The sequence below is a fragment of the Benincasa hispida genome, chromosome 1 (genome assembly GCF_009727055.1).
Source record: "Benincasa hispida cultivar B227 chromosome 1, ASM972705v1, whole genome shotgun sequence".
In the NCBI taxonomy this organism is placed as follows: Eukaryota; Viridiplantae; Streptophyta; class Magnoliopsida; order Cucurbitales; family Cucurbitaceae; genus Benincasa; species Benincasa hispida.
The window spans coordinates 32,590,604-32,662,692 of NC_052349.1; the positions used below are offsets into that span (position 1 = coordinate 32,590,604).

At 35.5% G+C, this 72,089-nt stretch overlaps 2 protein-coding genes and 1 non-coding gene across 3 annotated transcripts in view; 2 read left to right on the forward strand and 1 right to left on the reverse strand.

The window, feature by feature from the left end:
* Positions 1-25,141: 25,141 nt before the first annotated feature.
* LOC120091053 (COBRA-like protein 6) lies at positions 25,142-29,132 on the forward strand. The gene is made up of 6 exons (XM_039048861.1): positions 25,142-25,307; positions 25,441-25,520; positions 26,621-27,074; positions 27,523-27,676; positions 27,774-28,054; positions 28,663-29,132. Exons 1-6 carry the CDS (start codon positions 25,214-25,216, stop codon positions 28,935-28,937), a joined length of 1,338 nt encoding a protein of 445 aa, XP_038904789.1. The 5' UTR covers positions 25,142-25,213; the 3' UTR covers positions 28,938-29,132.
* Positions 29,133-48,097: 18,965 nt separating this feature from the next.
* On the forward strand, positions 48,098-48,204 carry LOC120070466. Its single transcript, XR_005479961.1, has one exon. It is a non-coding gene; the product is annotated as a small nucleolar RNA R71 (small nucleolar RNA).
* Positions 48,205-71,248: 23,044 nt separating this feature from the next.
* Positions 71,249-72,089, reverse strand: part of LOC120084897 (uncharacterized protein At4g06598) — a 6,989-nt gene continuing 6,148 nt past the window's right edge. Inside the window, exon 5 of the mRNA XM_039040711.1 lies at positions 71,249-71,969. Within this exon, the coding sequence (XP_038896639.1) occupies positions 71,755-71,969 (215 nt within the window). The 3' untranslated portion in view covers positions 71,249-71,754. The remainder of the gene's footprint in view (positions 71,970-72,089) is intronic.

Here is a 72,089-nt window from a genome sequence, read left to right on the forward strand (position 1 = left end):
AGCATAAGATTATTCCTATCTCTAGGAACACTGCTTACTTTGCTTAGTGAGTTCCATTACTTACCCTCTCGGGCAGTAGTTATAGCTACTAGCTCATAGACAAGCATTGCGATAGCCTCGCACTAAGTAAACAGGATTGACTCCCTATACTCGCACAACGTACATCTCTCGGTGGGTTGCTACATGCGTCCTATCTCTAGGTTACACGATTGAGTATGCGACCGCCTTTGATAACTAAACGATGAAGGTAAACGATGACAAAGTGAAGAAGATGGTATTGAAGAAACTAAAGAAATGCATTGGTTACAAAATGTATTAATGTCTTAAGCCAAAATGTAATACAATACAGAGATAAGAAGAAAGATGGAGGGCCAGATGTAAGCAATCTCTTGCTTCCATCTGATGTCCGTCAAGGCTGCTGGTGGTGCCATGGATGGGTGGTGGAGTAGTCTCTCTTGAGCTCTATCTACGGCGAAACTCTGGTTATCACTCGAAATGGGTTGTGAAGGTGAAGAATCCTCAAAAAGTGTCTGCTCATGCTCTCATCTGTGATCACAAGGATCCGCCTTAAGGCAGAAGCTCGGATACCTTGAAATTGGGCTCTAAGGCTCTATTTATAGAGNCATCTGTGATCACAAGGATCCGCCTTAAGGCAGAAGCTCGGATACCTTGAAATTGGGCTCTAAGGCTCTATTTATAGAGCTTAAACGCCGATAGCATTGGTGGTCCCACTATGAATCACTGCCACTTTTGGCGCGTAAGTGAAATGTCAACATCATATTATCCTTTTGATACTCCCAAGGTATGCGTTCATGCTTGTTTTTCTGAAGTACCAACGCATTCCACCTACTTTGCGATCACCCTTCTATCATGGTTATTACTCTGTAGCTGCAACATCCATGCGATCAACTTTGCGATGGTCTGAGATTCAACACATGCGACCGATTCCTACGATAGCTACGAATTTTGACGCAGAATAACACATAATATTGGGTTAGTAGAGATTTTCAGTGTTGATCGACGCAAGCTCACTTTTTACATGAATTTTTAGTATTATCAACACATATTCTACTTGTTAGCCCTCATCATTCTAAATAAAAGGCTACAATAGCTTGTATTTCTACCAACTATCAGGAAGATACAAATTTTCACCGACCATAAGAGTTTAAAATACTTCTTCACTCAAAAGAAATTAAACATGCGATAGCGTAGGTGGTTAGAGTTGGTCAAGGATTATGATTGTGAGATTTTGTACCACCCAAGAAAGAAAACTAGTGGCAGATGCTCTAAGTAGGAAGGTAGCCCATTCGGTAGCCTTGTTACCAGACAGACTCATCTATGCAATGACCTTGAGTGGGCTGAGATTGCAGTAGCAATGATAGATGTCACAGCACAGTTGGTGTAATTGTCAGTGCAACTGACCTTGAGGTAGAGGATTATTTGAGGCTCAACGGGGCAATCCTTACCTGGTTGAGAAAGTTCACAAGGTGGAATCAGAGCATGGTGGTAAGTTCTTTGTATACGCAGAGAATGGTCTTCTCTATCAGAGACGTTTATGCATACTAGTGAACCTTATGCATACTAGTGAACAGTGACTTTAAGAATAATTTATTGTTGGAAGCTCATAGTTCCTCATTTTTTATACATCCTGGTAGTACCAAAATGTACCAAGACTTGAAGTGTTATTACTGGTGGAATGACATTAAAAAAGAGATAGCTGAGTTTGTTAGTAAGTGTTTGGTGTGTCAGCAATGAAAGCCTCGAGGCAGAAGCCAGCAGGTTTGTTGCAGCCCTTAAGTGTACTAGAGTGGAAGTGAGAGAATGTGTCTATGGACTTCATTATGAGGTTGCCTCGAACAACAAAGGGCTTTATTGTATTTTGGGTTGTAATAAACAGGCTCACTAAGCTAGCACATTTCGTTCCAGGGAAGTTTACTTTTTCGATGAGTAAGTGGGTGCATACATGAAAGAGGTGGTGAGGTTGCATGGAGTACTTGTGTCCATTATGTCAGATAGAGACCCTCACTTTACATCTAACTTTTGGAAGAGTCCTCAAATAGCATTGGGTACTTGATTGGATTTTAGTACAACTTTTCACCCACAGACTGATGGACAGACATAAAGTTTGAACCAGACAGTGGAGGATATATTGCGTGCTTGTGCAATACAGTTTTTAGGGAGTTCAGACTCTCACTTGTATTTGATAGAGTTTGCATATAACAACAGTTATTAGGCTACCATTGGCATGTCGCCATTGGAGGCCCTTTATGGAAAGAGTTGCAGGTCTTCTATATGTTGGGATGAGTTTGGTGAGAGGAAGTTGCTAGGAACTTAGCTAATACAAACCATGAATGAGGCAATATAGAAGATTAGAGCTCATATGCAAATAGCTCAGAGCAGATAGAAAAGTTATGTCGACGTTAGACATAAAGACTAAGATTTTGAAACTGGTGATAAAGTGTTCTTAAAAGTGGCACCTAAAGGTATTATGATGTTTGGAAGAAAATGGAAGCTAAGCCCACGATTTAATGGGCCTTTCGAGGTCTTGGAGCGAATTGGCCTTGTAGCTTATTGGTTGGCGTTGCCACCGTCCCTCTCTTCAGTTCACAATGTTTTCCATATTCTGATGTTAAGGAAGTATGTGGCAGATCTGTCCCATGTAGTGGACTTTGAACCACTACAGTTGAATGAAAACTTGAGTTATGAAGAGAAGTCTGTAAGAATTCTCGCCAAGGACGTTAAGACCTTACGCAACTGGGAGATAGCACTTGTGAAAGTTCTGTGGTAGAATAAGCAGTTCGAGATGGCTACATGGAAACAAGAGGATGAGATGAGAGCCCAACACTGAGGTTTTTTGGGAATGAACTTTCAAGAACGAAAGTTCTTTGAGGAGGGAAGAATGTAACATCCCAAGTTTGTTGGTAATTTAAGTTTAGTATTTTGTAAGTTTTGAGAATATTTTGAATTTTGGAAGTTAAATTGAATTACTGTAAAAGGATAATTCAAATTTTATTATTTGTTCAAAAGGAAATTTTAGAATTTAGATTTGATTAAAGGAAAGTTTGAAATTTATGTCATATTAGCTCAATTTTAATTTAGTTTGGGGAAATTGAATTACAATTTGGAGAAGATATTTGGAATCAAATTAAATCGATTAATTGAGATGATTGGTTTAAATTACTTTCCCAAAAATATTTGGATATGTAATTCCAAAAAGATTTGGAATTTGAAGAGGAAAAGGAAAGGGATTAGTATATATATGAGTTGCAATGAAAGAATAAAAATAGGGTTAAATAAAATAAAATCTTATAATCTCTTTCTCCCTCTCATCCGTGCGTGCGAGGGACTTCCCCCCCCCCCCCCCCTCTTTTCTACTGTGCACTGCCAACACCCATACCCAAGCTTTTGCCTTCGTCGCCAAGCCTAACCGTCAAAGCCGCTCGCCCAGCCATGACCTCAGTCATCCATCCAGCCGCACGATGCCAGTGTCCTCCGTTCACCAACCCAACTGGTGTCGGTCTTCCAGTTGTCGTGAGTCAGTTGTTTCTGTCGACTTCAACTACCATCGATCTTCCAAATGCTACATCAATCGTCAGATTGTCATCGTTCATCCCCCTTTCCTTGACGTTGCCACTACCATTATCTTGCTCTCGTCGGAATCTCAAAATTTGTATAGATTGGGTTCTTTTAGATGAGTTTCCATAGTTTTTTCTTGAGGATCTTTGTTACCCATTAATTTTTTGCTTCAATTTTTAATACTCATCACGTGTTGGTGCCATCCGTCATTCTCAAAAAGATTCAGGTTCGTTATTAAGTGGCTTTGCGTTGTGTTGATTTGGAAGATTTCAAGTGATTTGGATTATAAATCACCTACTGGGTAACAATATTTTGGTTTAACTTTGGTAAGTTTTGGTGAATTTCAACACTTTGGGCCTTTTGGATTAAGAGTAATTGTGGAAGTTTAGCTATTAAATGTTGGACTTAATTTAAATTCAAGTTGGCAAGCAGAATTGGATTTTATAATTAATTTTTTACCAAGTCACATTTTCGATAAGTTAAATTGGGGATATTTCAGAATTTTGGTTAATTGGATTTAGACCCAAAAGGATTAATTTAAATTTTGGATTCATCATTTTAGACCTTGGTTGCTAAATTACCTTCAAATTTATGTTATAGAACTGATCCAAGTCTTTCAAAACTTTTAGGGAAATTAACTTCGTGGACTTTTATTCATGACTAAATTTGAGGTAAGTAATATTACTATTGGAACTGCCTATATGCCAGACGATAAAATTTAAAATTTAGTTTAAGGATTCTAAGGTTGTTTGTATCAAAATGCATAAGGATAAATAAATTGATCTGATTATGTTTTGAAACAAGTTATGAATGCTAGCATGAACTAAGCTATTCGTTGTTTATATGATTTGCTGGAGGAACAATGAGCATGATGATATGTATCTGCATGTTTGTGGGACTATGTTTTATGAGGCATGTTATGTTTATGATAGTGATAGTTATCGGTACCAGTAGTTAGATACCCACCAGAGGTGATGATCTCCTTCGGGATTTCACCAGAGGTTTGTGTTTCCTTCGGGATATACCAGAGGTTTGTGTGTCCTTCGAGATTCACCAGATGTTTGTGTTTCCTTTGGGGTTCACCAGAGGTTTGTGTTTCCTTTGGGATTCATTAAAGGTTTGTGTTTCCTTCGGGATTCACCAGAGGTTATGTTTTCTGCGGGATTCACCAGAGGTGGTGAACTCCTTCAGGACTTTACCAGAGATTTTTGTTTCCTTCGAGATTCGCCAGGTGTTATGGATACACTTAAACTACAGTAGAGTAGGTTCAACTATTAGTCGTCCCATGGAAACTATATGGTTATGCACATCCCATTAAAGAGTGTCATCTAGAGGACATAGATGCTTAGCCTGACCCCAGTGTTAGGGTTACTTATTAAGTATTTTATACTCATTCTTTCTTATGTTTATTTTTCAAGTAAGGGTAAGAACATGCCGATGAATGACAAGTAGAATCTGTGATCGAGCCACTGGGACCAATCATATGCTTCTGCTCATGTTTTCAGGATTTATATTTCAAAATTTCTAATTTTAATGTTTGAACTCGAAGTTTAGGTATTTGTGCTTTAGACTTTTTTTTTTTTTCTAAAAGAATTTTCTAGTTTTGTTTTATGGATTAAGAGTGCCCTGCTACTTGAATTTCAGTTATTTAGTTTTAATAAAATTAATTATTTTACATTATTTATTTGGTTTTACTAAATTATGAAAAGATGTCAATTTGAATTGTATACATGCATGTCTATAGTAACGACCTGGTTTAAGTCCTAGGGAGTCGGGTCATTACACCACATGAACGATTAGAATCAAATAGTTTGTATCACTTTACAACTATTATAACAATCACAAAGTAGGTTTGTATCCATAGTGTCGCAAGTATAAGACACCCAACCTTATCCATATACTACAGATCATTTAAGTTATTACTTAAATATGATCTATTTGTATGTCAACCGTGTACAAACCAAATATCGAATAAAATAACCTTGGATCTTAGTTTATTCGATTGAGTTAGTACAAACCAAATATCGAATAAAATAACAATTTATTTTATGAAATAAATAATTTATGTACAAATAATTTACAAACTACGAAATCTATGAGATTTAGGGCATCAACCTCAACAATCATAACTGGTATTAACACCATATTGTTGTTTTATATCCTCAATAATATGTCGCGATTTGTCGGCCCGACCAACTCCAAATTTCTCTTTGATCAACTGGCCAATTACAAATACACTAGCTTGCTTATTGTCGTGATTCAGCATGTCAATCGAACATGTCTGCTCATCTGTGCACTTTGTGATCTTAAAGATATCACATCCATCCATTTCAACTACACAGACTGCCAATTCACACGTCGGGTGTATACACCGCACACTATACAGTTTTTTGTTTAATTTCTTAACCCGCAGCTTAAAATTTTTCTTAATGGAAAATCTCATTTCACATCATTCTTGGAAAAGGAAGTTTAACCTATCTCAAAATTCACATTTAACCTTAATGAATAATGTGGTTGAATGATCAAGTCCCCCGTTCTGACAATACTACCAGATACTACACTGGTGGGATTACAATATCCAGCTCTTGTTGTTTGATTTTGGCGAGGCACATTCTCAACAACTATACCATTCTTATCCTTTTCTATAGTCATATTTGGATGTTCGGCATCCCACCCCTGCCATGGGTGTATGTTGTCATTTTCCAATGAGACTACAAGTGGAAAAATATATGTCTCATTAACATCGCTTCCACACATGGGTTGGTGATTTCCATCCATGTAATTGAATGTTGTTTCCTGATGTATTTTCAATGAGACTATCGACGGAAAAATATCTGTCTCATTAACATCTTCTCCACATGTGGGTTAGTGATCTCAAACTGCATAATCGAATGCTGCTTTTTGATGAATTTCCTTAAGACTTCTGAATATCGAAGGTCTACTACGATCATACTCCACAATGAAAACTTGGACATAATCGTTGTCCATTAAGCATACTGGAGAAGTATCAATATCCAACTTATATTTCACCCTCATTATTATATTAAACTCTGACGAACTAACTTTCGTAGTTTGATATACTCGATCTCTCAATTAATTATACGTAAATGTGCTTGAAGCGAATATACTGATAACAGGTAGAAATACACGTTATTACAGCGCAAACAAGTAAAACAATGAGAGATTGCGACGGTAAAAATATACAATATCATGTCCAAAAGAGCTAAACTGAAGAAATTGCGATCGCATGCGCCTATCGCATAAAAGTAGCTAATTTACTTATTTTGTGTAGGAAAAATGCATTGGCGCAAGTAAAATTGCGATCCAAGGAATTAGGCGACTGCACGCTTGAAAGATTGCGATCGCAAAGTCATGCGATCAGATGCGATCGTGAGAGGTTGCACAAGAAGGTGGCCGCATAAAAACTGTGCATCAAGGTGTCAGCATAATAAATCATGATGGGATGGAAAAGATGACGGTCGAATCCAAATTTAGTTGACAAGCCATTAAAGCCACACTGTAGCAAGTACACTCAACTTTCAGTGACCATTAATCGGTGCATCAGAGCAGGAGATTTAATGACTGCCCATTCATTACAATCGGAAAGCGCTACAGAGAGAGAGGGCCAACACTTGCGAGAGCAAGAGTATTCATCTAGACAGAGTGTGGAGTGAAAAAAACAGTGTAAAAGGCCACGAGAAGCAAGATATTGCTTACCGGGCTTCTTATCTCTAAATTCCATTGCTATTTTATATTCAACACTTTACTTAGAAAATGGAACATTTCAATCTATGTTCAATCTCTCCACACTTCGCAGATAGCTAAATTCCTGAATAGGTTGAGAAGTACTTAGCTAGCATGACCTAAGATTTACATTTTATGTGATCATCTTGCCTTATGTATGCATCATTCACCCTTTAGAGATACTTGAGAGAGTAGTCTAAAGATAGAATCTAGACTTGAGAGAGTCAGATTAGAATCTAGGCTTGAGAGAGTTAGAATAGAACCGCATAAGTAAGAAATAGAAACTTAGACATAAGCTCTATTGCTATTTACACATCGCATGCACCCTAGATATAGGATATGATAGTATGCGGTCAACTTGTTTTATGTGTGCATCATGCATCATCGCATAGACAAGAATAGAGGCTTAGACATAAGTCCTATCGACTTTTTCGTATACATTGCATGCATCCTAGAAATAGGAATTATGGCATTTGCATTGAGAGATGACATGCTATTGTTTGTGGGTAGCATGATCGCATAGCTTGTACATAATCTTAGGAAGTGTTAATTAAACCCCTTCTCAACTCGTTCACCACATACTCATTGTAACTCTCGATTTCATCAACTCTTTGTTCGAACTTCGTTGGATAGGAAATATTCTTTATCAAAACACCATCCAACTTATTTGTTTTCACGATCGAAAGAGAATAAAAATAGTTGTCGCATATTTAGTCAGTAGTCCCTGTGTTCGACCCTAGACTTACCAGGATACCTAGTGAGGCATATACTTAGGTCTTATTAGGAAAACTTGCATATACAACGCATAATACATCACCGCAAACTCACACCATAATCGCATCACAATTCATAACGCATCAGATACCATTAAAAAAAACCTCCAATATAGCATCTTTCCATTTCGTCCCATATACCACCATATTGAATGAATATAGACCTCTTGCCCATCCTAAAAAAGAAACAGATAGTTAGAACAATGTGTAAAAACCTCAACATTTGATACTCGATACGCGATACACGCTACTCGCCGATCATTACACGATGCTTACTGAGATTTGTTGTTCTCTAATCTCATATGTGACGTGCATTTAAGAGGTACTCACTCGTCCTGGTGATCACACTCAAAATACTCGCTCATCATACCCTCGCTCTCTTAGCTATGTTCATACGTCTCACACAAGGTAAAAAAATAATTAAAAAAAAACATATAGGTATACATTTACTTACTCAAGGTGTAAAAATGTTGCAAGAAGCATACTGGTTGTCTATTGTAATCCGACTACATTAACTGTTGATTTTTTCAAAATGTTTTAGGTGCACTATAATGGATTTTTGGAGGAAACGTGAGTGAGATTTTATATTTTTGGAGTTTTGTGTGAATTTTTTTTAGTTTTGTTTTTAAGAGAAAAATAGTTTCACTTTTCATTAATTTGATTTGAAGGGATTGTGGGAATTTTCAGGAATTTTCCCAAAATTGTTCATGTTCGTACATGAGCATTAATGACAATGCAGAATAAACGTGGCAGAAGGAGGCCATCAAGGTAGTACGTATGGAGTATCATGTAGCGATTAAACAAGCAAGGAGGAAATCACATTGTGTATTAGGCATCATGGTAACAAGCATCGTGAATATAGCATCAAGTAAGGGTTTTCGTACATCGAACATAGGGCATCGAGGTAACGAATATCAATGGTCGTGTGATGAGGTATCGATAATCGAGTTTATTTGGTAATCGCAGGCACGCGGATGGCGATCTCAAGGGCAAAATGGTAACTTTACGTGGTGTTGATGCAAGCAGAAGGCCACTTTTCATTCCATTTTTTTATGGTGACTATTTTTAGATTGGGCCCCTGAGAAAGTGTCATTCATAAAATTTTCTCAAATTCTTTTATGTATTAACATATTACTTCTTTTTAAAACAAAATTTTAAATAATGACCCGAGTAATCCGAACCAACCTAACCCAATAATTTCATGGTTGAGTTGGGTTAGGTTTGTTATTTAATAAGGGTTGTTTGGGTTAAAGAAGCTTATAACCCAAATAATTGGGTTGAGTCTAAAAAGTGCTTCAACCTAACTCAACCCAACCCATGAATACCCTACTTTCAAATGGCTCATTTTAATCTCTATACTTTTAATACATCTTAAATTTAGTCTCTCAAAGTTGATTTTTATCTGAAAAATTAATTAAAATACATAAATAGTAAGACATAGGGACTAAATTTAAGATTTTTTTAAAGTATACATTGGACATTTGAGAATACTAGACTAAATTGAATAAACTTCAAGGTATAGGAACCAAAATGATAATTTAACTTATTAACTTATTTAAAAGCGTTAAATGTTTAAAAATTATTTTTAAATTTTTACATTTTTAAAAAATATATATCAGGATTCACATTTTTGTAATATTTTGTACTACAAGCGATATCTTTATATTTTTCGAGATTCATCCACCCATATAAGTACATAATCTCGAAAAGGGGTATTTGTTGAATGAGAAATTTTGGGCCAATTACAAATTGTCATGTCATTTCTCAAATTAATGACGAAATTACAAATTCATCAAATTTAGGACCAATTAGAAGTTGATATGTGTCCCTAATTGAAGTTGAAGGCATAAATTGGCGAGTTTTGATGATGTCAAATTTTTCTTCATGACCGTTGGTTTGAATAAAATTAATTTGGTCCAGCTTGATATTTTCATTTGGGCTAAAGTCCAATTGAGCCCAAAAATAGGCCTTAATTTGACACAAGTACCAAATTAGGCCCAAAAATTAATTGGGTCCAATGGCCAGGTCCATGGACCAACCAAACCTAAGTCCCCTAAGGACTCTATAAATAGAGGAGTTCTCTTGATTTTTTGGGGTTAACTAATTCTACATTCCAGAGAGCCTAGAGAGAATTCTTCCTATAGTTAGAAGAATCCTAAACTCCTGAAGCTGCATACTCCTTGAAAACACAAATCTCTTGAAGATACAAAGACTCTTCCAAGACTTCAACTTCAAGAGTAACAAGCACTCTGTTTCTTCAAGTCAAGTGCATGCATTCAACTGAGAAAGAATCAAAGGATCAAGTACTAGAGATCAAATTGCATCACATTAACTCAAGTTCAACTCCACAAAATAAGTTTCTCTGAAAACCTCGTGGAACAAATTGGCACACACGGTGGGATGTCTCCACCTCTCATCTCTCTCTCATCATGCAAATCAACAAATGGAACCAAAGAAATCCACATCCAAAGTTACCGTCGCAAGTGACACTTACACGAGACCTATCACCCATAACCATTCAAAAGAGATCATGCAGGAACAAGAACAAGGTTTTGTCTTCAAAGAAAAGTTGGGAACAACTTATGGAATTTCCTAAAGGCTGGATCTTCATCAGAGAAAATCACTTATTCGACAACTATGCTCATGCTTCTGATCAATCAGAGAAAGAAGCACACTTTGATGTAGTGTCTGTCATGATGGCTGGCGTAATGGCTGAGTCAGCCATGGTAGAGATGGAAAGAAAGATAAATTTTTTAGTGAAAGTTGTAGAGGAGCGAGATCATGAAATCGCTGCCTTAAGAGAATAGATGCAGGCTCGTGAAGCTACTGAATTGAGTCAAACTCCTACTATTAAAGCCAATGACAAAGGGAAGACCGTGTTGCAGGAAAACCAATCACAACAATCAACTTCTGTTGCCTTCTTGCCAGTCCAACAACTGTAAGATATGATCACCAACTTCATCAAAGCTTCATATGGAGGCCCATCTCAGACTTCTTTTATGTACTCTAAGCCATACACTAAGAGAATCGACAACTTGAGAATGTTTGATGGGTACCAATCTCCAAAGTTCCAATAGTTTGATGGAAAGAGCAATCCAAAACAACATGTTGTTCACTTCATCAAAACCTGCGAAAATGTAGGAACCAAAAGAAACCAACTAGTCAAGCAGTTTGTTCATACCTTGAAAAAAATGCTTTCGGTTGGTATATTGATCTTGAGCCGGAAGCAACTGACAGCTAGAATAGTTGGAAAGAGAGTTTTCAACCATTTTTATAGCACTAGGTATATCATCGACATGATGGAGCTGACAAGCACCAAGCAATTGAAGGAAATCTGACATGAGGATTTCCATGAGCAGCGAAATGATCGTTCCAAATTCTATTCGAAATTGAACACTAACAATTATAGTCAAGAAATGGAAACTTACAGATCATGCACAATATGAAATTACAACATGCTTTCAGAAGAGATCAAGGGATAAAGTATCATATCTTTGAAGACTCGTTCTTCAAACTCCCTCGATCACGAATGCTCAATCAACCTCCGACAACAATCACGAACACTCAAACACAATGACTGCAACATAGCATAATCAACAGCAAACTCGAACTCAATGATCTTCAAGATCACGACCCCAACGAACGACCTCCAAAACCTTGAACTCAGTTGAGTTAAGTGAGGACACCACCACAATGGCTACCTTGATCTTCTTGGTGTGAGAATCCAGAAGTGTAAGCTCTATGTGGACTTGGTTAGAGAAAGAGACCAGAGGAACAACAATCGTGTAGGCGATTGAGCAAGTGGGAGATGAGAAGAGTCTCTCGTATAGACGAATGCTCAATCGTGTCGACGAAGGCAACCTATCGTATAGATAATGCCCTACAATCGTTTAGCTACGACCAGCTGAGTGAACTATAATATAGTGTCACTCCACGATCGTTTAATCTCTTTTTTAGCTATCGTTTAGTGAAACCAATTCACTTGACACCATTCCATGAGTTCTTTTCTGAGAATAGCAACTCTACTAAATTTAGGAAAACATTTTTCCTTATGGTTGCCATAAAACCACCAATAACCTCCCACTCAATTGGTTATTAGAGAAAAAGATATAATTATCCAATAATTAATATTATTATAAATATATATGATAACCGACTTACCATATTATATTTATAACCTATAGTTTTAATATTTCATGTGAAACCCAGATTTCTATTTTCCTTACTTAAGCAAGTGATAAAAAGAAATTAACTAAGTGAAAGTTAAATCCTAAGTTAAGGGAAGGAAATTTCTAAGTGTTAAGTAGATTTTCCTTGAATAATTTAAGTTGAGCTTTAATTGGTAAAATTGTAATGAAATTTTGTAATATAAGTAAGTTGATGAGAAAGTTAGTGTGGAATGGTGAAGAAGGAATGGGGATTTGAAAAGAAAAATATGGAAATTGAGTTTGAAAAATTTGGGAAAAAATTGGCTAAGTATGGAAAATTTTTGTGAATGCGTGTGTGCACAAAGCACTTGAAGGCAAGTGACTAGTGGCATAATCGTGTTAGAAATTTCACGGAGACAAACAATGTTCGCAGTAGCTAAGAGCGAGATCGTTGAGAGTGAGATCAGCGAGATCGTTGAGAGCAAGATCATTGAGATCGAGACGGGCGAGATCATTGAGAGCAAGATTTTTGAGCAAGAAAGTGGGAGAGAGCAAGATTGGAGAGAGCAAGACCAGCAAGAAAGTGGGAGAGAGCGAGAGTAAAGAGAGCGAGATTTTGAGCGCTAAGAAGTTGGCGAGAGCGAGGGTGGAGAGAGCGATATTTTGAGTGAGAAAGTGGGAGAGAGCGAGAGCAGCCTGTGCGTCAGTCACGCCTTGTCCAGTGTTGCATTCGAACGTCACGCCCACGCGATTGAAGGGCCTCGCCTATGCATCGAACGACCAGGCAAGTATTTATGCGTTGAATTTGGCCACATTCTTGTAGATTATACATTGAAAACCCTAAATTGAATACAAAAAAAGGTTGAAGACGCAAGGGCAAACGTCAACCAAAATTAAGTATCTTCATAAGAAAAATTCTTAAGGGTTAAGGAAATTTGGTGGACGCATATGAAGAAAACACCTTAGGACAAGGTGATGCAAGCTTGCGTTGATAAGGAGAGAAATAAAAATTTGACCATGCAGCCAAGTAGGTGTTGCCAACACCACGGGAGATTTGAACGCCTATAAATAGAGCTTTTGGATTTCATTTTCAAATCACAGAATCATAAATTTCGTAAAGGAGAGGGAGAATAGTGAGGGTTGAGAAAAACGCATCAACTTGAGACAAGAAGATCTCCCAATCTACTCGTGTGTTTGAAGTGATTCTAAATCCATCTGAAAGCTCTGGAAGTCTAGTCTTCAGAGTAGGACTGCCAGAGGAAAAAGCTCAAAGGAACCGGGCTGGAGATTGAGAAAAAGGCAAAAGATTTAGACTATCGGATCAATCTGACCAGTCTTAAAGAATCCGTGATTCCGGCCAAACCACGAGGATTTCTGAGCTTAAATTTTAAAGTAAGCTTCCTGAGACATTTTAAAATAAGTATGTAGAAGGAAGTATTTCAAAATAAGGTCCATAACTATGAGTAATATAAGCTATAAGTTGAATCTAGATTCTAGGGGTGAAAAGGAGCCCGAGGAGCTACTAGAGTGAAAAGCTCCTAAGAAATCGATGTGAGTGGCTAAAATTTTTTCGAACTAAAATTTTTTTAAGCTGTTTTGGATTAGAAAATTTATAGAAAGTATATTTGCGAAAATAATTCTCATGCCTACTAGTTTTACAAAGTGGTTTCCAAGAAAGTTTGAATTATGGTTTGAACGCATGCATATTGTTGAAATATTATTTACATATGTAAATGTATTGATTTGATCCAGCATGCGTTACCCTCTTTAAAGTCACATTGTATATGTGTTATACTGTATATGATTTAAAGAGAAAAGTTGTTTATAAAATAGTTTTGGTAAAATGCCGAAGTACAAGGAGAAGGCATCCACCCAACTAGATACTAAAGTACAAGGAGAAGGTATCTATTGGTACTAAAGTACGTTGGAGAAGGTACCAAGCCAATGGGATACTGAAGTACGTTGGAGAAGGTATCCTAGTAGCTCGATACTGAAGTACAAGGAGAAGGTATTTAAGCAGTAGTACCTAATGTGGCCACAGGTGAATAAAGTAAGAGATTGAATAAAGGGTTCTCTCTGGACTAGTAGTTGGTGTTGGGATTATGTTACCCGTTATAAAGTACTTGATTTGAGAAATTCTTTTACTATTTTATGTTTAAAATAGCTTTATATAATTTACGCTTGGAAAATATTTATGCTGCAAAAGTTTATATTTCAGATAAAATTATTTTCTGAAATTATGCATGAGAATTTACTATGTTTTCTCGGTCACTCACTAGGCGTAAGCTTACCCCGTTTTCAAATATTTTGTCCCCCCCACAGGTAGCGATCAAATCCTCTAAAGATTGCTCTGCCACTAAAGGACTAAAAGACTTGTAACTGTGTGCTAGGTGGTTACAGTTAATATTGTATACATGTTACTATTGTTCATATAGGGACTAGGGTTTGTAGGTTTTGGGACTTGTAAATCTAATGTTATAATGACTCTAAACATATTATGTTTCTAAGTTAATAAATTGTGGGCCTAAAGACGTCCTGTTGCAAATGAATTACAATTAGTATCAGAGTTATTCTGCAAGAGTTATTAGGCAGTAAGTGTCAGCCCAAGGGTTGGTAACTGCTGCAGTCACACCTTTCTCTAGGCTAAGAAGGTGGTCTAGGGTGGGGTGTGATAGTTCATCTCATGAAATATATAAACCATAGCTCTTTTTCTATTTTATGGTACTTAATGTACATCACATTTACATTAATCCTCCACTTGATGTATCTCATACATCATACCGATCATATCATATATAATTGAATTTCCTCTTGTCAATTTGAACATTTCAAATAAATACTAAGAACTGATTCTCAACTTGAATCCATTGAGCTACCAAGGGGACCTTATGGACCTGTAGCTTGAAGCTCCAACCTATAACTGACTAAACTCTTTAGTCACGAGATCCACCATTCGTTAACTACCAGACACTCCACTAAAGACCGATAGCTACACTCTTCTTACTACAGATATATTTTGTGTTCATATCAACCAATCAACAATGCGATAACCCTTCAAAGATCGCTCGTAAATACGTTGGGCCAATTTACCATTATTCCCCTGTAATTACATCTAACTCCTTAAGTACCACTAATCTCTTTAATGAACATAAGTCATAGTTCTACTATGATTGAGTCCTCTCTTCCAAAGAGAAGTTGTGGCCACTATGTTCAAGACCTGGAATCAGCCCTTAAGGGATTAATCTATCTACTTACCCCTACTTCGAGGAAGGAGTGAATTTCATCTTGTGTAACTGAGTTCCCATATCCTAAATCAGACAAATCCCCAAAAAAGTAGGCATGTTGAGTTGGCAATCTGGCCACTCTTACCCATACTAATCAAAGGACCTCCCTCAAAGGCAGAAGTTCCCTAAACACTCAGATTGAGGTCATGTCACCTATGGTCGTTTAGGTGAGATGTAAGTCTCAAGTATCAACGGCGTTATATAAAGAGATTAGTCATCTCGTGATCCGGTCTTATACAAACTCTTTGTATAGGATACCCCGCTTGCATGTTTCCACATGAATGGTCAGGGTCTACCATTTGTAGTAGTTCACAACACTTACAAACCTCTACAAAGCGGGCCATATCCGTAGTGTCACCAAGATCAGGTATCCCTTTTTAATCTTTATACTACAGACCTTTTTAGGTTATCACTTAAGGCATGATCTACTTGTATATCTCATATACATGCTTAAGTTTACATACAATAACCATGGAGCATTGTTTATTAGATATGAGTAAATGCCAAATAAATAACTCTTATTTTATTCATAACAATGTGTACAGTTTACAAACTACGAGACTCCAGAAGAATTAAGACACCAATCCCAACAACAATGAAATGAAGAGTCAGTCATTAACTACATCAACCGATGGAAAGGTGTAAGTTTGGATTGTAAAGATAGACTCACTGAATTATCTGTAGTGGAGATGTGCACCCAAGGCATGCATTAGGAGCTTCTCTACATCCTACAAGGAATTAAACCTCGTACATTTGAAGAGTTAGCGACACACGCTCATGACATGGAGCTGAGCATCGCCAATAGGGGAACTAAAGATTTCTTAGTCCCTGAATGGAGAAAAGACAAGAATGAAACCAAGGGCACTAAAAAGATTGTGGATAGTGCCACCAAAGAATCTATGGTCATTCATGCAACCCCGTTGAAATTTTCCTCTAAAGAAAAAGAAACAAGATTTGAAAAGAAAACACAATAAGAACAAGAAGCGTCGCCCAACTCTTAAAGAAAGACAGGAAAAGGTTTATCCATTACCTGACTTTGATGTTGTTGACATGTTGGAGCAACTATTAGAGAAACAACTCATTCAACTGTCGGAATGCATGCGACCGGAGTAGTTAGGAAGAATAGATGATCCTGATTACTACAAATATCATCGGGTCATTAGCCACCCAGTTGAGAAATGTTTTGTGCTAAATGAGCCAATTCTAAAGTTGGCTTGTGAAAAAAAGATTGAGCTAGATATTGATGAAGTAGCTCAAACAAATCATACTGCAACAGAGCTTGATGAAGTAACTCAAACAAATCACACTGCAATAGCAACAACTTCAAGTGTTCCAACGCCGTCTTTATCTTACGATTAAAGAAAAAGCCTGATCCAATTTGGAACCTTCGAGCCTATAGTTATTTGATTTCAACAAGAGACTCAAATGACAAACTCCCAAAAGAAAGATGATCCTATTGAAGATAATGACAAAGGGTGGATCCTCATGACTTATCGAAAGAGATGAAAGTCGAATTCCACACAAAAGAAGTTGCGCTTCCATTAAAATTACAAAAGAGGAAGTAAGGCCAAGAGACAAAAAAGGAAAAAGAGGACATGGAAGCCTAAGCCTACTAAGGAAGAAAACGAGGACTTCCCTCAACGTCGAAGACCGATGACTTTGGCAAAATTATTCCCAAGAAACTTCATCATTAATGATCCAGAAGAAGTATTAGAAGTTATTGCATGTCATGCTGTCAGCACAGCGGAAGTCGACAATAATCATGTAACTGTTGAAGAAGTCGGTGATTCAAAAGAAATTGAGCAAAGAGCTTTTATCTTTAATGGTATCAAGCCTTCAACTATTCGATCTTTAGTCTTCCAAAGATTGAGTATAGCCACAATGGAAGAAGAAAACCAATGCTCGGTGTCTGCTTTCACTCAAACTTCGGCCTTCGAAAGGCTAAGTATCTCCATGCCAAAGAAAGATCGACCTTTAGCATCTACTTTTGATCGTCTTAAGATGACAAGCGATCAACATGCAAGAAAAATGAAAATCTTGAAGGCAAAACCATTTCATTAAGAAAACAACGACGAGAAGATTCACAATCGTGTCCCTTCATGCATGAAGAGGAAGTTTTTTGTTGATATAAGTACAGAAGGTTCCTTGATAGTGAAGCCAAAGCTCATTATACTGACGAATCCTATAAATGAAGTGCATGATCAAAGCCATGATGAAAGTAAAAGCTTTTGAAAACCAAATGTAATAGCTCTTCATCGTAAGAGCCTAAACTGTATGTTGATCTTGACCCGCATGAACTTAAAAGGTGAACAACCAAAAAAAACTCTCTTTTGAACTACGTTATGAATTGATCCCTATTTAACATAAAGGGTACATAAGCAACTTGAAGGAAACTTTAAGTTCAGTCCAAAAAAAGAAAAAAAAATCTCTTTTGAACTGCATTATAACTTGATCCCTAGTTATCATAAAGGGTACATAGGCAGCTTGAAGGAAACTTTAAGTTTAGTCAAAAAAAAAAAAAAAAAATCACTCTGCGAACTACATTATAACTTGATCCCTATTTATCATGAAGAGTATGTAGGCAGCTTAAAGGAAACTTTAAGTTCAGTCCAAACAAAAAAAAAAAAATCTCTCAGCGAACTACGTCATGACTTGATCCTTTTATTCAAGGTTACGTAAGCAACTTAAAGAAATTTAAGTTCAATCCATCAAAAAAGATACCATAATCACTCTACTTATGGCACTACACAACAAATTAAAGATGTTCATCTCTACTGGGCAACACAACAAATTGAAGATGTTCATCTCTATTAGAGGCAATGCAACAAATTGAAGATGCATGTCGTCTGCACAATACTACACAGGTTGGATGTGCAATAAGATTCTCACTAGAAAATTCAATCGTCTTATCGTTCACTTAAATAAAGAAGAAGTGTTGGGTGTTGCTTTCTTCAACTTCGAAGCATCACTCATCTATAGTTTGACTTTTCATCTTCAGCTATAGATGTTCTTCAAGATCAAGTTTAGAAGTTTTTCCGATGCTTCTTTAAATTCAGGTTTGATGATTTCGCTAATGCTTCTTTAAATTCAAGTTTGACGAATTTTTCAATGCTTCATCAAATTTAAGCTCAAAGGCTTGTTGCTTCTTCATCTTCAAGTTTAAGGCATCCTTTATCTTCAACACTGGGTCTTCGCTCATCTAAAGTGGCAATACATCTTCAAAGTTCGATATAGCTTACTTCATTTCACTTGCTCAAGATCGGAGGTTTCAATGACGGATATTCAAAATCAAGCCTAAAAAATTTGTCGATGCTTCTTCACATTCAAGTTCGAATAGTTTGTCGATGCTTCATAAAATTCAAGTTCAGAGGCTTCATCAATGCTCCTTCATCTTCAAGTTCAAAGGCTTCGTTGATACTTCTCCATCTTCCAGTTTAGAGGTTTTGTCTATGCTCTTCCATCTTCAAGTTCAAAGACTTCGTCGATGCTTCTCCATCGTCAAGTTTAGAGGCTTCGTCGACGCTTCTCCATTTTCAAGCTCAAAGGCTTCGTCGACGTTTCTCCATGCCCCTCCATCTTCAAGTTCAGAGGCTCCGTCGATGCTCCTCCATCTTCAAGTTCAAAGGATTCGTCGATGCCCCTCCATCTTCAAGTTCAGAGGCTTCATCGATACTTCTCCATCTTCAAGTTTAGGGTTTTCATCGATGCTCCATCTTCATGCTCAAGTTTGGAGACTTTGCAATGCCATCTTCATGCTTAAGTAGCGAAGTCAAGCTTAATTGGAGGATAGTTTGGCCCCACCTTATATGCGAGATCAAGTTCGGTTTTCCTAGCTCCACCTCATATGCAAGATAAAGTTCGGTCATCACCAACAAAAGCATAAAAGAAACTTGAGGAAAAATAGGGTTGAAAGCCTACTAAAGAAAGGAAAAGAAGGAAGAAGAATGACAGAAAAAGGAAAAAAATTCCTCATACGAAAAAAAAAAAGGAAGTGAAAGCGGCACTTGACGAAAAAGAATCTCGAAGATGAAGAAGACAGTACTTGCAGAAGTTGAATCTGAAAACAAAATTGATGCTGCAATTACCGTATGGAGGTAATAAGAAGAAAAAAATCTGAAAAAGAAAGAAAAAAAAAGGACAGTTGCTACTAAAGATAAAAGAAGAGGGGAAAAAAAAAAGAATAGTGAAGAAGAAGAAAGTGTGGCAAAGTTCCCTTTTCTCCTCAAGGGTACCATCAAAACACAGTCCATATTGTTTCAGAAGCAAATCCAACTTACCTTCCTCCAGTTTTTTATAATCCCCCTTCGTGTACCTACGATAATAGAGTGGCATTTGAAGCCCATTTTCGCAATTCAAACTTCCGTAGGAACATCTTTCGCCTCCATCACTTGCTCCACGTTCTCGATTCCTTCTTCTGCCTCCTGATTGTATTGTTGCTTCTCTGTGAGAAGAACTTGAGTAAAGGCTGAATTCAGAATCCACTTCAACCCCATTTACAAGAAAAAAGGGAAAAAGTTAGAATTCAAGAAGAGGACGAACAGAGAGGTCTATATGGTGTTTTTCTCTGACTTGAAGTTGGCAAAGTTCTACGTGGTTGTTAAAAAAAAAAAAGTATTTGTATTAGCCAAATTTATAGATTAATTTGGATTCAAAATTGGAAAAGATATTCTGATTTCATTTGGATTTAAATTTGATTAAAGATTTCTTTGGTTTAAATTCAAATCAAATCTGTTTGTTGATCCCAAATGTGGCTTCAGTTTTACCAAAATGACAAACCTGGATAAAAGCAAGACTCTTCGATCTTTCATATTCTGTCTCAAATCCTAATTCATTTTGGATTTAAATCTTATATCAAGTTGGAGATCTTTAACTGCGGGGTTTCAAATTAAAATGGGGTATATTCCAAATTTTATCTCAAATTTAAATTTCTAAACTTAGGTTTTTATCCCTCTAATCAAATTGAATGGTGGGTTAAACCTCATATCTATCTTAAATTAAAATTTGAACATATTTCAAATTATTTAAATTTGGACCACTTCCAAATTGTATATCAAATTCATCCAAATTTAAGTTATTATCCCTATTTTCAAAATAAATTGTGGGAAAGATCTAAAATTCATCCGAAATTAAAATATGGTCATATTTCAAATTTTATTCTAAATTCAAATTATCCCACTGAGTTTTTATCATCAATCAAAATAAATTGTGGATTACAAAAATATCATTTAATCTCTTATTAAAATTTGGGTATATTTCAAATTTTATGTCAAATTCAAATTAAGTTTAACATTTATCCTCAATCCAAATCAAATTTGGGGTAAAATCTCAAATTAAAATTTAGTCATATTCCAAATTTTATCCCAAATTCGAGTTAAACTTATATACCAAATCCATAATTTGACGGATATATTAATTAAGGTCAAATTCAAGAACAAATATATTTGAATTTCGATTACAACTTCATATTTTTTGAGATTCATCTACCATATAAGTGCATAAATCTTAAAAGGACATTTGATTTTTCAAATACATTCGTTGAATGAGAAATTTTGGACCAACCATAAAATTATTTTTCAAATTAATGACGAAATTACAAATTATCAAATATGGGACCAATTAGATGTTGACATGTGTCCCAAATTGAGGTTAAAGACATAAATTGGTGAGTTTCAATGAGCCACGTATTTTCTTCATGATGGTTGAATAAAATGAATGGTCCAATTTGATATTTTCATTTGGGTCAAAGTCCAATTGGGCCCAAAAATAGGCCTTAATTTGAGCAAGTACCAAATTAGGCCTACAAATTAATTGGGTCAAAGGGCTAGGTCCATGGACCAACTATGCCCAAGTCCACTTGAAAATTCTATAAATAGAGAAGTTCTTTATTTGTGTGGGTTAGCTAATTCTACATTCGAGAGAGTCTAAGAGAATTCTCTCTACAATTAAAAGACTCTTAGACTCTTGAAACTACACACTCTTCGCTCTCTTCGCTCTCTTTTTCAGTCAAACGTACACTTCAACTGAGACAAGTTTCTCCGGAAACGTCGTGTTAACAACATCAATATTTATTATTCTTAATGTAACATTTTAAAAAAAAAAAAAAAAAAAGAAGAAGAAGAAAGATCTTTCAATAGGAAAATAAAGAAAACACGTGAATAAAAAACAAAGAGTGTAACTAACAAAATAATTTGTAGGTTAAATTATATGTTTAGTCTTGAACTCTCAATTTTCTATCAAATATATTCCGATACTTTCAATCTTTTGTTTAATAAATCTCTAATAAATTCAAAAATCTTAGAAATTATCTATTCATCATCTAGATTGGAGATATTGTTTTGTGGGTAAGATATTGTTTATTGGGTCATCCATAGGATTATCCCAAGAGGAAATGATATGGGAGAAGAGCGAGAATTTTTTTTTAATTATATTTGAATTTCAATTATTATTATTATTTATTTATTAAATATTTTTTATTGTAGAAATTCTAAAGTTAAAGACACTATTAATAGAGGGACCAAAATGTTAATGAAACATCATGGACTAAAAATGTTCAACTTTGAGATTTAGGAACTAATTTGAAACAAACTTCAATATTAGGGACCAAAGTATAATTTTTCAATAAAAGTATTACAATTCTCTCTCTCTCTCTTTTTTTTTAAGTTTCAACTATAAATTTGCTACCTATTTGTCTTCCTTTTTTTATTTTTTCTTCGGGTTTTTATCAATGACATTAAGGGTCTATTTAACGTTCTTGTTTCCTGTTTTATGTCCTTTTCTTGTTTCTTGTTTCTTCTTTTTTAAGAACAAGAAATAGGAATATGTTTGATAAATATTCATGTTTCCTGATTCTCGAAAACAAGAAACAAGAAAAAAAAAACTTGTTTGATAACTATTCTTGTTTCTCGTTTATTGTATTTTTTTCCTTTACATTTTTTCTCATATATTATAGTTTAAATATAATCTAATAGAAAAAATAATTATCAAATACACATAGGTCCCGATGTAAAATTAATAACAATAATACTATTGCTTCTATCATTCATATGTTGCTAAAATTTGATTTACAATATTATTTCTCACTCAAGTTATATGTTTTAAATTTTAAATGATGTAAACTAAAATCTAACTCAATAAAATATTATGAAATATCATTATTGTAAAAGTACTAAAATGAACCTAAATGATTATCTTGGTAAACAAAATTTGTATATTGTAAAATTATAAATGGTTTCATATATAGAAAAAAATAAATTAAGAAAAAAAAATAAATTAACAAATATAATTAAAAATTCATATTGCAAAATTCAAAATTCAAAATTAAAAAAATATTTATATATACATATTGGGAAATTATTTTAAACGACAAACTGCTGAAAGTAATATAAATAATAGCAAAATATGCGATAGACTATGTCTGTCATGACATACCTAGATAGACACAAATACTAGTTTATCACGATCTATCGCAAATAGACAATGAAATTTTGTTACATTTATAAATAATTTAGTTCACTTTCTTATATTTGAAAACAATCATATTGAAATTTTGCAATTTGAAAATCAAAATAATATATAAATCTAAATATTTGAAATTTTAAAATTAAATTTTCTATATTTGTAAATATTTTAGTTCATTTTCCTATATTTAAAAACAATTCTATCGAAAATTTGAAATTTGAAAATCAAAATAATATATAAATCTAAATATATGAAAATTCAAAATTCAAAATTAAATTAACATATAGATATAAAAAATAATAAAGAAAATAAATATAAATAAAAGAAAAATAATTATAAGAGAAACACAAAAAATGTATAGAGAGAGAAAAATGAAATAAAAGAAAGAAAGAAAAATAAGATAAAATAAATCTCACTTAAGATTTGATCCAAGACCATGAAGTAAAAGAGTTATTTGGGCAAATATCCACACTAACTAACCAAATCCACACTCTAATTCATTTATTAAACAACTTTAAATAAAATAGAAACAAAACAGAGAAACTATTTTTTTTTTTTTTAAGTTTCTGACCCATTTTAGAAACGTCTTCAAATTTTAAAAATAATAAACAAAAATTGTTATCAAACAACAACTCCATATTTTTCCCTTAAATTGAAATGGATGATTTATCTATTTGTGCTGGAGGTAAAATAAACAAATAAGATAGTAATTCTTTTTCAATAGAACAAAATGTGATAACATAATAAACACATGAATTGTAATATATATTTGATTTGAAGTCATCAAATATCTAACTTTATTTTTAACTTTTTCTCTCTATATTAAATTATAAATTTGTTTCCTATAAAATAGAATTTAGTTCCTATAACTTTAAAAGTTAGAATTTAGTCTTTATTGTTTAATAAAATCACATAAATAGTATATATTATAAGGATTGTTTATGAAGCTAGATACTAAATTCTAATTATAAATTATAAAAATTAAATTTTAACTTTCTCAAAATCATAAAAATTAAATTTACAATCTATCTTAGAATAATATATACATACTAAACACATCAAATCCGTTTTTTTTTTTTTTCACTCGCATGCATATTTTATTTCCTCTATCTCCAACCTAAAATATCTCATGCAAAGTTCATTTACCCCCTACAATGATACCTATGTTTTAAAAGTTCAAACCCATTTGAAAATCCAAGCACAAATCCCATGGTCTAGGAGTAATTTTTAGAAGCTCAAAGAACCATTAGATAATTCAAATCTAAAGTCAATGAATTTAATTTAGGACTATTTTTAAATATAAAAAAATCAAAATATTTATAAATATAATAAAATTTTGTTGTCTATCTGCAATAGACTGCAATAGATACAAATGTCTATCACGGTCTATTGTGAAATTTTGTTAATAATTTTTCTTTTAAATTTATAATTTAAAATAATTTTTATTAAGAAAACAATTTATTGGGAAAAAAGAAAGAAAAAAGAAAATGGTAGGCAATGATATGGATCACTGACCAAGTGAGCCTTGAACACGAGCAAATTCACTACAAACCGACCTATTCTGTTTTTATTTATTTAATTAATTAGAAAATGAATTCCATGCCTTTTAACCACTATACACATTAAATTTCTAAATATTTTCATCAACATTTTTATATGAATAGATACTTATATAATACTGTGAAAAAAAAAACTTTGAAATATAAAGAGAAAGAAACAAAAATCACAAATGTAATTATGATCATATAAACAATAGTCATTTTAATCCGTTAATATAAATATTTATTTATTATTTTATATAGTTTTCAAAAATATCTATCAATATCCACATTTTCATCCTACACTTCCACAAAAATAAGACCAATTTTTTCAAAAATAAATAAATAATATATAGACCAAGTTGGTTTGAAATTTAACATCTAATTTGGGGATTTTTCATTAATCTCAATTAATAATGCTTTTTAACATTCCCACCAAAGAAAGAAGGAAACCGCAAGAAAATGCAATACATTCATTCATTCCCATGCCATGCATTCAGTCCCCATTATGCATTTTGCGTTTCCTTTCCATTTCCCTTCTCTTTCTTCCCTTTTATTCCCCTTTTCACATTTCATATTCAACTTAACGCCGAAATCCCCACTCGCCTCCATTCCTCAGATTTCCCCTTCACAGATTTTCTTGAAAATCCGCCGCTAGCCCTTTTTGGGGTTTTCAATATCTTGTTTTGAGTATGGAAAACCAGTTTAGAAACCCATTTTTGGATCAAAGGTTTATGGTATTTCTTTTGATCTTCTTCTCTCTCACTTGCTCCTTCTCACCTTCCTGTAAGTATATATATTCCTCTCTCTAATTCTCTTTATCTCATATTTGTGTTCTGTTTTGTCTGAGGAAATTAAAGGGTTCTGATCTAGTGAGGGAATAGAAGAAATTTAATACAAAGCTTAGGTTGAAATGCAGATGGATATGACTCATTGGACCCTTATGCTAACATTACTATCACTTGGGATTTCTTGGTAGAGAATGGGGATACTTATGATGTAAGTATAACTGTTATGATTCTGATTTTACTGTTCAATTTTTAGTTTATCACTGTTATTACTTATCATCTTGAATTAACTTAACACTATTTCTAAAAGATTCTTGTGTTGGAATACTTTATCTTAATTGGAATACTTTATCTTAATATTTAAGTGTGAATCACATATTATTAAAATCATATTATTGGTTTGTTTCATTTTAAAATGATCATGGCCATCTACCTAAGATTTAATATCCTACAAATTTTTTTGACACCCAAAGGTTTATAGGGTCAGACGGTTATCTCGTGAGATTAATCGAGGTGCATGTAAGTTAGTCCGGATTTTCATGGATATATAAAAAAATGATCTATGATTGAGTCGACCTATGGAGTTTTATTTAATATAGGCAACACGTTGAACTCTTAACTGATATTGATGTTAATGGAGTTCGAACAATAGTCTTTCCTGAAAACAATATCGTTGTTGTTTTCGCTATAAGATGATGTCGTTCTAAATTAGATTTTTTCTTCACATTTTTTATTATAAAACTTTAATGTTCATAGTTTTGGGGTCAATCTGAGCATAGCTTAGTGATCAAGATATCTCTACCTGTCTTAGAAGAATTGAAGGCTTAAATCTCACCACGTATGTGAATGTACTTTTAAAAAAAAATATGAGTTTGAGATTGCAACTCTAGACTAAAATATATAGCTTTCATTCTCACTTTCCGAAGAGCTAAAGTTTCTCATTTTTGGCATTTTCTAACATCGTCTACTTTTCAAAGAAACGAATATCCTAATAAGTGAAAGTGTTTGGCCATTTTGACTTGGAAGAATTTTTTTTTTTCATGGAATCTTGCAACTCTTTTTGTCCTCATTTCTCCATGTCTTTGTCCCATCTACAAAATGCAGCAGCTTGTTTCAGTGGTTTCTCTTGTGAGTTTTGCGATATTGTAGCGTTGTGTCATAAACAATTCAATTGTATCACAGCAACAAACTCATCAAACTATCAAATCTTCTGGGAGCTCATCTAACTATATACACATGAAGACGAAAGCAATTACAACTTACCACCTTTTTTTGTTCTAAATCTATTGATTATTATGTCAAACTTTACAGGTGAGGGTTTCATTGTACAATTTCCAACTGTTTCGCCATGTGGAGCTGCCTGGTTGGAAACTTGGCTGGTCATGGAAAGGTGAGGAGGTTATATGGGGTATGTGGGGAGCAGAAGCTACTCAGCAAGGAAATTGCTCCAAATACATAGGCAGAGAGCTTCCTCACTGTTGTGAGAAGGAGCCTGTGATTGTTGATCTCATGCCTGGAGCTCCTTATAAGTTGCAGGTGGCCAATTGTTGCAAAGGAGGTGTGCTATCTTCCATGAGACAAGAGTCTGCCAACTATGGAGCTGCCTTCCAAATGAATGTTGGGAAGTCTTCTGGGAAGGATGTAGATAGCAAAATGCCTGCAAATTTCACACTGGGGCTTGCTGGATATACTTGTAGTGAACCATTCCAAGTCTCTCCAACCAAGTTCAGTAAGGATGGTGGTCGCCGGTGGACACAAGTTCTAGGTAATTACTTGAGATAGCTGATACAAAAATTTGTTCTTCTATGTCCTGTATGATAAAAGATTATAACTTCTTTAGTTAAATTAAACTGTTTGGGATTTTAACAATGGAAAACTTTATAAACAAAATGGATGTCGAACTGACCTTTTATCTTGTTAAGTTGAAGAAGTATCAACATAAAGGAAATATGAGAGTGGAGATTTTTTTTTTCCTTCAAGGTCACTTCTAATACCAAACTGTAGATTGAGTTATGTAAATATCTCTGGCTTCTACTGAAGTGAGCATTGCGCAGTCGTGATTGGCATGTACTTCTCTTCTATAAAAATTATGCTTGGAATTGGTATTTATGTGTTAGTTTTATGAGATGCCTTTTGACATTTAGAAAGCAGTTGCAGAATTGTAGGTTAACCGAACTCCCTCTCTGGGATCTGTACATTATTTCTGATTGTAGAAACATGGAATGTGACCTGTGTTTACTCCCAATTTCGATCATCACCAACACCGAGGTGCTGCGTTTCAGTGTCATCCTTCTACAACAGCACCATTGTCCCTTGCCCTCAGTGCAGCTGTGGTTGCCAAGGGCTGAAGGGAACAAAATGTGTCGAGTAATCTTCCGCATTTTGCCTCCCCTGCCATTTTTTAGGCTTAGTTATTTCTGTGTGTGACTAGTGAAATCTTCCACTGTCCAAAAATATTTTACAGGTCAGGTGAAACTCCTTCAGTGTTGCAACTTCCACACGAACATTACACTGCTGAAGTAGAACCACTGGTGAGGTGTTCACAGCACATGTGCCCAATAAGGGTACATTGGCATGTGAAACAGAGTTATACACGGTATTGGAGGGTAAAGATAACAATCACAAGTCTAAATTTTGCTAAGAATTACTCTGAATGGAACTTAGTAGTGATGCATCCCAATTTGCGGAATATTACTCAAGTTTTCAGCTTCAACTACAGCCCCCTCAATCAGTATGGTAACGTCAGTAAGTTTCGCCACTGTTCATTGGTTATTATAGTTTGTGGGTTTTAATAGTCTGTAGATTATAATAATCTATGTTTGAAGTAGAGACTATTTTAGTATGGGTTAGGATTATAATAATTCGTGTTTGGGGTGCATACTATTTTGGTCTAGGCAAGGAAATAGTAAACATTGTAATAGAGTGAGAGATGATGAGTAAGAGGGGTTTGAAATAATAATACTATAATTAATTGTAGGTTATAATATTTGGAAACACCAACTATTATATTATATTGGAGTTGAACCCACTCCCCACCCACTTGAAATTGGGGGCCCAAATAACCCTTAAAGGCATTCACTTATCGAAGATGTCTTAATAATGTCGGACATTTTTACCAAACTCCCTTTTATATATTTGAAAGATGCAACGAGAGTTTATCTCAAAAGTATTTTGAGATGCTTTTGAATCTATCAAAAGTATTTTTAACTAATTAAACTAGCATTTCTTGCCTAAATAATGATAAAAATTGTACTTTAAATGCTCTCTTAAACATGTCTTTAGGGCCTCATTATTTATAAGAGACTGATCCTTTTCTGGAAAAAAAAAATGCTAAGTATAAACTCTTGTTGTAGATGACACTGGGATGTTTTGGGGAATACACTTCTACAATGACTTGTTACTCACATCAGGAGAGAGAGGAAATGTCCAAACAGAAATTCTTCTCCAAAAAGATTCAGAAATTTTCACTTTTAGAGAAGGATGGGCATTCCCGAGAAGAATTTTGTTCAATGGAGATGAATGTGTAATGCCACCTCCAGACCAATATCCAAGGCTCCCAAATAAAGCTCACAAGGCCATGGCAGCCTCATTCATAGTTTTCTTCTTGTTTCTCTCTGTATCATTATAACAGAGGAAATTCAGGAGATGGCAATGCAGTACACAAGTTACAAGCAGTAAGTAGTATAGCACACTTTTGAGTTTTATTTACATATGGCTCTGATGATGAGAATATTAGTTGAGATGATGAGCCTTTTTCATACCCTTTTATTATCATTGTTTCTAGACTTGATTCTTCAAACTTTGAAAGCCAACCAAATGCTAAATGAAGAAATCCTTTTAAAAGTGACCTGTTCTTGTTGTGCTGAATTATTGTAGATTAATGGTAGCTATGTAGATGTGAGATTTTACAATTGCACAAAGACACTAAGGGTGTGTTGTGGATCCCCTGCAATATTGAGTAGTGGTGTCGATACGTGCAATTCCCTCAATATCAAAAAATATTTTCATTTAATGATAATGAAAAAAAATTGTACCAACCCATTTTCAAAATATCAAGTAGATGGATAAAAATCTCTCGAAAGACTTTCATTTGCTAACCAAATTTACCTGATGTAGAGACAATCAAGAAAGTCGCATAAGTAAGATAATATGGATTCCTATTTCTCAATGATATCCCATGATCAAGACAATTGGCTAGAAGCATACCAGTACTGTAATGTGCTCCTCCATGGAGCGGATCTCTACCAATTGAGTTATATCCCCTCGAGCCAAAATAAAAGGCTTGTTCGTGACCATCTAATTCTTCATAAAGGATATACATAAATTTGAAAATTTGAATATATAGTTATATTACTTACATTATAGAATATCAAATGAAAATAGTGATTAGTTCTATCGGATCGGTCGTTCAAAACCTTTGGTCTCTACCCTGACCCATACATTTTCAAGTAGTTAATTTAAAAATAGTCATTTTGGAGGAAATTAAAATTTTTGGCAATCACAAGAAATAACTTTTCATGTGTATTTTAATCCCTTTTTATAAAAAAATATTTAAATAAAAATAAATTTTTTAAAAAATAGTTTTTGCTCAAATCAATCCAAAGGTCCCTATCCAAGCCAATACAAATGGGTCAACTATTTTGTTGACATTTCAAGATGTTGATCAATAAGTGAAATTTTAAAATGTTGATTCTCATTGAAAAATGGGTTGAAATTTTATGATGTACTTTTTTTTTCTTTTCGTCATTTTGGGTGGCATTATTGTTGAATTGTAGGTTATATTTTTATTTATTTTATACCTTTTTTTAAAATACAAAAAATAAATTAAAAGAATAGTGAAAAAAAAAAAAAACAAACAAAAACAGAAATAGGGATGGAAGTGCATTGGTTTGAGAATAAAAGTTAAAAGGAAAAAGAAGATTTGCTTGTTAGAGATGAATAATTCATGTATTTATGTATTCAAAGAACAAACTAAATCTTTTTTTTCTTTTTTTTTTTGTTTCCTCTATTCAAATGGGGAAAAATGAAGAAATTGGTAAATAGGATAAAAATGACAAGAGTGAATTAAAAAAATTATAAAAAAAAGTTAAAAAGATATAAATAAATAAAAAAAAAAAGAATGTGAAGAGTTGAAAATTAACTAAAATAGAAAGAAAATGAAACAAATCAAAATCAGGTAATGCATATAAAAAAACAATATAGATTAAAGATGAGAGAAATTGTTCCATCGAAAAGAAAGGAAAACGTTGGCTTAAATCTATGTGGGACCATGTAAAAAATTATATAAATAAAAATGTAACAATAGTGCCACGTGTCAAATGATTAAAGGAAGGACTAGAAATTTTCCCATGCTCTTTAACCGGGTTAATTGAATAAATAAGGTACTTTTAAAAAAAATATTAGAAAAAAGGGGTTGTTTTGAACGAATTTGGAAAAAGGGGTTGAAATTTTGTCCTAAATTTATTCAAAACAACCCCTTTTTCTAATATTTTCCAAAAGTACCTTACTTATCCAATTAAACCACTAATAGATGAAGGTAAATTTAATATCATACCATCTTACATTTGTTGATATTAAAAAAAAAAAATTAACAAATATACTGATTTTTCTTCAAGACAACAAATATTCTCCTTGGACGACTTGGGCTTTCGAGGGAGTTTATCATCGATTCTAGAGCTACAACACCATGACGAAGATGAGTCGGTAGCATGGACATCAAGAAAGAAGGGGGAAGATTTTGAGGAACAGGAAGGCAAGATATATACGCATAGTGTATATGAGTATGTATTGAAGTATATACCATATATATATATATATTAATCGTTGTATGTTGTGAGAATTACAAATAACATAAGAAATTGTAAAAAAAGTATTGAAGAACAAACACTCGAACGATTAGGTTGAGGTATGAGTAGTGGTGGATTCAGAATTTCAAGTGGGGCACAAGTATATATTAGGTTAGATGTTTAGCCTATAAACCTCTAGTTTTGTGTTTATATATAGTTCTTAAACTTAAAAATTGTCTAATAGGTCTCTGAATTTTTTATCTTTGTGTTTATATTTGAAAATATTAACAATTAAATGTGATTTAGACATCAAATTTAATTTTGTGCTTAATATGTAAGAATTAAGATTAGCCATCTTTTTAAAATTAATGTATCAATTACCGGGATTTTAAAACTTAAGGTTTAGATAGTCACAAAATTGTCACTAGAGCGACTCCACACAATAGTTTTAACATAAGAAGACAGTTTGAGGGGGGCATGTAACGTGGGTTTCAAGTCATTTGTAGTGTGTTGTATTTCTTTTTTTCTTTTTTTTTCTTTCTTTCTTTCTTTCTTTCTTTTTTTTTTTTTTTTGTAAAGGATTGTATTAAAGAAGGGGTAAGAAAATCAAACTTCTAACCTCGAGATTGATAGTACAAATATGGTGCCAATTGAGTTATACTCATGTTGACATTGTTGTATTTCTTTATTATTACTTATTAATTACCCGCATAACATTTATTCTTTTGCATGACCCAAGTACAACGAATGACTTGAATCTTCTTTGAAAAAAAATGGAAACGGTGGACGACAATAAATGGGATATAGAAAATTAGGGTAAATGGATGAAGTTAACCTTTGAGTGAGTGAGTGAATTAGGAAAAGCTGTTAGTGAAAGTTTATTTAAAATGAAAAAAAAAAAGGAAAAAGGGAATCTCATATTGGTTATTTTATCAATGGAAAGCCTCCTCATATATCCTCACATTTGCTTGTGGGTTTAAGTCCCAAGGGGTATTCATGTTTTAGAGGGATGAAGAGATAGGCAAATGTAGGTATGGTGGACATTCAACAGGCGTTACCGTTTGGTTGGTCGAACACGACGCACGTGTGTGTGGAATTATTGGTTCTAGTGCAGCTCCGACTGAGACAGTGTTTTTCTGGGTTGTTTTACCCTGGGGATGGCATGGCCTTATCCCAAACTGCTTGCACAAAGGGCAAAGCCATAAAATGCCTTAAAGAGAGCGAGATCCGCGACTCAGCTTGCATTCACCATTTGATCGTTTTACAGGTTTTGTTTTTCGACAACCGTCGTTCGAGCCAATTGATTGCAGTCCTCTTCTGTTCGTTGGGGGAGTCGTTTCCAACAATTTTAAGAAACTTATCCATCTGCCACTATTCGTTATAGCCCTGTCAGCACAAAATAACTTCATGTCCTCTGATCTTAAATGTTTTTTTTTATTCGAAGAGGTGCACTTCAAACATTGGAAGCAGAAGATGTTTTTCTTCCTCACCATGAAGAAGGATGCTCACGCCTACACCATTGAGAAGCCAGTTGTCTCAATGATCCTACCGAACAACAAATCAAAGAATCAGTTGTTTGGGAAGAAAATGATTTTCTCTACAAAAATTTTATCCTAAATGATCTAACTGATGATCTTTATGATTATTATAGTACAATGAAGATAGCAAAAGAAGTTTGGGACGCCTTGTAGAAAAAATACAATACCAAGGAGGTTGGTTCGAAAAAATATGCAGTAAGTCGTTACCTAAAGTTTCAAATGAAGGACAAAAAATTTGTGGAGGCCAATCCCATGAACTGCAGGAAATAGCTCATGAGATAATAAGTGAAGGTACATCTGTTGATGAAAATTTTCAATTTGATGTTATTATCGATAGACAAGTTACCCCCCTTGCGGAAGAATTTTAAAAATACTCTAAAGCACAAAACCAAAGAATTCTCCTTAAAGAGTCTGATAACACACCTAAGGATTGAGGAGGAAGCTCACAAGCAAAACCAGAGGGAGGAGGTAAAATTCGTACCAGGAAGATCTGCTTCTGCAATGATAAAGCCTAAACCAAAGTCAAAGGAACCTAAGAGGAAATGTTAGAATCGAGGCTCTAGCAACCAGAAAAATCAAAAGAATCAGAAAGCCCCTTCAAAAGAAATGGTACAATTTCTTGCTATTGTTGGGATTGATGTCCTAATTCTCCCAGAGTCTCGTAATTTGTAGACGTACACATTGTTATGAATAAAATAAGAGTTATTTTATTTTGCATTTACTCGTATCCAATAAACAAAGATCTGTGGTTATTGTATGTAAACTGAAGCATGTATATGAGATATATAAGTGAATCATGCCTTAAGTGATAGCTTAAAAAGGTCTGTAGTATAAGGATAAATGAGGGATACCTTGTCTTTGTAACACTACGGATACAGCCCGCTTTGTAGAGGTTTACAAGTGTTGTAAACTATTACAGATGGTTGATCTTGACCATTCATGTGGAGACATGTGAGCGGGGGTGTCCTATACAAAGAGTTTGTATAAGAATGGACCACGAGATGAATAGTCTCTTTATATAACATCGTTGATACTTGAGACTTACATCTCACCTAAACGACCATAGGTGACATGACCTTAATCCTGAGTATTTTGGGAACTCTTGCCTTTGAGGGCAGTCCTTTGATTAGTATGGGTGAGAGTGGCAAGATTGTCAACTCAACAAGCCTACCTTTTAGGGGATTTGTCTGATTGGGGAGCTGGGAACTCAATTACACAAGATGGAATTCACTCCTTCCCCGAAGCAGGGGTAAGTACATAGATTGCTCCCTTAAGAACTGATTCTGGATCTTGAACATAGTGACCACTGAAGGAAAGTGATCACGAGGATTTCCATGAGCAGCAGAAAAGATCATTCCAAATTACAATCATATATGAATTTTACAAATTACAGTCGTAAAACAAAACAAGCAGTTATGCATTCATTACAGAAATTACAACATATATAAGTACAAATGAACAAGGAGAAATGCTACGAACATTTTTAGACTCGTCTCCACAGTCCTTGACCACGAACGCTCAAACACAGCAACCTCGAACGCTCGTCCAACACGACTGCTTCACAACAAAAACACCGCGCACTCGAACTCAACGATCGTCTCGGTCACGAATAGCCCAACAGCATGAACAGCCTCCACAGAACCTCAACGGTGTCGAATTGAGTATCATACCACCAAGAAGGATACCTTCGTATTCTCGGTGTGAGAATCCAGAGGGTGGGCTCTGTGTGGACTTGGTTTGAGGCAGAAGACAGAGGAAACAACAATCGTGTAAACAATTTAGCAAATGGGAGATGGCTGAAACCTATCGTATAGGTCGATGCCTAATCGTTTAGCAAAAGCTAAGAGATCGTCTAGCAAAAGTTAAGCGATCGTTTAGCTCATCGCTTAGTTCCTTGTCTGTCGCTTACAAAACACTACACGATCGTTTACCTTTGTCAAGTTGTCGCTTAGTAAATCGTACTTATTTGACAACTTTTGTGAGATTCTTTTTCTAAGAGAGAAAAACTCAAAATCAATTTTGACAAAAACTTACTAAAATTAGGAAAACAATTTTTCTTTTATCTCATGGTTACCATGAAACCACCAATAACCTCCCACTCAATTGATTATTAGAGAAAAAGATTTAATTATTTAATAATTAATATTATTATAAATATAAATGATAATCAACTTATCATACTATATTTATAACCTATAGTTTTAATATTTCATATCATGAAACATATAAACCATAGTTCTTTTTCTCTTCCATGACACTTAATGTAAATCTCATTTACATTAATCATCCACTAGATGTACCTCATACATCAAACCAATCATATCATATATAGTCGAATTATCTCTTGTCAATTTGAACATTTCAAATCAATACCAAGAACTGATCCTCAACTGAATTCATTGAGCTACCAAGGGAATCTTATGGACCTGTAGCTTGAAGCTCCAACGATACGTGAATAACTGAATAAACTCTTTAGTCACGAGATCCACCATCTGTTAACTGTCAGGCACTCTACTAAAGACCGACAGCTAAACTCTCCTTACCACAGATATATGATGTGTCCATCTTAACCAATTAGCCATGTGACAACCCTTCACAGATCGCTCGTAAGTACAGTTGGACCAATAACCGTTATGCCCCTGTAGTTACCTCTAACTCCTTAATTACCACTAATCCCTATAATGAACACAAGTTATAGTCCTACTATGATTGAGTCCTCTCTTCCAAAAAGAAGTTGTGGCCACTATGTTCAAGCCCCAGAATCAGCCCTTAAGGGAGCAATCTCTCTACTTATCCCTGCATCGGGAAATGAGTGAATTCCATCTTGTGAATTGAGTTCTCAGCTCCCAAATCAGAAAAGTCCCCAAAAAGGTAGGCATGTTGAGTTGACAATCTGGCCACTCTCACCCATACTAATCAAAGGACCGTCCTCTAAGGTAGAAGTTCCCAAAACACTCAGGATTGAGGTGTGTCTCCTATGGTCGTTTAGATGAGATGTAAGTTTTTAGTATTAACGACGTTATATACAGAGTCTAGTCATTTCGTGGTCCGATCTTATACAAACTCTTTATATAGGACACCTCACTTGCATGTCACCATATGAATGGTCAGGATCTACCATCTGTAGTAGTTTACAACACTTGCAAACCTTTACAAAGCGGTTCGTATCTGTAGTGTCACCAGGATTAGGTATCCCACCTTAATCCTTATACTACAGACCTATTTAGGTTATCACTTAAGTATGATCCACTTGTATATCACATATACATGCTTAAGTTCACATAAGATAACCCCAGAGCTTTGTTTATTGGGTATGAGTAAATGCCAGAATGAAATAACATTTATTTTATTCATCAAACAATGTATATCATTACAAACAACGAGACTCCGGGAGAATTAGGATACCAATCCCAACGGCCACAACTTCTCTTTGGAAAAGAAGTCTCAGTGATAGTAGGACTATGGTTTATGTTCATTAGAGGGATCAGTGGTACTTAAGGAGTTAGATGTAACTATAGGTGCATAACGGTAAATTGGCCCAGCTGTACTTACGAGCGATATGTGAAGGGTTATTGCACTGTTGATTGGTTGATATAGACACAAAATATATCTATAGTGAGGAGAGTGCAGATGTTGATCTTTAGTAGAGTGCCCGACAGTTAACGGATGGTAGATTTCGTGACTAAAGAGTTTAGTCAGTCATTCACGTACTGTTGGAGCTTCAAGCTATAGGTCGATAAGGTCCCCTTGGTAGCTAAATGGATTCAAGTTGAGAATCAGTTCTCGGGGTTGATTTGAAATGTTCAAATTGACAAGAGAAAATTCAATTATATATGATATAATTGGTGTGATGTATGAGATACATCAAGTGGAGGATTAATGTAAATATGATTTACATTAAGTACCATAAAATAGAAAAAGAACTATGGTTTATATGTTTCATGAGATGAAATATTAAAACTATAGGTTATAAATATAATATGGTAAGTTGGTTATCATATTTATTTATAATAATATTAATTATTTGATAATTATCTCTTTTTCTCTAATAACAATTGAGTGGGAGGTTTATATGTTCATGAGATGAAATATTAAAACTATAAGTTATAAATATAATATGGTAAGTTGGTTATCATATTTATTTATAATAATATTAATTATTTGATAATTATCTCTTTTTCTCTAATAACAATTGAGTGGGAGGTTTATATGTTCATGAGATGAAATATTAAAACTATAAGTTATAAATATAATATGGTAAGTTGGTTATCATATTTATTTATAATAATATTAATTATTTGAAAATCATCTCTTTTTCTCTAATAACAATTGAATGGGAGGTTATTGGTGGTCTTATGGTAACCGTGAGATAAAAGAAAAAATGTTTTCCTAAATTATCAGAGTTACTTGATTCGAAAATTTTCTCATGGACAAGGCTATCAAGTGAAATTGTTTAACTAAGCGACAGCTACTAGAGGGACTACACGATCGTGGAGATTGACTATACGATAGTTCATCAGCTGGTTGTAGCTAAACGATCGCGTGTCATTATCTATACAATAGGCTGCCGTCTTCTACACGATTGAGCACATCGTTTATACAATAGACTGTGTCATCTCCCACTTGCTCAATCGTCTATACGATTGTTGTTCCTTCAGTCTCTTCCTCTAACCAAGATCATATAGAGGCCACAACTTCTGGATTCTCACACTGAGAATACCAAGGTAACTATTGTGGTGGTGTCCTCACTCAACTCAATTGATTTCGAGGATCTGGAGGTTGTTTGTTGGGTTCGTGATCGTTGTGTGTTCGTGTTGTTCGTGTGGTGTTTATTGTTGATCGTGCTATTGCACCGATCGTTGCGTTCAAGGGCTATGTTGCTGTTCTTGGATGATTGAAGACAAATCGAGGGTGTTTGAAGAATGGTTCTTCAAAGGTATACATACTCTATTCCTTGACACTCTCTTAAAGCATGGTGTAATTTCTAATTGTTGCATGACCTGTTACCATTTTGTACTGTAATTGTGTATGTTCAATTTCGAATAAAATTTGGAACGATCATTCTGCTGCTCATGGAAATCCTCATGTCTTATTTCCTTCAATTGGTATCAGAGCCAGGTTGTTCTGGTATTCCAAATTTCACTTCTGTTTTGAACTTCCTTTACAGTCATGGTGGGTTTTTTGCATTGCATTTAAGTGTTAAATGCATTTGTGGATGGATATTGATGAATGTTTACGGGTTAATTGCCTCTGTTTAAAGCTTTCTTTAAAGTTACAAAATGTTAATTTATAAGGGCCTTTACGTTTTTAGGCATAATTAACAAGCAATTGAGTCTGTAATTCAAACTGTTTGAGGTTGTTGAGTCGTTTGTGATGAAGTTTCGAAGCATGGAGATGCGATTCTCAGTGAGGAAGAAGACCAAAGGTTGGTCGTATCGTGTAGCCTAGGATAAACGATTGTTGGGATTTGGCTAAATAATCATGTAGATTTTTCTACGCAATCGTGTAGTATTTACTAAACGATGGGGTAAAGTGTTCGCTATATCGCGTAACGTTGGTTTCCTGATCACGCGGATGCTGGAGCGAAACGATCGATTGGGAGCATTTGATGCTCATCGTTTTAATAAAAGGCACGCGCACTAAGCGATCGTGTAGTTAACATGCTCATCGCATAGTCACTGACTACACGATCACAAGGTATACGATACGGTATACGATACCTCATGCTTGCTTAGCGATCGTTTAGACGATTGCACATCACCACATCATTGTCATTTAGATGATCGTTTAAGGCTTGCCTTGTACATTGCATGTTGCATGATCGCGTGCCTCATGCTTCATCACATAGTCAAGGTACACGATCGTTTAGCTCAGGAAACATTGGTAAACAATTTAGTAAAGCGTTTACTCTTTCGTGTAGGTGATCACAAGGAGTTTGGAACACGATCAAGGAGATGCGGACTTCAACTAGATGGTTCAAGACTCGGTTCACCTATTTGAACTGGAGACTCTTTGCTATTTATAATAGTTAGCTTTAGTTTTGAGGATTTAAGGCCAATTATCCCAGTTCATCAACTTTTGCTTAATGTACATGAGATGTATGTGGTTTATATGGCATGGTGTATGACATATAGATTTGAAACTCACCTTAGGTTATGCAATTATTCATGCATCATATATTATAAGTGTTATAATATAGCATGATGAAATTACAAGAAAGCATGCACATGCATCATGAAATATAAGAGTTATATTTATGCATGCAGGAAGCATATTCATGCATCATCTTTATATTATAAGCGTTATAGTATAAGGGTGGATGGAAGCATGTTTTCTTAGTTCATTGCTATGTTATATAAGTGTTATATAAAAGTAGTAATGAATGAACAATGTATGGAGCATGACACACTTTTACTAATTTGTAAGCGTTATGAATGCCTTGTATGTGTTTATTTCACGTTGTGGATGGTTTTGGTTGTTTCTGTTATAAACATTATAATGGAAATTAGAACTAAAATCAATAAGAAAAAGTTGCATGCGAACTTAGGCGAACTCATGTTTTAAAAGGGTTTTAAAAGTGGATTGAGATATACCTAAGTTCAAGGTTCTAATGGGATTAGCAACCTAGTTTAATCTTTTTAAATCGATTTAATAGGATTAAATTGATTGGCATAAAAGATTAAAATTGTATTAAATCTATCTATAAGGGATTTTTTATCTAAGGCGGGTTCTGTCTAGGCTAGGGTACTTAAGCTGACGAAAACGGAATACCCCTACCTGGGAACCTACCTGGAAAGGTAAATTAGATAGATTTTCTACAAGCATGCGACAGTTGATCAAAGACTCCGTTAAAGAGTTTAATGGATGATGATCAAAAGTTGTTCAACTTTTCAAAATAAAAGTTACTCTTGGGCAAACCTAAAATAGTCACTTAGTTAAAATCCTTAGCCATGTTTTTTCTAAGTAAACTAAACCCGAAGTTATAAAATACTCAGTGGGAGGAAGAGATATATATGATATGTCAATGATTCCACTCACATTTCTCCCTGAATGTTCACATCGTGAGATTCATGCTTGACCTCGTGGTGCCCTGGGAGAATCTCCCTTCGGATGGTGTTTGCATGAATCAATATCAAGTTGGACAGAGNGTGGTGCCCTGGGAGAATCTCCCTTCGGATGGTGTTTGCATGAATCAATATCAAGTTGGACAGAGAGAGTATTTATAGTAAGTGGGTGAAGGGTGTGTGTCAACACGTCCTGTGGTCTCCTTCATTGGTTCGCATCGTGAGATCATTCTTGCACCCCCTCCTGGCACCCTGGGAGCGTCTCCCTTTGGATGGATTTTGTGTAGTTGGTAAATATCAAGGTGAACTCTAGAAATGGATAGAGTCACTTTAGTTTTTGCCCCAATCGGATTTTTTTCCCTTTAGGTTGGCTGCTTGGGGCGAAACTCTATGGCCTAAAATGACAGGTCACACTTACGAAAAATTGTTAAGTAAGTTAATGATTTCTTGACCAAATCGATGATGACTAGTCGTTATAGGAGCAATAGTTGTTCTGGTATTAATGGTTGGTTGAGAATGTCTCAATTCAGAGGAGGGATAAATTGACCACCCTTCGGCGGCCTTTTTCCCTAAACCTTTGAAGCGTCATTGTAAAACTAGATGTCACACGAGGTTCATTTTGAGTTTTGCTAAATCGTATTGGATGTTGTATGTTTTTTCAATGAGTATTTGCTAAAACCTAACGTAGGTCAATGTGTTTGTGTTTTCAGCAACATGTTTGATTTTCCATTAAATGCCTCTAGTTTGACCGATTATATACAATGGAAAGAGTCTGTTAAAACATATTTCGTGGTAAACGACCTCGAGTTTGTCATAGTTGAGGAGTGTCCTCAAGTCCCGACCCTTGAAGTGTTCGTAATGCATATGAGGTGTGGATGAAGGCAAATTCATTGGCTTGACTTCACATATTGGCTAGCATACCTGATGCTTTGGCTAAGAGGGTTGAGAATATGGTCATTGCATGTGAAATCATTGACTCGTTGTAAGAATTGTTTGAATGTCAGTTCTTACTTTTCGAGCACAGAGGGGTGGATGACAAAAACACCAGTAGTGTCAGTTCCCAAGTTAACCTCCAGGAAGAGAAAGCAAGCGTTGCTGACTTTGTTAAAGTTCATTGACGAGAAGTGTTCTCTGAAATGGAACTTAGAGCTTATTTAGGCTTTGATACTGATCTCACTACTCTCAAAAAAAGAAGGGAATCTAAAGACAGTAAATATAATTTATTGGTCTTGGAGACGTGTTTGGTAGAGAATGATGATTTTTCCTAGACCTTGATTCGGGTACTACTAATCACGCCAGTTCCTCTTACAAATGATTTAGTTCTTGGAAAATGCCACAGAGAGAGATAACTCTTCGAGTCGATATTGGTGAGGTTGTTTCAGCTATTGTTGTAGGTAGGCTAAAGTTATTTTTGGACAAGAAACGTTATTTGTTACTGGATAATGTTTGTGTAATTCCTCATATCAAGAGGAACTTAATCTCGGTTTCTTGTCTTATTGAACAAGGCTATACCGTCTCCTTTTCTGAGAGTAAAGTGTTTATTTTCAATAATGGTATGGAGATTGGTTTTAGTTCAATGGAGAATAACTTATATGTACTAAGGTCGTTAGTCATAAAAGCCTTGCTTAATACTGAAACGTTCAGTACGGCGACAACAACAAAAAGACCAAAGGTTTCTCCTAAAGAAAATGCCCATCTTTGGCATCTAAGGTTTGGTCACATCAACCTCAATAAGGTTGAGCAGTTGGTGAAATGTGGACCTAAAGAGTTTAGAAGAAAACTCCTTTCCAGTGTGTGAATCATGCCTCGAAGGCAAGATAACCAAACGACCTTTTACTCTCAATGAATGTGCCCTTCAGTATTTATAAAGCTTCAGGGAGAAGTGCTTTTTCTCTCAAATGATTGCACTGATGGGATGTCATTAATTTTCTGTCTGATGCGCCGAATAATTGTCACCGAAAAGTTGAGTGTACCTACTACAGTGTCATTAACGGCTTGTCAACTTAATTCGGAATCGACCGTCATCAGCTTTCTGTCCCATCGTGATTTATTAAGCTTTCATTTGATGCGCGCGGCTCTATGCGGCCACTTCTTGAGTAGATTTTCCGCGAACGCAAACGAGCGCATGGCCTTGTGGTCACAATCTCTTAATGCGCTCGGGCGGTTAATTCTTTGAATTGCAATTTCGCTTGTGCCAACACATTTCTGCACAAAATACATAAGTTTAACTGTTTTTAATGCGATGCATGCATCAAATCCACAATGTTTATAAAACTTGATACTTTTGGAATGCCAATTTTATATATTTTCACCCATCGCAATCCTTCATTGTTTTCTATCTTTGCGCTGTATTAACGGCATTTCTGCCCATTAATCACACCTAAAATTTATAAAACAATGCTTGTCCTCAAGCATAAGTTAAATATTTTTCTCCATAGAAAGTCGACAGCCTTTCTTCTTTCCTAGATTCATCAAAGGTTGCCTTATTCAAATCTTATGTACTCCCAAATCTCCTTAATTCTATTCGGGTCTCTTCTTAAAATATTTTCTAAAATTTAGGGACTGCAAGTTTAACCTTCAAAAAACTTTAACTTGTTTCAGGGTATCGCATGATTTATCTTCATATAAAAAAACTTTTTTTCAAACTGGGGTATTCCAATTTTTGATTTTTTATCCTTGCGTATTTAAGACATATATTTTTTTTTCTATGACCTTTGCGCTAATCCGATGTCTAGCTTCTTTTGACTTGCCCCATGTGTGTCAATGCGAACATCCAACTATGAGCAAGGCGCTCTTTCTCAGTCTAAACTCATGCCCATTTGGCAGCAGAGTTGCGATCATTTAGTTATGCGTTGATCACGATTCCTACTTTTGTTTTGGCTTGCCCCCACGTGTGTCATGTGGACATCCAACTATGAGTAGGATTCGATCGCAACGTTATGATTTTTTTTATAGTGCCTAAAAATAGCAAGGTTAAAAATGAATACCGCACTCCCAAATTTAAACGCAGCAATGTCCTCATTGTTGAAAGATTGAAAGAAGTCATGTGATGCTCTTAGGAAGTTTCGTAAAAAGTCAGGTTGAAAGAAAGTTGGTAGACCACTAACTTCTAGAAATATTTCATGAGATGACTATCCTAAAATTAAGTTGACTCTAGTATATACGAAAAAAATAGAGGCATGCATTTCATCATTGAAATCATAATTGGCAAAGAGAAATAATATGATGACTTACTGAATTAATCAATGTGTAATGATTGTGCCAACTAAAGAGGATGCGATGATAAAATTATCAAAGTTAAAATGCGATGCGAGAAAGCAAAATTTGGAATAAACAAAGTCAAGGAAAGATACAACCCCCAAATTTGCTCTGTCACTCGCATTATTTGTGAACGCATCCTTCTTTGCAGCGAAATGCTCTCTTCGATTGTGGTGGCGGACTAAACTAGTTTCATCTTTCGTGTAGCTCCTCCATAATCGTTGAAAAGAAAACATCGAGAGGGTTAAATAAAAAACAAAGTTAACAAAATTTTTCTTCTCTCTTTTTTTTTTTTTTTAAGAAATGCAACGGATAATGAAATGATAATAACTATAAGGAGATAGAAATAAGTTCATGAATTGAAGATTTCAACAGATACTTCACAAAACTTGCGTCCCTGATGAATTTAAATCGCATGATTGTGCAGGGACCGCCCACTTCTTTTTCAGTCAGAGTTCCTCAGGTGCACGGAGGCGACCTTGCGATGCAAATCTTCTCCACGATATATTTTGACTCTTTGCCCGTTGACTTTGAATGCGTTGGTTCCGTCTTCATTGGATAACTCAATCACGCCATGCGGGAATACCTCTCTGATTATGAAGGGTCCGGACCAGCGTGACTTTAATTTCCCAGGTAAGAATCGTAGCCGCGAATTGAATAATAAGACCTTTGTCCGACTTGGAGATTCTTCTCGCATAATTGTTTGTCATGCCAGTGCTTTGCGCACTCCTTGTAGATTTTTGCATTCTCATATGCGTGAGTTCTCCATTCCTCAAGCTCGACCAATTGAAGTTTCATTGCTTCCCTTGGGGCCTTTAAGTCAAAGTTTAGCTTTTTTTACTGCCTACAGTGCTTTATGCTCTAGCTCAAGCGGTAAATGACATGCCTTTCCGAACACCAGCACATATGGGGACATGCCTATAGGTGTCTTATAGGCGGTCCTGTATGTCCACAAGGCATCGTCCAGCTTCGTTGCCAATCTTTTCGTGAAGGCTTTACCACATTCTCTAATATCAGCTTGATTTCTCTGTTGGACACTTCAGCTTGACCATTTGTCTGTGGATGGTATGCGGTAGCCACCTTATGGAGGATATTATATTTGAGCAGCAAGTTGTTAACGATGTGATTAACAAAGTGGGAGCCCTCATCACTTATTATCGCACGTGGAGTGCCAAAACGAGTGAAGATATTTTTCTTCAAGAACCTGGAGACTACCGCCGCATCGCTTGCGGTGCATGATACCGCTTCTACCCATTTGGAAACGTAGTCGACGACTAACAGAATATATTTGTGACCATTCAATGGTGGAAATGGTCCCATGAAGTCTATGCCCCAGACGTCGAACAATTCCAATTCTAAAATGATGTTCATGGGCATCGCACGCTTCCATGAAATGTTTCCCGTGTGTTGGCACCAGTCCAATTTCATCGCATAGTCTCTTGCGTTCTTGAATAATGTTGGCCAAAAATACCCACTTTGTAACACCTTGGTTGTTGTGCATTAGCCTCCAAAGTGCCCTCCATATGGCGAGTCATGGCATTGTGATAATATGCATTGGTGAGCAGCATCTGGTACATATAGGCGAAAAATTTGGTCTGACCGCCTCTTATAAGAATTTGGCTCGTTCCAATAATATGATCTACATTCATGTCTGAGTCGCCTCTTTTGGTGGTCTGTATAGTCTTCAGGAAATTATTCGCAAATCAAAAAATTGACCACGTTCGCATACCATGGAAATTCTCAATTTTAAATAGCTGCTCGTCTGGGAAAGTTGTGTTCACCTCTGACTGGTTGTTGTCAACTTCTGGATTTTCTAATCTAGATAAATGGTCCGCAACTTGGTTCTCCGTCCCCTTGCAGTCAATAATTTCCATGTTGAATTCCCGGAGGAGAACCCATCTAATCAATCTCGGCTTCACATCTTTCTTTGTCATCAAATATTTTATCGCCAGTGGTCAGTGTGAATGATTACTTTAGTTCCAAGCAAATAAGCTATGAATTTTTCCAACGCAAATATCACCGCAAGAAATTCTTTTTCTGTGGTCGTGTAATTTGTTTGAGCAGGGTTTAAGGTTTTACTCGCATATGCGATGGGATGTAGCATTGTTTTCTTCTTCTATGCCAACATTGCTTCAATCGCATAACCACTTGCATCGCACATTAGTTCAAAGGGTTGTGTCCAGTCTGGTGCGATAAACACAGATGCGGTTGTTAATGTTTCTTCAATATCTTGAATGCGTTGAGGCATTGGTCATTGAAGTCAAACTTTCTTTCTGCCTTCAGCAACGCACTTAGTGGTCGTGCAATCTTTAAAAAGTCTTTCACAAAGCGTCTATAAAAGTCAGCATGTCTTAAGAAGCTCCTGACAGCCTTCACATTCACTAGGGGTGGAAGCTTTTTAATCGCCTCAATCTTTTCCTTGTCCACCTCCAGCTCATCCTTGGAGACTTTATGCCTAAGCACAATACTTTCCTTCACCATGAAGTGGCATTTCTCCCAATTCAGCACAAGGTTTGTCTCTTCACATCTTTTTAATATCTTCTTTAGATTATTAAGACAGACTTCGTATGTTTGCCCATACACCGAGAAGTCGTCCATGAAAATTTCTACAGAGTTTTTAAGATATTCAAAAAAGATGGCCATCATACACGTCTGGAAGGTGCTTGGCGCATTGCATAGGCCGAATGGCATGAGGCGAAACGCAAATGTTCCATACGGGTAGGTGAATGTGGTTTTCTCTTGATCTTCAAGAGCAATCATGATTTAGTTATAGCTGACATATCCATCCAAAAAGCAGTAGAAATCATTTGCGGTCTAGCATCTGGTCAATAAAAGGCAAATGAAAATGATCCTTCTTTGTCGCCGCATTCAGTTTGCAATAGTTCATGCAAATCCGCCATTTAGTGACGGTTCTCATTGGTATCAGTTTGTTATTTGCATTAGGGACTACCGTCATCCCTCCTTTCTTCGGCACACATTGCATGGGGCTAACCCACGTACTATCTGCTATTGGATAGATAATTCTCGTGTTCAACCACTTGATTATCTTCTTCTTTACGACCTCCTTCATCGTAGGGTTGAGTCTGCGTTGATGTTCGATCGATCCTTTTTGGTTCTCCTTAAGATGAATCCTATGCATGTAGTATGTGAGGCTGATTCCTCTAATGTCTACGAGCGTCCAGCCAATTGCCCATACTTTCTCAAGATGCTCAGCAGCGCATTTTCTTGATATTTATTAAGTGTAGAGGAAATTATTTTAGGTAACTTTTCATTCTGCCCTAGAAACGCATACTTCAGGTGGTTTGGAAGGGTCTTCAGCTCTATTGTTGGTGGTTGTTCCAAGGATGGTTTTGTTGTTTTTCTTTCTTCACTCGCTGTTAGCTTGTCTTCTTTGGATGCGATCATCTCATCTTCTTTGGTTGTTTTTTCTGTGATCATATTGCAGGCTACTATGGATGCGGTTGCATCCTCATGTTCATTTTCATCTTCAGACTTTTCTTCTTCATTCAAACTTGGTTCATCGTTGGATTCATTGAGGTCTTCTTTGTCAGGATATTTCATGGCTCTGATAATATCAAACCTGAGCTTCTGTCCATTCACGCTTAGTGTGATCTCTCCTTTGTACACATCAATCTGAGCGTGACTAGTGGATAAAAATGGTCGCCCCAGGATGATGGGTACATCCTTGTTTGCTTCATAGTCCAGAATGATGAAGTCTGACAGTAATATAAATTTTTCAATCGTAACTAGAACATCCTTCACCTTCCCTTCTGGATGCACAAGGGATCTATCAGCTAATTGGAGAGTCACCGTCGTGGGTGCCAGCTGCCCCACATTTAGCCGCTTAAAGATTGAAAGGGGCATCAAGTTGATGTTGGCACCGAGATCGCAAATCGCTTGACCAACATATAACTCTCCAATTGAACAGGGTATTGTGAAACTTCCAGGGTCGCGCATTTTTAGTGGAATAGTGGTTTTTTCTCTTTGCATCAATGCCACTGTTGCAAACTTATCAGTGTTTCTCTTCTTTGTCACCATGTCCTTCAGAAACTTCACATATGTAGGCATCTGTTCAATCGCTTCAGTAAAGGGAATGTTAATATGCAACTGTTTCAACATGTCCATGAAGCGTTGATACTGGACCTTATAATTTTTCTTCTTTTTGAGTCTCTGGGGAATGGTGGCAGCTGTATTTTCATAGTTCCCTATTCTTTTGGCTTTTAAGTGGACGCAATCTCTAGTTCCATCGCATACTTTTCTTCTGTTTCTTCTCAAGTCAACGCAATCTCTGGTTCCAGCGCAATTGGAGCAGTCCGGCTAGGCTTCTTCTTCTCCTCCACCACAATCTTTCCGCTTCGCAACGTCACAACTTGACATTGCCCTTTTCTCGTACCCCCTGAGCTGCGTGGGAGTTCTGTTGAACTCGGAAGGGCCCCTTGCGGTCTATTCTTGAGTTCTTCCACAATTTGTCCTATCTGAATTACCAGATTACAGATAGAAGTCGCTTAATTTTGAAGCACTATTTTCATTCTTTTCAATATATTGCTTCAGCAAACTCTCCAAAGATGAAGATTGCGGCGCTTGCGAACTGCTGGCTTGGTTTGCATTTGACCGTTTGTTCGCAGGAAAAATCCTAATGGCCCTTCTTTTTGCTCTACTGATTGAAAATTTTGTTATTGATTTTTCCATGCGAAATTACGGTGGTTTCTCCACCCAGGGTTGTATGTATTGGAAAATGGATTATTTTTCACGAAATAGACTGACTGTGGGTTCCTCGGACATTCCTCCATTGGATGGCCTTCACCGCAAGTAGCACAACTTGCAGTAGTCTGGTTGATTGTGTTGACTTGCCCACCATGCGTTCCTGGGCTACTGATTGTGATTCCTTGTATCAAATTCATCATCGCAGTCATTTGGTTCTGAAGGGATGCGATGGCCCCGTTATTTACATCACTGTCCTTGATTCTCAATCTTTGATCGCTTTCTCTCCAGTCTTCATGATTTTTAGAAATGCGATCAAGTATATTTTTGGCCTCATCGTAAGTTTTATCAAGCAGACCTCCAGATGCTGCCGCATTGGTAGTCGTCTGCGATGTAGGGTTCAATCCGTGGTAGAAGATTTCCATCTGTAAACAATCTGGTAAGCCATTATGCGGACAATGTTTTACTAGCCTTTTAAATCTCGCCCAGGCGTCATTGAGCGATTCGTCAATATCCTGTTCAAAATTGGTGATCAACTTCCTCCTTCTGGCATTCTCTGTCGAAGGGAAGTACGTCTTCATGAACATCTCAACTACTTGTTCCCATGATGTAATCTCCCCTGGTTCGAGAGAATAAGCCCATTTTCGCGCCTGGTCACACAACGAAAATGGAAACAATGTTAATCGAACCTCCTCAGCGGAGATGTTTGGGAACACAAACGTGTTACAAATCTCAATGAAACTCCGGAGGTGGGCGTGCAGATCCTCGCCACGCCTACCGCCAAACTGTCTGACAGTTTGGATCATCTGTAGCATCATCGACTTCCTGTCTCTTATACACATCTAGATGTGTATAAGAGACAGATCTGTAGCATCACTGATTTCATTTCGAACATCGATCCGTCAAGAGCTGGCCTTATGATTCCTGGTGAGAAATCATAAAAGTTGGGTGACGCATAGTCTCGAATGGTCCTATTACGGTCGTTCGCTAATAGGATGGTATTCGCCATGATATTATTTGCATTGGGTGCTCCATTTTCTAGTTGTTTCGCCATGTTTGGATCTTTCTCTTGTTGTTGTTGTTTTTGTTGGCGGTTGTTTCTTCTTCTTCTTTGGAAGGTTCTCTCAATCTCTGGGTCGTAATCGAGCTTAGGATTTTGTCCTTCGCTCATACGACACCACTTCTGCCCTTACCTAAGGAGGAGCAATGCACAGAGCTGCAAAGAAAATAAAAAAGTTACTGTTAGCACAATGTATTGTCGTAGTCTCTGGCAACGGCGCCAAAAACTTGATACGTGGTTAATGCGATGGTGGAATATGCATTGTGCATGCAATTTTTCTTAGCAAGATCCAAGTATAAATCTTACTGAGTTTCCTAGTAAGCCCAAGGTCGAACACAAGGACTAAGGAAACAGTATGTGATGGTAATTTTCAATTACTTTGCGGTAATAAATAAATAAATGCGTTGGTTGGTATGTTGTTAGTATAAAGCCTATGCGGCGGATTTGAGAAAAGAGTTAATAATATGGAAGTACAATGAGTATGCAAGGGAACAGGTTGAGAAGGGATTTAGCTAACACTTCCTAAGATTGCGTTCATGTTATCCGATCATGCTACATACATACAACAGCAAGTCATCTCTCAATGCAAATGCTATGGCTTCTAGTTTTGGAACACATACAATGTATGCAATAATGTCTATAGAACCTATGTCTAAGCCTCTATTCTTGTCTATGCGATGATGAATGGCACACACATACACAAGGCGACCACATACTACCATATATTTCTAGGGTGCATGCGATGCATGTTGGCAAACAGAGCTTATCTCTAAGTCTCTATCTCTTACTTATGCAGATCTAATCTTATTTTCTCAAGTCTAGATTCTAACCTGGCTCTCTCAAGTCTTAGGTTCTTTCTTTAGACTCTCTCTCGAGTAGCTCTAAAGGGGTGATGGACGTAACATAAGACAAGATCCTAGGTCATGTTAGCTAAGTACTTCTCAACCCATTCGAAAGTTTAGTTACTCATCCGTATTGTAAAGAGAGTGAACAAATGTAGAAATGCAAGTTCCATTCTATATATAAAATCGAAATACAAAATGACAATGTGAAATAAAGATACGGAGCCTGGTAGCAATTTCTTGTTTCCAAAGTCTTTTACACTGTTCTTCTTTACTTTGCTCAAAAGATATTCTTGCTCTCACAAGAGTTGGCCCTATCTCTGTTTTCCACGCTCCCTGGCACTCTCTCGAGCTAACCAGGACGATCTTCTAACGTCTTTCTCTTCTCTCGCTTCCGCCTTCTAAGTATAAGAAAACTATGAACAAAGGCTAACTATCTTCTATATGGCTCAGCTGGAATGAAAAACCAAACCCCTTCAATGAAGGTGGCCTTTGGTATTTATAGAGCTTCAGGGTGAAGAGCTTTTTCTCTCAAATGATTGTACTGATGGGATGCCATTAATTCTTTGTCTGATGCGCCGAATAATTGTCACCAAAAAGTTGAGTGTACTTGCTACAGTATCGTTAACGGCTTGTCAACTTAATTCAGAATCAACTGTCATCAGCTTTCTATCCCATCATTATTTATTAAGCTTCCATTTTGATGCGCCGGCTCTATACAGCCACCTTCTTGAGCAGATTTTCGTGAACACAAACGATCGTATGGCCTTGCAATCGGAATCTCTTAATGAGCTCAGACGTTAATTTCTTTGGATCGTAATTCCGTCTTGTGCCAATCATTTTCTGCACAAAATACATAAGTTTTTTGTTTTTAATGTGATGCACGTATGCGATCACAATGTTATAAACTTAATGCTTTTGAACGCGATTTTATATATTTTTACCATCGCAATCCTTCATTGTTTTCTATCTTTGCACTGTAATAACGTGCATTTCTGCCCTTTATCAGTCGGTCCATCTAGTCAACCATCTTAAGAGTTAAGACTGTCTTGACATAGTGGGAGGGTTATGAACCCACCAGAATGCTACATGGGTTTGACTGAAGACCAAAACATCATTTCTAATGATAGGGTCGAAGATCCATTGTCTTTTAAGCAAGCAATGGAGGATGTTAACAAAGATGAGTGGATTAAGGCAATGAACCAGGAAATGGAGTCTTTGTACTTCAATAATGTCTGGGAACTTATGGATCAGCCTGATGGGGTAAAACCTATAGGGTGTAAATGGATCTACAAGCGAAAACGAGGTGTAGATGGAAAGGTGCAAACCTTTAAGGCTAGACTCGTGGCAAAGGGTTATACCCAAGTCGAGGGAGTGGACTATGAGGAAACTTTCTCACCTATTGTCATGCTGAAGTCTATCAGAATACTCCTGTCCATAGTCATATTTTATGATTATGAGATATGGAAAATGGACGTCAAGACTGCCTTTCTTAATGGTAATCTTGAGGAGACCATCTACATGGCTCAACCAAAAGGATTTATTGTTCCAGATCAAGAGCAAAGAGTTTGCAAGCTTAAAAGGTCCATTTATGGGCTGAAACAAGCATCTAGATCATGGAACATTAGATTTGACAGTACGGTCAAATCATTTGGCTTTGATAAAAAAGTTGATGAGCCTTGTGTTTACAAGAAGATCCTCAACAGCTTAGTAGCTTTCTTGGTACTGTTTGTGGATGATATCCTACTCATTGGGAATGATGTAGTTTTATTGACTGACATTAAGAAGTGGCCAGCCGCCCAATTCTAAATGAAAGATTTGGGAGAGGCGCAATATGTTCTAAGGATCTAAATCATTTGGGATCATAAAAACTAGAGGTTGGCCTTGTCTCAGGCATCATACATCGATCAAATGTTGATCAGGTACAGGGTGCAAGATTCCAAGAGGGTTTTATTACATTTCAAGCATGGAATCGTTTTGTCTAAGGATCAATGTCCTAATACACCTCAAGAGGTTGAGAAGATGAGACAAATTCCTTATGATTCAGCTGTTGGAAGCTTATTGTATGCAATGTCATGTACTATACCTGACATTTGCTATGCAGTAGGGATTGTCAATCGCTATCAGTCCAATCCAGTGTTAGATCACTGAACAACGGTCAAAACAATCCTCAAGTATCTTTGGAGAACAAGGGACTACATGCTCGTGTATGGAGATAAGAATTTGATCCTTGCAGGATACACAGACTCTAACTTTCAGACTGATAGAGATTCTCGAAAATCGACATCAGGGTTACTGTTCACTCTGAATGGAGGGGCTGTAGTGTAGGAAGCATCAAGCAAGGATGCATCATGGAATCCACTTTGGAAGTCGAATACATAGCCGCTTGTGAAGCTGCTAAGAAGGTTGTTTGGCTAAGGAAATTCCTTACAGATGTGAAAGTTGTTCCAAATATGACTTTGTCGATCACTATTTGATAAAAGTGGAGTTGTGGCAACTTCAAAGGAACCTCGAAGTCATCATAGAGGTAAACATATAGAATGAAAATATCATTTGATCAGAGAGATAGTGCATCTCGGTGATGTGATAGTCACGAAAATCGCGTCGGAGCAAAATGTTGTTGATCCATTTACAAAGGCTCTCACGGCTAAAGTATTCGAGATCTTCTAGAGAGTCTGGGTCTAGGGGACATGCGACATCTTGTCTAGGGAAAGTGGGAGATGATACTGGGGTATAGAGTATGCCCTAGTTTATTGTATACTGTACTTGTATTTTTAATGTATTATACATTAATATCCTGAGGCATTAGAACAAGTGGGAGATTGTTGGAATTGGTGTCCTAATTCTCCCGGAGTCTCGTAGGTTGTAATCATACACATTGTTATAAATAAAATAAGAGTTATTTTATTTTGCATTTGCTCATATCCAAGAAACAAAGATCCATGGTTATTGTATGTAAACTGAAGCATGTATATGAGATATACAAGTGGATCATGCTTTAAGTGATAACCTAAAAAGTTTAGTCAGTCCTGAGTGAGTTTGGAACTCTTGCCTTTGAGGGCAGTCCTTTGATTTTCATGGGTGCGAGTGGCCAGTTCACCGACTCAAACCTACCACTTTGGGGATTCATCTGATTTAGGAGCTGGGAACTCAGCTACACAAAATGGAATTCACTCCTTCCCTGAAGCAACGATGAGTAGATAGATTGCTCCCTTAAGGGTTGATTCCGTGGCTTGAACAATGTGGCGCCATACACCTTCTCAAGGCCCAAGAGGTGTCCACACATAGTAGGACTATGTTGTATTGTTCATTAGAGGGATCAGTGGTACTTAAAGAGTTAGATGTAACTATAGGGGCAAAATGTTAAATTGGCCCAACTGTACTTACGAGCATCTGTGAAGGGTTATCGTATTGTTGATTGGTTATATTCGATGGATACAGAAATATATCTATGGTAAGAAGAGTTCAACTGTCAGTCTTTAGTGGAATGCTTGGTAGCTAATGGATGGTGGATCTCGTGGCTCAAGAGTTTAGTCAACTATTGACGTACCGTTGAAGCTTCGAGCCATAGGTCCATAAGGTCCTCTTGGTAGCTCAATGAATTCAAGTTAAGAATTAGTTTTTGGGTCAGTTTCAAGTGTTCAAATTGACAAGAGAGAGTTCGATTGTATATGATATGATTGAACTAGTCAATTATATATGATATGATTGACCTTATGTATGAGATACATTATTTGGAGGAAAATGGATATAAATATGATTTATATCTAGTGAATGAGAAAACACTATAGTTTATATGTGATATTAAACTATAGGTTAATGAATATAATATGATTATATCTATTATTTTTAATTGGACAATTATGGGATAATTGTGCTGCATTTTCTCTGTAACCGTGTGTTAGTGGGAAGTTTAATTCAGTTTTTGTAACTGAAGAATAAAATGAAAATCGTTTTCATTTTGCAAGAGATTGGTAATTCACTCAAGTATAGTGTATACAGGCTATCGCTTAGAAAATTGAGAGACTACACGATAGCTCATCGTCGCTACACGATCGTATACACGCGCGCCTCTTTTTAAACGATCACCTAAGTTTTTCTAAACGATCGTCTAGTGCCGAGTGTTTACTAAACGATCGTCTATATGATCGTAGCCTATTTACGGCATGATCGTGTACATTCTTCTAAACGATCAAGCATTGTCTATATGATAGACTCAACCTTCTCCCACTTGCTTGGTCGTTATATACGATCTTCATATCCTCCTTCCCTCTACCAAATTCCAACAGAGCCCACTCTTTGGATTCTCACACCGAGAATATCGAGGGTTCTAAGTGGTGGTGTCGTCCTCATTTCTTCTATTCGTGTGGAGGTAGTTTATGAGTAGACAACTGGGAGTTTTGGTGAATGATTACTTGGACGTTCTATCGAGAGCGAGAGCAGCAGTTCATTTGGAGAGAGCGAGATTTTGGTGAAGAAAGGTTCTTCAACTGGTATGTTTTCTTGTTCTCTTATTATTTATTTTTGAAAGTATGTCGGTAATTTGTTGTATATTGCATATCTATTATGTTTGAATGCAAATGTGGAAATTCTGTCATAATGTATTTAGAACGATTTGCTTATGCTCAGAGGTACTATTGTATAAGAGTTCCTTAAATTGGTCCAATACCAAATCCCAAAAGAAGAAAGCTTGCTAGTAGAGTCTACGAATGTGTCTTTATAGGATACGCAGTAAATAGTAAAGCCTATAGGTTCTATGATCTAACAAATCAAGTGATTATAGAATCCAATGACACTGACTTCTTTGAGGATAAATTTTCATTTAAATTAAGACATAGTGGGAGCTCGAGTTCTAATAGTCTACCTTCAATTAGAATTCAAACTCCAAATGAGAAATCAGACCTAAAGGCCAGGAGAAGCAAAAGAACTCATATTGTCAAGGACTTTGGGGATGACTTCTAAACCTTCAACATAGAAGATCCTAAGAACCTAAAAGATGCTCTGTCCACAGTAGAGGAAAAATTATGGCAATAAGCTATAAATGATGAAATGGACTCTCTTGAGTCAAATAATACTTGATATTTCGTAGACTTACCCCCTAGTTGCAAAACAATAGGATGCAAATTGATCCTGAGGAAGAAACTCAAACCTGATGGAACAGATGATAAGTTCAAGACCAGACTTGTAGCTAACAGTTTCAGACAAAGAAAAAAAAAATTAATTTCTTTTACACTTTCTCCTCTGTGACTAGGATCACCTTAATTTGTGTGTTGTTTTCTCTAGCTGCCCTAAACAACCTTGTAGTTCATCAAATTTATGTAAAGACTGCATTCTTGAATGGTGAACTTGAAGAAGAGATTTACAAGGAACAGTCTGAAGGCTTCATAGTCCATGGTTAAGAGAACAAGGTTTGTATGTTAGATAAATCTCTTATGGCCTTGAAATAAGCTCCTAAGAAATGGTATAAGAAATTTGATAATCTCATCACATCTAAAGAATTCAAAGTTAATTAAGTGACAAATGCATCTATTATAAGTTTGAAAACAATCTATGCACTATCACATATTTGTATGTAAATGATATGTTTTTTTTTTTTTTTTATCAAACTTGCACGTTATAAATGATGTGAAATCCTTGTTGAGTAAAATTTTGATATGAAAGACTTAGAAAAGCATATGTAATCTTAGGCATAAAAAATATTGGGTTGTATGTCCTAAAACTCGTAGTTTGTAAAATTAAGCATATTCTATTTGCAATAAAGTAGTTATTGAGGTTTATTCAATAAAATTGTTATTGAATATATAAATTGCACTTGTAAATACTAATCCAATAAGCTAAGATCCATGGCTGTTACATGAATACTTGGATTTTATGTGGAGACATGAGAATGGATCAAGTTCGAGTAGATAGCAAAAAGGGTCTATAATATACAGATAAGGTAGGGTACCTTATTTTGGAAACACTATCGGATGCGGTCCACTTTATATTTAGTACAAACGATGTGATCCTGAATCGTTCATGTGGAGACATGCGAGTGAAGGCATCCTATGCAAAGAGTTTGTATAAGACTAAACCGAGAAATAAGTCACTCTTACTTTATAACGTTGTTTACACAGTTTAAGACTAACTCTATGGGTGTCAATTGCTTATGCAGTTGGATTTGCATGCTAGTTTTGAATAAAAATAGCTTTCAACTAGCTGAGATTTGGTGGGTTCATTGCTAAATTTCATAAAATTAAAATGAAGAAGGGTTCTTCATTAATTTGAGGGAAAAAAAGTCAAAGAAGTTCTATGCAAAACTCCCTTAATTCATTCTCATTTTGGACCCCATAATCCAATCTAAGATCCTAGAGGATAGTAAAGAAGATCAAATAGTGGTCTACAACTTGTTGGAGAGGAGATTCAAGCTGGAATTTGAAGGATTGAAGAGTTCAACAAAGGTATACTTCTGAAACCCTATTTCTCTTAATGAACATGCTTTCTTGTTTGCTTAAATTGATGGAATTAGAGTGCTTAAGATCCTAATTCCTTTCGCATGTTGAATGTCAACACCATTAATTGGTATCTGAACATGATTTAAGCACTCAATTTGCGTTAATTTTAGCTTGGTGGGTGATTTTCATAGGTTGTATGAAAATGGGTACTGATATGGATAATTTTTGTTTTGGCATTAGATTCTCTTCAATTCAATATTAATTGTTGTGATTAGCTCCTTGTTTATGGGCTTAATGTGTGATTAAGTGTCTGTAAATTTGTTAAAGTTAATAGAATTGCAATTAGTTTGTAATTGAAGAAAGAAGGAAGCAAGCTCAGCAATAGAAAAGCATTTTTGAAGCTACTATCCCATAGCGTAAATACTACCTTTGGAGCATTGCAACACTATTCTTCACACAGCCCAACAAAAAGAAGAAATACCTCAAAGCATTGTAATACTGTGTTTCAGCTTACCCATAACATGTGCGCCCAACGGCGGTCCAAGTGATTCGATTGGACCGATTTGATTTCTTTTGGTCCAGTTCAGCAAGGATTTGTCCGGTTCAGCCCATTTTAAAAAGAAATTTAATCTCCATTTCCTGTCTACTAGAAAATATGTACAAAATATCTTTTGAATCTAATGAAGTGTTTGTTTTTTCAGAAGGTATTCATATTTGTTCTACAAGACTCGAAAATAACTTGTACATATTAAAACCAACTGAAACAAAGGCCATTCTAAATATAGAGATGTTTAAAACGGCTGAGACTCAAAATAAAAAAATGAAAAATTTCTCCTACGCCTATCTTTGGCACCTCAGACTTGGTCACATTAATTTCAACAGGATTGAGAGATTAGTAAAAAAAACGGTCAAGTAAATCAGTTAGAAGATAGTTCTTTACCTCCATGTGAATCGTGTCATGAGGGAAAAATGACTAAAAGTTCTTTTTTTTACAAAGGTCTTTGTGCCAAAGAGCCTCTCGAACTTATACTTCAGACCTATGTGGTCCAATGAATATAAAAGCACGAGGAGGCTATTAGTATTTCATTAGCTTTATTGATGATTACTCTAGATATGGCTACATTTACTTAATCAGTCATAAGTCTGAAACTCTTGAAAAATTCAAAGAATTTAAGACTGAGATAGAAAATTTGTTAAGTAAAAGAATTAAAACACTCCAATCTAATCAAGGTGGTAAGTATATGGATTTACAATTCCATAACTATCTAGTAGATCATGGAATTCAGTCCTAGCTCACAGCATCTGGAACACCACAACAAAATGGTGTTGTAGAAAGGAGAAATTGAACCTTGTTAGACATAGTCCGATCAATAATGAGTTATGCTCAGTTACCTCAATCCTTTCAGGGGTATGCAGTACAAATGGCAGTATATATTCTAAACGTTGTTCCTTCAAAAAGTGTTTCAGAAACACCGTATGAATTATGGAAAAGGCGTAAAACTAGTTTACGTCATTTCCATATCTGGGGTTTTCCAGCACATGTGTTGGTACAAAATTCTAAGAACTTGGAAATATGCTTGAAATTATGCCTTTTTGTAGGATATCCTAAAGAAACAAAAGGAGGATTGTTCTACAATCAGGAAGAAGATAAATTATTTGTATCGAAAAATGCTATATTCTTGGAAGAAGATCATATAAAAATCATCTACCTCGCAATAAACTAATATTACAAGAAATGACCAAAGATACTATAGAAATATCAACAAGAGATGTTGATCAAGCTAGTCCATCGACAACTGTTGTTGTCCCATTACATCCATCCCAAGAGTTAAGGATGCCTCGACGTAGTGGGAGGGTTATTCAACAACCTAAACGTTATATGGGTTTAACAGAAACTCAAAATATCATACAGGATGATGGTTTAGAGGATCCATTAACCTTTAAAAATGCAATGGAAGATGTTAACAGGGAACAGTGGATAAAAGCCATAGACGTTGAAATGGAGTCTATGCACTTCAACTCTGTCTGGGAACTTGTAGATCAACCACATGAGGTTACACCTATAGGTTGCAAATGGATCTACAAGAGAAAACGAGACCAAATTGGCAAGGTGCAAACATATAAAGCCAGACTTGTGGCAAAAGGTTTTACCCAAAGAAAAGAGGTTGATTATGAAGAAACTTTTTCTCCTATTGCATGATAAAGTCAATTAGAATACTTCTTTCCATTGCCACATATTATGACTATGAAATATGGGAAATGGATGTCAATACAGTTTTTCTAAACCGCTATCTTGATGAAAGTATTTTTATGTCTCAACCAGACGGATTCATCAGAAAAGGATAGGATAAGAAAGTTTGTAAACTTAAATGATCCATTTATGGATTGAAACAAGCATCAAGGTCCTGGAATATAAGGTTTGATACTGCAATCAAATCTTATGGCTTTGAACAGAATGTTGACGAACCTTGTATATACAAGAAGATAACCAACAAGACTCTAGCATTCTTAGTTCTTTATGTTGATGATATCTTGCTTATTGGGAATGAGACAAGCTTCCTCGCTGACGTAAAGAGATGGTTAGCAACACAATTCCAAATGAAAGATTTGGGTGATGCTCAGTACATTCTAGGAATACAGATATCTTGGAATCGAAAGAATAGAACTTTAGCACTATCTCAGGCATCTTATATTGACAAGATGTTGTCAAAATATAATATGCAAAATTTCAAAAGAGGTATGTTACCTTTTAGACATGGAGTTCATTTGTCAAAGGAAAAGTTTCCTAAGACACCTTAATATGTTGAGGAAATTATAAGAATTCCATACGCATCTGCAGTTGGGAGTTCGATGTACGCAATGTTATGTACACACCCTGACATATGTTTTGCAGTTGGAATCATCAGCAGGTTCCAATCCAATCCAGGACACAGTCATTGGATTGTTGTAAAAAATGTCCTCAAGTATCTAAGGAGAACGAAGGACTATATGCTTGTGTATGGACCTAAGGAATTGATCCTCACAAGATACACTGATTCTGATTTCCATATTGACATAGGTCCTAGGAAATCTACTTCAGGATCAGTTTTCACTCTCCATGGAGGAGTTATATTTTGGAGAAGCATTAAGTAAAGTTGTATCACTGACTCCACAATGGAAGCAGAATACGTCGTCGCATGTGAAGCTGCTAAAGAAGCAGTATGGCTACACAAACTCTTGGTTAATTTGGAAGTAGTTCCAGATATGCACCTACCTATCACACTGTATTGTGACAATAGTGGTGTTGTTGCCAACTCGAAAGAACTAAGGAGTCACAAACGTGGAAAACATATTGAGAGAAAGTACCATCTCATCAGAGAGATCGTACACCAAGGAGATGTGATCATCACAAAGATAGCCTCTGAAGACAATCTTGCTAATCCATTTACAAGGGCCCTCTCGGCTAAAGTGTTTGAAGGCTACCTGATTAGACTAGGACTCTGAGTGATGTAATCTAGGGAAAGTGGGAGAATATCTGTGGTATTAAAATGCCCTAGTTTATTGTATTTTCCCTTTATGTTTCTCAACATTGTATTGTATATATTTGTTCTCACTAGAGTTTTAGTCCAAGTGGGAGATTATTAGGAATGTCCTAGAACTCGCAGTTCGTGTTAAACATTCTATTTATCAGTAAAATATTATTGAGTAATTTATTCAATAAAGTTGTTGATTTTTCATTCAATTATGAAAACCCAATAAACATATCCATGGCTATAGTGTGAATACTTTAACTTTATGTGGTGACATAAACAGGATCAAGTTAAATAGTTTATAGCCTAAATGGTCTAATAAGTATATGGATGAAATTTGGTATCTCATCTTGGTAATACAATTGGATGCGGCCCATTTTGTATGTAATACAAATGATGTGAACCACAGATCATTCATGTAGAGACATGTGAGTAGGGGCATCCTATGCAATGATTTTGCATATAGACTGGACCACAAAATAGTCACTTTTCTTTATAACGATCATTTACTGTTAAAACCGACTATTTCATTTTAAGTAACCTAGGATAACTCAATCTTAATCCTGAGCTAGCTATGAACTCTTATTTGTTCGGGATTATCCTTTGATCTGCATGGGTGAGAGTAGTCCAATAGCACTACTCAATAAGCCTTCCATTTTGGGGATAAGACCGAATGAATAGCTAAGGACATAGCCCTGCAAGATGGAATTCACTCCTAACCGATTTAGGGTTAGCAGATATGTTGTTCTCTTAAGTACTAATTCTAGGTCTTGAACAATCGGGGCCCTACCTTCTCATGATAGAGAAAGGACTTGATTCATAGGTATTATGAATCAAATTGTTCATTAGAGGGTCAGTGGAACTTAAGGAATGAGATGTATTCACAGGGGTAAAACGATGATCTTGACCCAACTGTGATTACGAACGACCTGTGAATGATCGACTTACTAATCATGATTATATCAAGTGGACATAATATATCTACAGTGAGGGGATTTCAACTATGGGCTTTAGTGGAGTAACCCTTAGTTAACAAATAGGGGTTAATTCGGTATAATGAGTTTAACCAATTAATCTCGGATCGTTGGAGCCGATGATCTGTAGGTCCGCGAGGTCCCCCTACTAGCTCGTAAATGGATTAGATTTAGAGTAGCATGATAAGTTAATTTAAAATGATCAAATTAAAATTAAATGGAATAGGAGAATTTATATTTAAATATGATTTAAATATATGAAAGTGGATTTGTGTAAAATTAATTTAATATTTGATATAAAATTAATTAGAATTATTTAAATAATTATTTATTAATTTTATTAGAAAATTAAATTATGAAATTAATTTTACAAAATTAATAATATTTTCAATTTTTAAAATCAAATTGATTTTTGAAATCATTTGATGAAAAATTAAAAAAATTGAAAAATCAACACAAAATGGAAATATGGATTTTTCCATTAAACCTTCAACTAGCTCACACAAAACTCATTTTCATTTGGCTTCAATAACTCCAAGCATAAGCTGCATCTCATGCGGTCATCTTTTTTGCATGAAAGACCTGCAATAAATAAAGAAGATAGGAGTGGAATTGAGGCATGCATCAAAAGAGTTTTTACAGAAAAAATCAGGCCGAAGAAATTGTTCTTCAAGTGGGTTGTAGCAGTGAACTTCTCTCCAAGTTTCGTTTCGTTCAAACTGTTTTTGAGTCCCACAACTCATTCTAAAGCTTCAAAAGTATAGTGGGGAATATCTTGAGGTGGTTCACAACAAATTTCGGAGAAGATTACAGCTAAGAATCAAGGCTTCAAGGAGTTCTACAAAGATATGGCTTCAAACCCTCTTGTGTTAGATGTGCATGCTTTAGTTACTGCCAAAATTAATGAATTAGAGTGCTTATTGATTCTTCTTGCTTCCGCTGCATGCTAATATACTCTTACATATAGTATTCCATGTAAAATCCCACCATAGGAAGCATGTATCATACATTGAAAGTATGTTATAATTTGTTATAATATATAGTATGCATGATTTAGGGTTTTATACTTTTAATATAAATAGTTATATTAAATGTTGAAATGGTTAGTGTTTGTTACAGATGAAAAACATGTCTACAATTTTATAAATTGTTATAAAAATAGTTTAGACATTTAAAATCCATAACACAGATAAGATGCATGTTCACCTAGTGTTAACAAATAACAACTTGTTTTAAATAGTTAAAATAGGTCGTTATCTTGTAAAACTTTGGTCACAAACTTACCCAGGCTAAAATCCTATCTAAGGCTGGGGTACTTAAGTTGATGATTAACAAAACACCTACTACCTAGGGATTTTAGTCGGTTCTTGAGCGTTGTTAATCCAATTTTATGAACATGCGTGAGCGATGTGGGGTAATAAAATGGTTTATCACCTAAATATTATAGGTTAATACCAAATATAAACGTTATACTTGGAAAATCATCTAAACTTAGGTTGTTTTATTAGTCGGAATATACCTAAATAAATATTTACCCAAAACAAATAGAACATTTCAATGGGAGATTAATAACATATACGATATGTTGTTCTTAGCTCTCACGTCCCTAAGAGTTCACACTGTAAGATTCATGCTCGACTTCGTGTCACCCTAGGAGTAACCTCCATTCAGAAAGTGTTTGTATGAGACAATAGCAAGGTGAATAGGAGAAGTAGCTCGTAGTAAATGGGCGAAGGATCTGTGTCAATGTATCCTGCGGTCTTTTCCATTAGTTTAGACCATGAGATTCCTATGTTACACCTGCTTGTCATTTTTAAGCGACATAGGCTAGTTTTTTTATGGTGGCTATCCCTCAGAGAGTTGTATCATGGGATTCAGAATAACTCAAACTCCAGAAATGGATATGATTTCTTAGGCTATTCTCAACCTTAACTTTCCAATTCGGTAGCATCGTTGGGGACGACCTTTGAGGTCTGAAAATGGAAGGGTTACACTTACAAGAGTTATTAAGTGTTAGTAAGTTCTTGACTAAAAAAGGTAACTAGATGACTATAGAAATAAGAGGTATTCTAGAATTAGTATATAGTCAAGAAATGTCTTGCTTCAGTGAAGGAGTATTTGACTGCCCCTTGGTAGCATCCATTCTGACTCACAAAAGTGTCATTGCAAATAAATAATGAAATTTGGGTACGTTATTACTTTTGCTAAAATTTGTTTGGATTTAAAAGCAATTTACTTATTAGAATTTGTTTATATTTTTAGCATGTCGAATTCTTTTAAAGTACTCACTTCTGACAAGTTTAATGGTCTTAACTTTTCAACATCAAATATAAACACAATACTAACAGATGTTGATTAAAAATTTGTTTTAACAAAGGAATGTCCTCCATCTCCCAGCTCATCTGCAAATCAAAGAGTTTGGAATGCATATGACAGATGGATTAAAGTAAATGAAATGCCCCAATCCATATCTTAGCAAATATATCTGAGATACTAGATAAGAAATTCAAGAACATGGTTTCTGCTAAAGAAATCATGGATTCGTTACAGACATTGTTTGAACAATTTGTTAGGAACGATATTCTTGAAGATGTTTATAACCATGACATCAAGGATAAAACCTCTGTTAATGAATAAGTTCCAAATATGTTAAAAGTAATAAAAACGAATGTCATAGATGAGGAAACTAAGAAAGCAAAACAAAGTAAATATGATTTACTTGTCATTGAGACATGTTTAGTGGAAAATGATAAATTAACCTGGATATTAGATTCAGGTGTCGCTAATTATATTTGCGCTTTTGCTTAAGAAACTAGTTTCTGGAGGCAGCTTACTAAAAGCGAAACAACCTTTAAGGTAGGGACCGTGGAAGTTGTCTCAGCTAAAGCAGTGGGAGATATGAAGTTATTTATTGAAGATAAATTCATTTTACTTGAAAATGTTTATTATATTCTTTCCATAAGGAAGAACTTAATATCTATCTCATGTTTTCTAGAACAAAAGTACAAAGTCTCTTTTGAATATAATGAAGTGTTCATTATTTCAAAAGGTATTAAAATATGTTCTGCAAAACTGGAAAATAACTTATATGTGTTAAAACCAACTGAGCTAAAACAATTTTGAATATAAAGATGTTTAAAACAGCTGAAACGAAAAATTTCTCCTAAAGACTATCTTTGGCACTTAAGACTGGGTCACATTAATCTCAATAAGATTGAGAGATTGGTTAAGAGTGGACTTCTAAATCAATTAGAAGACAACACTCTTCCACCATGTGAGTCCTTCTTGAGGGTAAAATGACCAAAAGATCTTTTACAAGAAAAGGTCTTAGAGCCAAAGAACCCTTAAAGCTCGTACATCCAGATCTCTGTGGTTCAATGGATGTTAAGGCTCGAGGAAGGTATGAATATTTCATCCATTTTATCGATGATTATTCTAGATATGACTACATTTACCTAATGCATCATAAGTCTAAATCCCTTGAAAAGTTCAAGAAATATAAGGCATTAGGTAAAAAGATTAAAACACTTCAATCAAATCGAGGCGGTGAGTATATGAACTTAAAATTCCAGGACTATTTGATAGAATACGGAATTTAGTCTCAACTCACAGCACCTAATGCACCTCAACAGAATGAGATAGCAGAAAGGAAAAATAGAACCCTGTTAGACATGGTTTGTTCGATGATGAGTTATGCTCAGATGCCTAATTCTTTTGGGGGACATGCAGTAGAGACTGTTGTATATATTTTGAACATGGTTCCCTCAAAAACTATTTCATAAATACCTTACGAGTTATGGAGAGGACGTAAAGGTAGTGTACGTAAATTCAGGATTTGGGGATGCCCAGCACATCTGTTAGTACAAAACTCAAAGAAACTGTAACACTGATTAAAAGTATGCCTATTTATAAGATACCCCAAAGAGGCAAAAAGTGGCTTATTCTATGATCCTCAGGAAGATAAAGTATTAAAAAATGCAACCTTCTTAGAGGAAGATCACATAAAGAATCATCAACCTCGCAGTAAGCTAGTATTAAATTAAATGTCCACAGAAGCTACAGACAAATCAACTAGGGTTGTTGATCAAGTTGGTCCTTCAACAAGAGTTGTTAATGAAACTGGTACTTCACATCCTTCTCAAGAGTTAAAAGTGTCTCGATGTAGTGGGAGGTTTGTTTAACAACTTGACCATTACATGGGTTTGACAGAAACTCAAGTCGTCATACCTGATGATGGCTTAGAGGATCCATTGACTTTTAAACAGACAATGGAAGATGTGGATAGAGACCAATGGAATAAAAGCCATGGACCTCGAAATGGAGTCTATGTACTTCAATTCAGTCTGGGAACTTGTAGATCAATCGAAAGGGGTAAACCTATTGGTTGCAAATGGATCTTCAAGAGAATACAAGACCAAGTAAGGTACATACCTACAAAGCTAGACTCGTGACAAAAGGGTTTGCCCAAGAGAGGGGGTGGACTATGAAGAAACCTTCTTTCCAGTTATCATGATCAAGTCTATTAGAATACACTTATCCAATGTTGATTTTTATGATTATGAAATATGGCAAATGGATGTCAAGATAACCTTTCTGAATGGCTATTTTGAAGAAAGTATCTATATGTCTCAACCAAAGGAGTTTATAGAGCAGGGTCAAGAGCAAAAGGTTTTCAAGTTTAAAAGATTCGTTTATGGGTTGAAATGAGCATCTCAATCCTCACTTTTATGTTAATGATATTCTACTAATTGGAAATGAAGTAGAATTCTTAGCTAACGTTAAGAGATGGCTAGCTTCGCAAATCCAAAATTAAGGATTTGAGATATGCACAGTATGTTCTTGGAATCCAAATAGTTCGAAATCGCAAGAACATAACACTAGCATTATCTTAGGCATCTTATATAGACAAGATGTCTATATATAAAATGTAAAATTCCAAGAGAGGTATGTTACCTTTCAGGCATAGAATTCATTTTTCTAAGGAACAATGTCCTAAGACACTTCAAGAGGTTGAGCTTATGAAACAAATTCCCTATGCATCAGTGGTTGGAAGTTTGATGTATGTGTGTGGTTGGAATAGTCAGTAGATATCAGTCCAATTCTAGACATGATCATTGGACTGCCGTTAAGAACATCCTCAAGTATCTTTGAAAAACAAAGGACTATGTGTTCGTGTATGGTATTAAGGATTTTATCCTTACTGGATACACTAATTCTGATTTTCAGATCGATGTGGATTCTAGGAAATCAACTTCGGGATCAGTATTCACTCTAAAGGGAGGAGCTATAGTATGAAGGAGTTTAAAGTAAAGTTATATTGCTGACTCCATCATGGAAGCAGAGTCGTAAGTGCATGTGAAGCAGCCAAGGAGGTAGTATGGCTTAGAAAGTTCTTGACCGATTTGAAAGTGGTTCCAAATATGCATCTACTGATCACCCTCTCTTGTGATAACAGTGGAACAGTTGAAAATTCCAGAGAATCAAGAAGCCATAAGTGCGAAAAGCACATTGGGAGCAAGTACCATCTCATCAAGGAGATAGTACATTGATGAAACGTGATCATCACGCAGATAGCCTCAGAAGACAATTTAGCTGATCACTTTACAAAAGCCCTCTCGACTAAAGTGTTTGAGGGTCACCTAGTGGGACTATGACTACAAGATAGATAAATCTAGGGCGAGTGGGAGAATTAATGGGTATCTGATGCCCTAATTTTTTGTATTTATTCTCTCATACTCAACATTGTATATATTTGTATATATATAAACCCATTGGAGTTTTAGTCCAAATCGGAGTTTGTTGAGTTATATGTTCTAAAACTCGCAGTTTGTAAAATTAAACATATTCTATTTGCAATAAAATAGTTATTGAGGTTTATTCAATAAAATTGTAATTGAATATATGAAATGCACTTGTAAAAACTAAATCCAATAAACTAAGATCCGTGGCCATTACATGAGTACTTAGACTTATGTGTAGATATAAGAATGGATCAAGTTCGAGTAGATAGCCAAGACTGTGTATAGTATACAGATAAGGTTTGGTACCTTATTCTGGAAACACTATCAGATATGGTCCACTTTGTATTTAGTACAAACGATGTGATCCTGAATCGTTCAAGTAGAGACATGCGAGTGGAAGCGTCCTATGTAAAGAGTTTGTACAAGGTCGGACCGAGAAATAAGTCAGTCTTATTTTATAACGTTGTTTACTGTTGAAGACTAACTATTTCAAAGCGATGACCTAGGTAACTTGACCTTAATCATGAGCTAATTATGAACTCTTGTTTATTCCGGATTATCCTTATATTTGTATAAGTGAGAGTTGGCTCAACAGCGCCGACTCAATAAGCCTTCCATTTCAAGGGTAAAACCGAGTAGATAGTTGGGGACATAGGGTGCAAGATGGAATTTATTCCTACCCTCTTTTACAGATAGCAGAGTGGTTGTTCCCTAAAGTACTGACTCCAAGTCTTAAACAAGGGGTCCCACCCTCTCATTGGCTCGAAAGGGACTCGGTTTGGTGATTAGATCACAAACCAATTGTTCATTAAAGGATCAATGGAACTTAAGGAGCAAATGTAATCTCGGAGGTAAAATAGATTTTGACCCAACCGTTATTACAAATAACCTGAAAAAGGCCGACTTACTGATAATGGTTATATCAAGTGGATAGAAATATATCTTTAGTGAGGGGAGTGCAAATACTGGGCTTTAGTGGAGTGACCCGGTGGTTAACGAATGTTGATTAATTCGGTTTAAAGTGTTAAACCAATTAATCTCGAATCGTTGGAGCTCATGATTTGTAAGTCCATTAGATCCCCTACTAGTTCACAAACGGACTAAACTTTAGAATTGTGTGATGAGATAATTTGAAACGTTCAAATTCGGATTAAGGGAATTATTAATTATATGTGACATAAATAAACATTTAATTATCGAATTAAATAAAATTGGAGAATATGAAATGCTTAAATATGATTTAAATATTTTGAATTGGTGGTGTAATAATTTAATATTTGATATTAAATTATTTAATTAATTAAATTGTATAATTAAAATTATTTTTATTTAAAATTAATTAATTGAATTATTTTTATTTAAAATTAAGTTTTTGTTTTTTTTAGAAATTCAAACTTCAAAAATCATTTTTATTTAAATTTTAAGAAAATTATTTTTTAAAAATGAATTTTGAAGGGTTAGTGGATTTGTCCAGTTTTCTCCACTAACTCTTCCACTTTGATAGCACCTCATTGCTTTTTTATGGATGTCAATTTTTTATGCAATCGGATTTACATGCTGGTTTTGAATAAAAATAGCTTTCAATCAACTGAGATTTGATGGGTTCATTGCTAAATTTTAGAAAATTGGAATGAAGAAGGGTTCATTAATTTGAGAAAAAAACTCAAAGAAGATCTCTTCAAAATTCCCTTAATTCATTCTCATTTTGGATCCCACAATCCAATCTAAGGTCCTAGAGAATAGTAGGGAAGATCAAGTAGTGGTCTACAACTTGTTGGAGAGGAGATTCAAGCTAGAATTTGAAGGATTGAAGAGTTCAACAAAGGTATACTTCTGAAACCCTATTTCTCTTAATGAACATGCTTACTTGTTTGCTTAAACTGATGAAATTAGAGTGTTTAAGATCCTAATTGCTTCTACATGTTGAATATCAACACCATCAAAAGTAACTAGGTATGAAAAGGGAATTTCTTTAGATCAATCTCATTACATAGAGAAGATTCTAAAGAAATATAATTACTTTGAATGTAAACCAGCATGTACTCTTTATGACCCTAGTGTTAAATTATTCAAGAACACTGGAGACGATATTAATCAATCTGAGTATGCGAGCATCATAGGTAGTCTCAAATATATTGTTGGTTGGACTAAGTCCGATATAGCTTATGTTGTAGGATTACTTTGTAGGTTTACAAGCAGACCTAGTATAGAGCACTGGAATGTTGAAGAAAGGGTTATGAGGTACTTGAAGAAAACACAAAGCCTAGGATTACATTATCAGAAGTTTCCCACTATCCTGGAAAGGTTCAGCAATGCTGACTGGAACTCCCTCTCAGATGATTTAAAGGCTACTGGTGGCTATATTTTTAATATAGCGGGTGGAGTTGTCTCTTGAAAGTCCAAGAAACAGACTATTTTAGCCCAACTTATGATGGAGTCAGAAATGATAGCATTAACAATAGCTAGTGAATAAGCAGACTGGCTTAGAAGTTTGCTACCAAAGATTCCCTATGGAAAAATCGATACTAGCTATATTGATCCATTGCGATTGTACTGCAGTAATCACAAAAGTTTAGAACCGTTATTATAACGGAAAGAGATGACAAATACGTCGTAAGCACAGTACCATTACAGAGTTCCTCACTACTGGTGAAGTTAGAGTGTATCACATACAAACTGATGAAAACTTGGCAGATCCTTTGACAAAAGGACTAGCCAAAGAGAAGGTTTTCAAAACCTCATAAAGAATAGGACTCATACTTATAGAAAGATAAATCACGTGTGAGGAAAACTCAACCTATAGATTGGAGATCCAAAAAATAGGTTCAATGGGTAATAATTGATCACAAGTGATATGAAGTGAATCATGCTGAAACAAACACAGAGTTCCAATCCTATGACCTAGAGTCTGAGCATGATATTCTAAAACGTAAGAAATGTTGAACTTAGTTCTTAATGATATCTATACTTGATGTCAAGTGGAGTACTTAGCTACAGGAATACTCTTGATAGACTCACCTATGTGAATGTGGAAGTGGGAGCTGCTTCCTATGGAATTTTAGGCAAATTCTCTAAAGTGTTCACTAAACGAGGATACACGTGCTAGGTCTTAAAGCATGGGCTTTCGAACTATACCTTAATAATATTGTGTGTGAGATATTATTAGAGATAGAGTTCAAAACCAAGAGTTACTCTAGTATTTCTAGATCATCTTTACTATGTAAAGGTTCAAGTCATAAGACATCTTTATTTAGGCACAGTATGGTACAAACTGATATTACTCTATGGAAAAAAAATCCTTTGTTTTAAATTTTAAAGTGAGGGATTGTTAGTGAAATTTTTTTTAAATGGAAATAAAAAAAGGAAAAAAGGTATCCCACATTGGTTATTTTATCAATGGAAAGTTTCCTCATATACCCCACATTTGCTTGTGGGTTTGGGCCCTAAGGGGTACCCATATTTTAGAGGGGATAAGGAGATAAGGAAAAGTGGGTATGGTGGACATTCTCTAAGTTTGATGCCCATGTTTGAAACATTCACGTCATTTCTCAATTACAACTATTCAAATTGAGTAGAGATATGTTTGAAAAATCATGGATATGAAGCATCTCCATCGTGTTTGAATGGACAATCACGTCTTTTTCCTTTTAAAATTTTATAAAATTCCTATCTTTTATTTTCTCTTTAAGTAGTTGTAATTATTCGAGTCGAACAGTGAAAATAATTAGAAAATTTCAAAAAAAAACTAGACATTTAAAAAAAATTCGATTTTTTTAATTAACTATGTCCGCTTAGTTCCAGTTTTTCAATTTCATAGTCTTGATTATATACAATTATATAGTTTCACACACTAATATCATTTTCAACAAAGGGATATGCCTTTTTTATGTGTGACTTTTTCTAATTTCCAAATTTTATCAAATTTTAGATTTATTTTTTACCCAAAACTTTCATTTCTAAAAAAAAAATAAATTTGAAAAAACCACAAAAAATACATATATTTATTTTGTTAACCTCATTAAAACTTTTTTCATTGAATTTTCACATCATTTTACATCAAAATTAAATTAGTGTGAGTTTTTTTTTCTTTAACCATCCAAAACTTTCATAACTTTCACATCATTTCACCTCAAAATATTCCTAAACTTTATACTATTTTATAATTATTTTTTATTTTTTTTAAATTGATGCTATCAGATCAATATTTATACTAATATTTACAATAGACATCTAAATGTTATATTTATAAAAACTGTGATTAAAATTGATCAATTATATTCTAATCAAACCACAATCAAGATTTCATTAACTAATTATAACAATTTCCTTCAATTTTTCTCGAATTTTTCATTGATATCAACTTAGGTTTTATGGAGTGGGGTGAGTTTAGGAAATAGTATACTCATTTCTTCCCAAAATTCTCCATTTAATTTCCACGGTGTAAATTCTCGTGGATCCATTTTCCAACAGATTCCCCTGAATTTTTCCACCAAATAGAATGAACGTTTTTTTTCAAAAAATATATGTTCAAACGGGTGATTTCTAATAAATGAAATCATAGATATCCTAATAAAAACAAGTCCACAAGTGTCCTAAGAAAACTATACTCGAAATATAATGAAAATGTTCAACCTTTAAATTTTAATAAGGTATACATTCTTCCATTTAAACATTACAAAACATACAGAAAACAAATCATCTCGGTGTAATCGGGGATTCTCAACTCCCATGGGATAAATTTCCAAACACATCGTATGGGAAAGAGTTCGCTACAATAATTATGTTTAAACTCTTATATCTATTTTGAAGGCTTTAACAACAAAATTGAAAGCTTAGATCTTAAACATCTTACAGTTCGAACCAAAGAACCAAATATATAGTCTTAACAATTCAGACTACTTGTAATTAACCAAATAACACTACCCCACACCACTGAGTGGACCCAACTGGGAAAAGAACATCTAATTATGTAGATCAACTCAACCATAAAAGCAGTTTAAACAAGTCCAAGTGCATGGAGAGAGAAAGAGCTAGGCAGTGGGCAAGCATTCCATTAGTAAATCAGGGATTTCATTGGAAATCACAATAAGTTATTTCTCACCATGATGCATTACAGGTACTGAATGTCTGTTCCAAACAGCACACAGAAGGTGTTCACACTGTGGGGAGCGGAACATTTTTTTTTTTTGTTGGATGAAACTAAAAAAAATGGTGCTTACAACTGGTGTAAATTATAATTGATTAGACATACAGTACATACAGATACCACCTCCGGTAGGCCACACAACCCATGTAGAACAAACAATACTACGGCAATGACCACCAGGTGCATTCAATTCATATGAAGATGTTAACTCCAGAAAAGGCAGGAAACAGCGGCAAAGAATTAAAAGGGCAGAGAGGAGAGAAAGAGACAGACAGGAACGGTACCGAAACTGGAAGAGATCAGCAGCGTCTTGCACAAAGGGATGATCATTTACGTTCACCAATTCGGCAAAAATCATCCAGGCACAACACATTTGAAGCCAAACCAGACACCTAACTGCGCACTGGACCTGTTACCGGGTCACGACTTGAACCAGAATCCTTCTGCTTCAAAGAAAGGTTAGCAAATTGATTATCGAGGTCTTTGCTCGGCGTACGCCGATGACTAGAAGAAGGTCGTAGTTGTTGTGGTTGTTGCTGCTGATGATGTTGCTGCTGATGCACATTTCTTAACCTTCCAATCTCCCTCTCCAGTACTTCCTGCTCCACTGGATATAGTTTCATCCCTTAGCTTTCTTGTAGAAATAAAATGGGGAATATCGTACTACTCAAGAGTATGGCAGGTAAGAATTCTATCAAAACATGGAATTGTCTACAAAGTAGCAACT

Coding starts and splice junctions, on each gene's coding strand:
- LOC120091053 (XM_039048861.1), top strand. CDS start 25,214: ATGGAAAACCAGTTTAGAAACCCATTTTTGGATCAAAGGTTTATGGTA. Junction 25,308..25,440: donor TTGCTCCTTCTCACCTTCCT/GTAAGTATATAT, acceptor GTTGAAATGCAG/ATGGATATGACTCATTGGAC. Junction 28,055..28,662: donor CAATCAGTATGGTAACGTCA/GTAAGTTTCGCC, acceptor CTCTTGTTGTAG/ATGACACTGGGATGTTTTGG.